The following is a 72,089-nucleotide window of genomic DNA, read 5'->3' on the forward strand; positions in this document are numbered from 1 at the left end:
ATTTATGTGCAAATGTGTATAGTGATTATTTTGCATATTACTAGTGTATATGCTGTTAATGTTTCTCTTTGAGAGTCAAAAAAGAATAGAAAGAGAAGAGATATAAGGAAGGTCTGTACAAATCACAAAGGAGGCATGAGGCAATGATAAACAACAGTTATCAGAGTGGACATAAGTCAATGCACTTAGACCAGGGACAAAGTAACTAGAGATAAAAGTAGACTCTAAATCCATCTAAGGACAGAGTTGCAAGAGAAAACATTTCAATCTTTCTCTTACAGACTAACCAATGCCTGAGTTAAAAAGAGGCTCAGATATGAGACACTGCACAATTTTGAAACACACTGTTGCTTCACATTAGAAATAAATACATGATATGAACACTTGGACATATATAACTCAGGGAATATGAAGGGTTACCTATAATTCAGGTTAACAAATTACTTAATCACATTATGAACCACTGTAGTAATTCAGTAATGAAAACCAGAGGGAGATACAAAAGGAAACTAAGAAAAAACTTGAAACAGGACAATTATATAGAGGTTGAAACACTAAGAAGAGCTAGCAAAAGACTGATCTCTAAGTCTGTCTTAAAGCACAGATAAAGCAATATGGGATGTGAATTAAAAGCACCGAGATAATAGAAGTAACTGATATATATACAACCAAAGTAAATCATTTTAAACAAACTTGGGAGTTTTGGGGAGGAAGGATAAATATTAGGAAATAGGTACTCTTCTAGAGTTTACTTGCATTTCTGAGGAAATGAAAATATCAGAAAAAAAAGCACAACTTTCAGAGACACTGGATGTCTAGATTTACCAAACACAACTTATTATATTTGGTTGTTTGTTTTAAAATTCATTTTAATTAGGTATATATGACAGCAGAATGCATTTTGATTCATTGTACACAATTGCAGCACAAATTTACATTTCTATGGTTGTACATAATATAGCGTCATACCATATGTGCAGTCATACATACCTAGCTAGAGTAATTATGTCTGTCTCATTTCACCATCTTTCCTGTCCCCATACCCCCTCCTTACCCCTCCCTCCCCTTTACCCAATCAAAGTTTCTCCATCCCCCTTTCCTCCTGTTATGGATCAGCATCCACTTATCAGAGAGAACATTTGACCTTTGGGTTTTTGGGATTTGCTCACTTTACTTAGCATGATATTCTCCAACTCAATCCATTTATCTTCAAATGCCATAATTTTATTCTCTTTTAATGCTGAGTAATATTCCACTGTGTACATATGTCACAGTTTCTCTATCCATTTATCTATTGAAAGGCATCCAGATAGCTTCCACAGTTTAGCTATTGTGAATTGAGCTACTATGAACATTGATCTTGTTGCATTACTACAGTATGTTGATTTTAAATTCTTTTGGTATATACTGTGTAATGGGATAACTGGGTCAAATAGTGGTTCCATTCCAAGTTTTCTAAGGAATTTCAATACTGCTTTCCAGATTGGTTGCACTAATTTGCAGTCCCACCAGCAATTTATGAGTGGGGTAAAGAGCTATGGAGCAATAATCAAAATAAATACATGATATGAACACTTGGACATATATCCCCCACATCCTCTCCAACATTTATTATTGTCTGTATTCTTGATAGCTGCCATTCTGACTCAATTGAGATGAAATCTTAGAGTAGTTTTGTTTTGCATTTCTCTAATTACTAGGATGTTGAACATTTTTTCATATATTTGTTGATTGAGTGTATATCTTCTTCTGAGAAGTGTCTGTTCAGCTCCTTAACCCATGATAAAGGAGGCAAAAACATACAATAGAGAAAAGATAGCCTGTTCAACAAATGGTGCTGGGAAAACTGGAAATCCATATGCAGCAAAATGAAACTAAACCCCTATCTCTCACTATGTACAAAACTCAACTCAAAGTGGATCAAGAACCTAGGAATTAGATCAGAGGGTCTGCACTTAATAGAGGAAAACGTAGGCCCAAATCTTCATCATGTTGGATTAGGCCCTGACTTCCTTAACAGGACTCCTAAAGCACAAGAAATAAAATCAAGAATTAATAAATGGGATAGACTCATACTAAAAAGTTTTTCTCAGAAAAAACAAACAAACAATGAGGTGAAAATAGAATTTACATTTTGGGAGCAAATTTTTGCCACACAACATGACAGATAGAGCATGAATCTTCAGGATATATAAGGAACTCAAAAAACTTAACACCAAAAACAAACAAACCAACAATAAATGGGCTAAGGAGCTGAACTACAACTTATTATATTACTTATTCATTTACTTTAAAATATTTTTTTTAGCATCCACTTGCTTCAGCCACTATTCTAGATGTGGTGAAAATTCAGAGAAACATCCCTGTTCTTATGAAGCTCACATTATAGAGACAAGAACAAAAAGTAATAAATAAAATACACCAAGTATGATATAGTTTGTTAGGTGGTGATAAGTGCTACAAATACGAGAGATAAGAAAAGGAGCTAAAAATCAGGGAGCATTGAGTGAAAAAGATGAATGGAAATCTGATTGGAGAACCAGAAGGAGGGAGAGAAAAATGGAAAAAGGGGCAAAGGAAGAGATTAATGTCTAAAACACTTCCAGAATCAATAAGAGATATAAATCTTTATGTACAGAAGATTTAACACTTCCCAATTTAACACTTGTTATTTTTAACAAAATAGCAAGAGGAGAGTTGGTAGTCAGAAGTAGGTATTCTAAGCTCATTGTGTTACTTGTTACTAATGATAAAACACTTTAGCATTTGAATTGTTTGTTTTATAAGAAAATTACTCCTGAGTTCACAGATAATTTAGAGGCTAAACAGAGTAGACGCTAACATTCCAAGACAATGATCAGTGGTATGTCAGAGCTGGCTCTGACCTGCTCAAGAAAGCTAACTGCTAAATCTGCAGCAATTTTGGCAACCAATTATTAAACCACTAACAGATTGAAATCAGCAGTGGTAAAGTATTTATGCCGCAGTAATCAGTGAACACTCCAGTGGGCAGCAGGTTGTTAAACATGAATCAATATATCCCAACTCTGAGGCCTGTTCTCTGATCTCTATGGATTGCTATTTCACAATATTATGTCTTTGCAGCATAAGCTCATTGAAAGTGAAGACAAATTCATTAAATGCATTTGTGTCCCCTGAAGAACTGGGCACAAGTTCCTCAAATATTTACTTTGTTTAATATTATAGGTAAAGTCAAAGGTAGTCCTTAATTCCCAAGGAAGAAATAGAACTCTACAATGAGCTAAATAATTTACCTTTGGAAAACAATGCATTTCTTGGCATCTAATAAACCACATGAATTACTAAACCTCAAAATATACTTAATACACTTATCCTTTTTAGTTTCCTTTTATCATTTTATTCTTTTCAGTTTCCCAAAGTGAAAACACTAGTAAACTGCAAAAGAATGCATAATAGAATAAAAGTACCCTGACTGGTTGATAAATAAATGCCTTCCAAGACTTGGGAAACATATCAAGGAGGAGATAGAATTTGCCTTCCCAGTATAAGCAAAATCCCAAGTCACAGAGATAGATTCTTATTATATTAAGGGAAGAAAAGAAAAACACACAGTGGAAAGGTGGGGAGGACATAGAGACTAGATTTGATTAATGCAATTGCTAAAAGATATCTCTAGAAACCAATTCTTTGATGTTTGTATAACAAAGGTGCCACAATAGATAATACAATACATTCATTCTCTATCCAGTTAGCTAGCTACACATACACATAGGTGTATCCATGGTGCAACACCAATTTCTATTTTGAATTACAGCCACTGTGTCAACACTCAAAAGTACACTTTATGAGATAATTTTAAAATTATGTTAATGTTTGAATTTGAGATGTTCCATGAAACCGCCTGTGTTAGGCAGGAATTTATAGAGGTGAAATAAATAGATCATGAGGGCTGTAACCCAATCAGTTCATCCTAGTTTGAATGGATGGAGTGGTAACTATTGATAAGTGTAGCATGGCTGGGGGTGAATCACTAGGGACATGCTCTGGAAGGATGAATCTTCCCTATGATATTCTTCTCTTTCTCTCTGCTTCCCAGCCACCTTAAGCACAGAAATGTTCCTCTACCACTCTGATGTTCTGCCTCATTTGAGCCCACAGCTGTGAGTTGGCTGACCATGAACTAAACCTCTAAAGATGTGAGCCCAAAATAAACTTTTACTTTTTTTTTTTTTTGGTCAGGTATTTTGGTTACGGTGACAAAAAGCTAACACAAAATATTTCTTAAAATTTGGGGACAATTGCAAGTTGAAAGGAAACTAACCCTCATTGAGTCAAGGACCATTTGGTGAAAGAGTACAGAGAACCATTGAAAGGTGAGTTTAGTGCAAACTAGTTAAGCAATGGGAAAGACAGGTAAGATTTTATAGAAATTTGATCTTCTTCAAAAAGAAAATTTAAAATTGGTGAGAAATATTTCTCTTCTGCCTCTTTGAGTTTGTGATTTAAGACTAACCTCCAACAAGCTGAAAACTTTCATGCTGAATGATTCTTTTTGGTAAGGGGTTTACACTACAAAAGTTTCCATGTTGCCTTCCACTTTACTTCTATAATTAATAAACACAAAGCCTAAATTAAGGCTGTAATCATTGTAGGCTGTTACTCAGTTACATTTTCTATCCATTTCCACCTCCACACACCAACACCTGTAATTTTCGAAAATAGCATTTGGAACTTAGACCAAGTGGAACAATTCACACAATAAAAATTAAGGGCTTTGATAAAGTATTGTGTGTCTTTTTATAAGAAAGGATTCTTCAGTTATATATCTATGAAATGAGTTAACAGAGGGAATGTGAAAATTAAAGGTCAAAGTGACATTATACCTAATAATTTTTCTCACATGCTTTAAAGATGTCTGTGTAATGTTTGCCTGGGTAATAAAATTTTATTTTATTCTTAAAAAATCCATCTGCTCCTTTTGAATTAAAGAAGCATGGAAAAGAGATTCATTTTGAACTTGTAAAATATTGTTTCAACCTTTACTCAGACACTCCAAACCAGTATTTTTGGAATAGAAATAAGCACATATAATGAGAAATGTAATCATTTTGAAACTGGAAAGAATTTATTTTTAAAATAAAGTTTTCTTTATGAAGGTCAAATACTAACTGTAGAATTCAGTGTTCTTTTTCTTAGTGATTTAGGCCTACCCTGCAGTGTGATTCTATGAAAAAAAAATATATAAAATGATGTGATCTACTTCTAGATGCAGGCTAAGCAGATTCTACAAGGACACTAAGTTAAGGATATAGAAAAAAGATTAGTTTGATTTAAATCATGGCAGCCCCAAGGGACAACTTTAGGAGATTTTAAAGAACAACCACTTCCCTCTCATCTGAACACACAAATCTTTTGAAAGTGAGAACAACAGGCTTGCTGTGCAAATAGAGTCTCTAGGTAGAGTTCTCTAGTGGCCCTGTCACACTGGTCCACCTAAGTTTTAACCAGATTCCTTTTCTGAAGTCCTTCCTATATAGAAATTCTACCATCGAATGGTAACAGTTTTTATAATTGAAATTTATTTTTAATATCATAAAATAGAATATTTTCTGAAATTAGAGATTTTCAAACTAATTCACACAGCTGGTACAGGATCATAGAATCAGAGTTACAAGTCATTTTTCAGTGAACTGAGAAAAAAAGCAAGGTTGTGTGTTGAATGTGTATATACGTGTGTATATGTACCCATCTAATTTGATTCATATTTACTTTTTAATAAAATATTGATGAGAGATGATAAAATTTAAACATTTCCCCTTGAAAAGATAAAATTTGACAACTCAGAGTAAAATACAAGATTGCAAGAGTTACCTTTCTTAGGAGTTCACTTGTGATATTTTTAAGATTCACTTTGAACATTTAATTGTCTTCAGTAGGAATCAGAGAAGTATCTTTTTGTCTTTTATTTTATGTTAGAAACTTAGTAAGAACCTGTCTCAAAAATAAAAAATAAAATGGTCTGGGGATGTTGCTCAGTGGTTAAGTACCCTGGGTTCAATCCCTGGTACTAAGGGGTAGGGGGGAAAAGTTTTATTATATGTTTAGCTACTTGGTATTTAAAAAAATATTATATTATACTTGGTGGATGGGGAAATAGACATAAAGTCTATTTCATGAGGTATAAATTTACTTGAGGTATTTTTTATGATGAGCCAGAGGAGTACATCATCATGAATCTCATACTACTTTCCCTTACTTCTGCATATGCTGACTCTGAATTCAAGCTCTGAAGATTTGTTTCTCCTTTATTAAGAAGGACAACATTTTCCCTCTCTACAATCTGTGATCTCATATCTGGAGTCAGCTTTGTTGCTGCAGAACTGAGGGTGCCAAACATACATGTACATATAAAAAAAGAAATGTGGGGTTGATTTTCTTTTATGTACACAAGAGAGAATTGAAAGATGTGAAAATAGAGACTTAACCAAAGAATTGGACTTAATTCAAAACAAGCATCCATAGCATTTTTTGACTAACTTACTTGTTTATTCCCTAAAAAGCCAACCAATGCCCTGTTGAACAGAATTGCTATAAGTGTCCACATTCCCCACCCCCCACAGGAAATATATCCTTGCCATGGCAAAAGATGAGAAAATTAACATGATTATTTTCAATTCTCTAATTTTCCTGTTCAGAGAAACATGGAAAGTTCTAAACCAGGAAATCCACTAAGAATTTTTCCTAAAATAGGAGTACCCTTATTTTACGTGGTCCAATTTTTGACAGTGGTTCTCTTACACTCCTCTGCATTTGAGTAGGAAAGGCAATGGTCTTCTCTAAGAATCCTATATTCCCCAAGAATACTAAGAACCTCAAATGCTGATGTTTTCCTGAAAGTTCCTCAGTGGGATATTTAGGGCATTTATCTTTGATTTTAATGTTGTCCACAATTTTAAGACAAGTAAAAAAGATATGTTGTTACTACATGGAAGCTAAACTGGTACAGGCTAAAAGGTACAGGAGTGAGGGAGTGCAGATACAGCTGTCTCATGATACTAACCACACACTGGTGTCTCTTGGAAGAATGGAAAGCTTTTCTTAAACTGAATGCCTCATCTGTGTTGATAAAATGTTAGCATGGCTTATTGCTTTTATCTTTTTTATAGACCCGAGATATTAAGAAAAAAAGTGCTTTATATTCAGATTACAATGCAACTAAATCCAAAATAAAGCAACTTAGAGATTTCACTTGATAAATACTAGAGTGATCTAGGTGTCTTCAACCTTCTTTCTTTTTTTTTATCTGTGCCCTTTGCCAGATAAATACTCTGGCTTTTAATACATTGAATACTCCCAAATTTATATTTCTTTCTCATAACTTAAAATTGAACAGACTTAGGAACCTTGGCCTCTCTACTGATTCTTAAGAATTTCTCCACAAATATTAAGATCATTCATAAATTTGCCTAGACCAAAATTAAAAGTTATCTTTGATTCCTTTCTTTCCTTCATAACCAAATCTGTTATGGTTTAAATATTATGTGTTCTCCAAAAGCTCATGTGTGAGACAATGCAAAGATATTTAAAGACAAAATGATTGGGTTATGAGAGTCATAAACTAATCAGTGCTTTTCCTTGATAAGGATTAAGTGGGTTGTAAGTGTAGGCCGGTAAGGTATGGCTAGAGAGGTTGGTTCATTGTGAGTTTGCCTTTGGGGTACATATTTTAATCCCTAGTGAAAGAGAACTCTCTCTGCTTCCTGATTGACATATTCTGAGCTGCTTTCCTCTATCACTCCCTTCTGCCTTGATGTTGTGCCTCATCTTGGGCACAGAGCAATGGAACAGCCATCAGTAGATTGAGATCTCTGAAACTCTGAGCACAAAATAAACTTTCCTTCTCTAAAATTGTTCTTGTAAGTCCTTTGGATTAATGGTGAAAGCTGACTAAAACAACTTCTAACTCATTAGAAAATCCAAATAGCTCTGTATATGAATGTACAACAAAGATGACTACTTCTGATCACCAATGTAACCTTTCTATACCAGGTCATGATAATTTGTTGCCCAGATTAATGCAAATGCATCCAGTTTTTCTTCAAGTTTAAACAATTGTTTCCTTATTCTTACTAACTTCTATTTCTAAATCATGCTATGAGAAGAGAATTAACCTGATACTGAACCTATTCAGATATCCCAAGAAAAGAAAATTACAGATTTTACACATATAGTTGAAAACATTCTCAACAAAATATTAGCAAATGGAATCCAGCAACATAGAGAAAGGATTATAGGCCATTAGCAAGTAGGATTTATGGCAGGAACTAATTTAATACATAATATTAATGCAATAAGGGGGAAAAACACATGATTACCTCAAAAGATGCTGAGAGAACTTTTGAAAAATCCAATTATCTTCTCATGATAAAACTATGAAACAAATGAGAAATAAAAACAATTTTTAATAGAAATAAAGAGCATCTATGAAAAACTTTTTGCTAATATCATACTTAATAGTGAATGACTCAAAGCTTTTGCCATTTACATTAAAACTGTGCAAGATGTTCTATCTTGGGCAATCAGCAAGAGAATGAAATAAAAGTCATTCAGATTGTAAAGATGAAGAAAAACAATCTCTAGTGGCAGATGACATAATGTTGCATGTAGAGAATCACAAGAAATACACACACAAACACACACACACAAAGAAAAAACTGTTAGTACTGATAAAGAGTTTAGGAAGGTTGCCATTTACAAGGCAAAAATCAGTGTATATGTATACACACACATACATATATACACACACATAAACAATGAATAATTCATAAATAAAAAAGAATTAAATCTCATTTATAATAGTAGGCAAAAGAATAAAACACTTAGAAGAAGTAAAATGTTTGCACAGAGAAACTAGCAAAATATTGTTGAAAGTAAATAAAGAAGATCTAAATAAAATAGAAGATAACCCAAGTTAATGTTTGGAAGACTTAAACTTGCAAGATGGCAAGTGAATAAATAGATGCAACAAAATTGCTATCAAAATCCAAGCAGGATTTTTCTTTAATAAACTTAAAACTAATCCTCAGAATTTTATATGGAAATTGAAGAATAACCTTCCCCCCCAAAAAAAATGATGAGAAAGAATAAATTTGTAGGAGTCATATGCACTAATTTCAAAATTATATTACAAAGCTATAGTAATAAGACAGGATGGAAATGATATAAGAATATATATGTTAATTAGTTGGATAGTAGAATTGAGAGTCCAGAAATAGACCATTTTACTTATGGTCAATGGTTTTGACAAGGATGACACAAAAATCAATAGAAAAATATAACCCTTTCAAACCTGGTGCTAGATATCCACATGTGAAAGAATGAATTTAGGACATTGCTATGCTCACATACAAAAATCTTCATGGCCTTCAGTTAGCTAATTCATTCTTAGGTATGACCCTCCCTACTCTTTCATTGAGACTGTGTGTAAAAACTTCTTTCCAAGAGTAAAGTATACAAAGGAAAGAAGAAGAGGAAATTCATATTCACAAAACCTGAAAGCTCTATTTCATTCAAATTATCAAGATAAATATCATCAATGACGTGGCATATTGATAATGTGTACCTGGGTAGACATGCTAAGAATTGCACTTTACCTTTGTGGTCTTCCCCCAGACACAGTGTAATCATGATGAAAAAAACATCATATAAATCCTATTTGAGGAATACTCTGCCTAATTCTTGACCAGTATGCTTAGAAACTGTCAAGTACACAAAAATAGGAGAGAGTGTGAGAGCGTGAGAAAGAAAAGGAAAGAAAAAGAAACAGGAAAATAAGACAAACTGTCACAGCTTAGAGGCGACTAAGGCAACATGACAACTAAAAGTAGTGTGGTCTCCTATTTGGCATCCTGCACTAGAAAAGAACATTACTTAAAAACTAAGAAAAACAAGATAATGTGTGGACTTTAATAATAATGTATCAATATTTGTTTTCTAATTGTGATAAAATTATCACAATAATTTGATTTTTTAACAATAGGGTAACATGGATAAGTGATGCAAAGGAATAGTTTTCTGTAATGATTGAAGTATTCTAAAATTAAAAGTTTATTTTGGGGGCTGGGGATGTGGCTCAAGTGGTAGCGCACTCACCTGGCATGCATGCCGCCCGGGTTTGATCCTCAGCACCACATACAAACAAAGATGTTGTGTCTGCCAAAAACCAAAAAAATAAATGTTAAAAAAATTCTCTCTCTCTCTCTCTCTCTCTCTCTCTCTCTCTCTCTCTCTCTCTTAAAAAAAGTTTATTTTAAAAATCAGAGGAAAACACTTTGGAAATATGATTAAAAATATTCATCAAGATTTTGCTACAGAAGTCAAATAAATAAAAATACCAAACTTACCTTTTTTGTATAAATATCTACAGGAAATATATAAACATGTTTTAACTTTTGATTTAAACAAAGATCAAGGATTATTTTGAGAACAACTTGAATATAGTTGAATTCATGTTAATATTGCTCATGTGAACCAATGAAAAAGAAAGTCGATTCTTTTTACAGCTTTTCTAGAATTATAACACTTTGTTCTGACCATTTAAAAACAAATTTATTACAAAAGATGTTTTAAGTGTAGGTCACCAGACAAAGACATTACAGAAAAGAAAACTATGGATCAATATCCCTCATAAACACAGATAGAAAATCCTCAAGAAAATTTTGGTAAATTGAATTCAAAAGTATATGCAAAAAATTATATACCATAATTAAGTGGGTATTATTCAATGTCTATAAGACTGATTTATCATTCAATATTCAGTTAATGCTAATTTATATATTTAAAATCTAAGAGAGAAAAACTGTATAATAATGTCAATAGATTTTGAAAAAAAGCATTTGACAAAATCCAATACCCATTCATTCTAAAAATTCTCAGTTAACTAGGAGGGGAAGGAAAAGAACTTGTTCAATGTAATGAACTTACTCATTGTAATAAATACTATCTGTTAAAAAAAAAACATGCATCTAATATCATACACAACAATAATTAGGAATGAGGTCAAGAATGTCCCCTCTTGCTACCATCTTTCAATATCATACTGGAACCCCAGTTAATGCAAAGAGAGAGAGAGAGAGAGAGAGAGAGAGAGAGAGAGAGAGAGAGAGAGAGAATAAAAGGTGTACAGACTGGAAATAAAGAACTATAACTCTTGTATTCACAGATGACATGATTACCTATGTCAAAAATCTTACAGATTCAACAAAACCTGCAATTAATTGATTATAGCAGGGTTGCAGAATGCAGGGTTAATGTGCAATCACTTTTCTAAATCTCAGCAGTGAATAATTGGAATTTGAAATTAAAAGCACAATATTGTTTACACGAGTATCCTAAAAATGAAATAGGTACAATTCTACCAAAATATGTTCAAAATCTGTAGGAGGAAAATTATAACTAAATAAGCGAATTGATATTTACAGATTGAATGCAACACTGTCAAGCTTTCATTTCTTCTCAACTTGATTTAAAGATTCAGAATAATACAAATCAAAGTCCCAGCAAGTTATTTTTTTTTTGAGTATTGGCCTGTTGATTTTAATTTAAAGTTTATATGAAGAGACAAATGACCCATGAAAGCTAACAAAATGTTGAAGAACAAGAATGAAGTTGAAAGACTTATATTCTCTACTTCAAGATGGCAATTAAAGCTACAGTAATCAAGACAATAAGAGCAGTGGTAATGACAAAGAATATATAGAATAATAAAATAGAAGAAACATCATGAATAATTCTACATAAATATGAACAATTGACCTTTAACAAGAGAGTTATGGCATTAAATGAAGAAAAGAGTGTTTTTTTTTCAACAAGTAGAACAATAGGACATCCACACACAAAATAATTAATCTAGACACAGACTTAACATTTCACAAAATTTACTCAAAGTACTTTAAATGTAAAACAATACAACTCCTAGAAGACAACAAAGGAGAAAACCTAAATGATCTTAGGTTTGGTGACTTAGAAATAACACCAAAAGCACAGTACATGAAAGAAAAAATCGATAATTTGGACATCATTAAAATAAAAAAAATTAGCTCTGCAAAAGATATTATCTGGAGAATGAAGAAAACAAGTGATGGATTGGGAGAAAATGATTTTAAAAGACATACCTACAATAAGACTGTTATCCAAAACACATAAAGAAGTCTTAAAACTCAAAACTCAAACCTGAATGAAGATGATCTTCGCAGATATCGAACTAAAGAATATATAGAGATGGAAAACAAATATTAAAATGAGCTTCATGTCATATATTATCAGATAAATACAAATTAAAACAATGACATATTGTGGAGAGAAGTGATTTGAATTATGGTCTGTCCGGCTCTCTCTTGGCTGAGTTTGTGCTGGGAGCTGCCTGTGGAACTTGCAGGTCAACTGGGGTTGCATAACAATTCCAGTTGTCATGGTAACGCTGGGGGTGGGGGGCTACATGTGAAGGCCCTAGGTTCTATCAGTTGAGGCCTTGACTTCAGCACCTTCTCTTAGGGATAGTGAATTCTGAGTAAAACAAGATGACCCTTAATGTCTCACCAGTCCTGTGTCCTTTAGATTGTCTGCTTTGCTGAAACTTTACCACAATTGGTCTTTTGATGATGGAACCTATATAATAAACTTACTGAGCTAGCTCTGGAGTCAGTCAAGCCTCACCAGGGCTTGGCTATCCAACTGGTTCCAGCTTTTTCTCCCCATGTGTGGCTGTCTTTTCTTTATCCTCCATTGCTTCTGCATCCAGTATCTCCAGAATTAATGGCTGTGGGCTATGACAGATGAGAGGGTCGTGGAAATTGGTGCCAGAACAGGGTCCTGAGAGGCCCAGGTAACATGTCAGTGCACACATATTAGATGGGCCAAAACCCTAAACGCTGAAAACACCAAATGCTGGCCAGGATGTGAAGCAACAGAAACTCTTATTCATTCTAGTGGGAATGCAAAATGAGAGAACCAGTTTGGAAGTAGTTTGGCAGCTTCTTATAAAACTAAATATCTTCTTATCATGGATCCAGGAATTACATTCCTCAGTATTTACTAAAAGAAGTTGTAAATTCATATCCACACAACCAGCACATGAACATCTAGGACAGATTTATTCATAATTCCCGCAAAGTTATGCAAACTGATGTAAAGACATAGTAGTTGCCAGTCATTAGTGGGGAGAGATGAATAGGCAGAGCACAGAGAATTTTTCAGGAAGGGAAACTAGTCTGTATGATACTATAATGGCAGACACATGCTATTATACTATTTATCTAAACTTTTTCAATATATAACACCAACAGTGAATCCTAATGTAATCTGTGCCATAGATTACAATAAAAAAATATATCAATGTAGGTTTATCAGTCTTAAAATATGTGCCACTCTGATGAGAGGAATTGATGATGTGACAAGCTATGACTACTTGGTGACAAGGTCTATATTAGAAATCTATGGACCTTCTATTAGATTTTATTGTGAACCTAAAACTGCTCTACAAATTAAGTCCGTTAAAATAATTTTGAGCTAAAAGGCAACTTAGAGGTTAAACTTAATATATTCATTAAGTTGTTAATTTAACATACATTTATTGAGCAATTGCTACAGCTTTTATTGTAATGTGAGAGGCAAAAACAAACAACAAAAATAATAGGAAGTACTATCTTCTATATAGAAAATAAAGGTGCATTATAATACCCGGATTCCTACTTTAAACTGTATAGTCTTCACTAAGTGATACCTAAAATATGAGTGATCAAGAGTGTTAAAATCTTGGGTGAGAAAGGCTTAAGGTACAATGAATTACAAGTACTTGTCCCTGAGATAGTAAAGAGCTTAGCATGCCCCTGAACCTAAAAAAGGCCTGAGTGCCTGATGTTTATTGAAAAAGGAGGGGGAGGAGGGGAGTTACAATTTAGGCAGAGTCAGATAAGGTGGTATTGCTTTTAGTTAAAGTTTATTTCACATAATGTGAGATGAAATAACTGAAGGGATTTAAACAGAATTGTGACCCCCATATAATTTATACTTTTAAAAGATCTGTCTTTCAGTAGCAGTTCTGGGACAACAGATATTGGATTTTGCCCATAACCAGGCTTATTTCACAAAAAAAAAAAAACAATGCAAATCCATGATTTTGTGGCTTCAACATGTTTTGGTGATCCATAATTTAGGGAACCATCTAGGAATCTTTCATATTGTTCAGGAAAGAAGAGTATGAAATAGTATGTTACTTTCCTCTCATTAGGGAAAATGAAAGTCAGCTTCCATTACAATTCCGTGACCAATGAACTGTAAATGCCCTGAACCGTGAAAGGAGAAATCTCATTACATCATAAACCTAGAAATTTTCTTTCCCTTGCCAAGAGCAAATTATTGTATAGCCTTCTATCAGGTCCTGAATATTAGTTCTAAGGAGATGGTTTCATGGCAAGTATTTCTTTAAGTAAAGCTAAATATTTTGGAGAATTAAGACACTATAAACTGGAGAAGGCAATAAACAGAACACAGGTAGAAAATCCCATGAAAGATGTGGAAGACAGTATTCCAGGAGTAAGCATCATTCACATCTTAAACATAAAGATCACCTACATAATCTTGGACTCAAGTGGTCAAGAAAATGTCTGTGCCACTAACAGCCTCACACTGGTAGACATTGGAATAGTTGTGTCTCACTTGTCTTTGAAGATGGACTATATGTTTATCTCCACTATGATTTTATCAGAGAATACACAGTAAATTCTCAAATATTCCTCTATAAATCATATATACTATGAATGGAAGAAAACCTCTCATTAGTGATTTGGTCCCCTTCTAAGGCAAAATCAAGCCTTCATACAGTGGAATTTTTCTATTTTAAGTTGATTCTCTGTTATGCCAAAGTTAAAGGTCAAGATAAAATAAAGCAAAGTAGAACAAGCCCAAGAAATTCAGCTTGTGGGAGAAGTTACTTTGTTTCTTAAAAATTGCACAGGTAGTTACTTTCTAAGTCACTCTGTTTAAAGAGCAGCATTATTTGGAGGATTATGTTAGATTTTAAAAGGGAACACAATATTTTTTCTTGTAGAGTAAGACAGGCCTTAGAAATTGTCCTGCCCAGCTATCATTTCACAGAAGGGTACTGAAGTACCAGATTTTAAGTATTTGTTAAACTCGAAGACTGGATGCTTGGGATATGGTCCAGTGCGTGGTTCTAATATACATCAAAGAAGAACTGGAAAAATGAAGAGAACCTGCTTCTTTGGGTACACTGATGAGGGAGTAGAAAGCATTTTTTCAGTTTCCTCAGAGCCAGCTTATGCATAGCCAAACAGGAAACTAAGAAACTTTCTTTGAAAGCCCTCTCCGGGCTTTGTGCAATTATTTATTAGTATAAACTAATTAAAAATTCGATAAAAAATGTACTGTTGTCACAAGACCCAGTAGAAAGAAACAAACAATTCTATAAACTTTCCATTGTTCCATTGTGGGGAGCCCACCATTGTGGGAATAGGTTGGGTATGTAGATTTTTGCATTGCCAAACAGACCCTTAGTGACCTGGTGATTCTCTAGCCACCCACAGTAGTATCAGCGTTTGTCAACAACACCATTGACTTGAATTGAATAGGTACCAACTGGAAGAGGAAGAATTCTGTTGTGTCTTGCACAGCTTCCTCTGGCAAGGGGAACTTTGACTTTGAGTATAGCTATTTTAATACAGGAACCTCTGAGAATCATTTGTTGTCCTTGAATCAAAGAGTAAAAAAATAAGTTAATGTAAAAAATGATAAGTACATTGTCATTTTATATACCATGTCACAATGTAAATGTTTATATAAACCAAATAACATTATCTTTATGAGTCTTTGAAAACTTTATTTTTTTATTTGGAAGTTTTTGTATTGTAGTGTATAATACATTATTATGAGACAAACAGTGTCATCCTTGACACACGTTTTTGACAATATAATAACAAACATAAGTAAATTCTATTTTGTAAATGAAATATGATCAACTATACTGCCCTCAAATAACAAGTTTCAATTTCAGGCAATTTACTCCAATCCCATATGCTTTAGTAATCCTGAGAGAGCACAGTTGGGTGCATGTTAGAGAAAAAGAGCTTTCATGGCTTTTAGCAGATCTTCAAAACAGCTTATGATGCAAGAACTTCTCTGTGACTTTGTGATTTACTCAAGAAACTCCAGATCTACAATTCAGGTGTATTTAGGAAGCAGAGTAGAAACCATGAAGGTTTGGAGGATTTAAATGTGAAGATTTTTTTAAAAAATTCTATCCTACTAAATATGTCACTTTTTTCAGTTAACCTTAGAAATGCTAAGTTCAAAAGAGGCTTTCATAAACAACCTTCATCAAAGCAATTCAACAGAATCCTAACGCTCTGCTCTCTGTCATGTCTGATTCTACAACATAGGTTAGGATGGAGATTCTCCCTGGTACAGACCTATTTTCCTGCTCTAACAGTTGAATCCCAAATATATCTGAAATCACCCCCAATATGTATGGCCCAGTAGTATGCACTTATTACTGCAATTATTTAATTTAATTAATTATGAACATAAAAGAAAGCAAAATAAGACAAATGTGTTATAAAAATCAGTGAAATAATTAAGGGTAGGAAACTTATTAACACTTGTAAAATTCTAAAAGGACAGTACACTCAAGTTGGATTTATAAATGTTTCTTATTCCGCTTTGGAGAAATCCAGACAAAATCAACAGCATTGTTTTTTCAAGAAAGATATGGACAAAATCAACATCTGGGGACTCATGCTTTATCAGTTTATTTATTTATTTTTTTGTAGTTGTAGACGGACAGCAAGTCTTTATTTTTGTTTGCAGTGCTAAGGATTGAATCCAGTACCTCACACATGCTAGGCAAGTACTCTGCCACTAAGCCTCAAACCCAGGCAGCTTCATCAGTTTTTAAAAGAACTGGTATTAATAGGGAAAGATTAGTGAGTGAATGTATTTCTGTTTCCAGTTAAAATAAAATACATATGTGATGTGCCATTTTTGAATGAAACTTTTCAAATTGAACAAATTCTGTGAAATTCCACTAAAAGGAAGAATCTTAAATCATTTGCTTATTCAGAATAAAAAGCATGTGCAAAGTCTGCATATAAGAGAAAATAAAATGAAATTTGGGACAGTCCCTAATAATAGTTGTGGAGGGGAAGTCAGGAAGATTCAAAATTAGCCCACCTTGGTCAAAATATGTAGACATTTAACAAATAGGAAAGGAGACCTAAATTGTTACCACCAGTTCTCAATTTAGGTAATTGTGATCCCGAAACAATTTGAGCCTCACTTACTTATCTCCAAGGAAAGAAAACTGCCAAGTCCACTACTCTAGTTAAAATTAAAGATTCTGTTTTTTCTTCACATAGAAGGCAGAGTAAATTTTTAACTGCATAATAACTACTTGATCAATCCTTCAAATTATATTTCCATATAATTGTTTTATTTTTATTTTATAGTGTATGTGGAACCATGATTTTCTTGAACATAGAGAGCTGACTACTCAAACATTGCATAAAGTGGCCTGCAATTAAAATATGAAGTCATTTGGGGTTAAAATTTTTAAGTATAAAATCAAAATCTTCATGTCATGTATCCATAATTCTCTTCTAAAATACCTGACATTAAAATTATTTCTGAAAAGATTTGAGAACAAAGGGAAGGGCAATATATCTTATAAAATACAATTTCTTCTTAAATTTAGTGAATCATATTAAGTTGTCAAGTGTAAACATTAATTTATCAAGCAAAGAAAACTTTTATACCCATTAAAGAAATGTTTATATTCAGGATCTATTCCAAATGTTTAAAAAAATATGTCACATTACATATCATAATTTAAAGTCATAGGGAACTGAACAAAGGAAATAGTCCACATTTACTATTTGTCCTGACTTTTGATTAGATGCATATAGACATAGGTTGACATAATTTTAGAGTTTATTATGTGTGTTCCTTGCTTGCTGATCTTACTGGAAAAACTCAGAACAACCACAAAAGCAAATCTCAGAGGAAACTAGGACTCTTTTGCCTTAATACCCCTCAAGATTTACTTTATAGGCTGCTACTCCAGCCCCCTTTCTGATATAGTGCATTGCTAATTATCCAGAAGTAAGAGGTTATACCAAGAATGTTCCTATTAAGTTAATAAAAGGGTTCAAACTATACAGCACATTGCTCTTTTTATAGGCTAATACACAGGGACTGAAGGAGGACACTGATTTCATAGAATACACAGGATGTCCAATTTAATTGGACAGATTGTGGCTTTCAAATCAGAGTTTCAGAGAAGACATGTTTTTGCATAATCTTGATACAAAAAAATGTGGTAGCGCAGTGAATACATAATAGAGGTATTTTGTACAAATACTCAGATAATATACTCTTCTTTTTAGGGGTAAACATTATCAAAATTTTGTACTTTCAGTTTGGGTGCAAAGAGGAGTTCAATTTCCTGAATGTGATATCCATTAGGGATCCAACTCTGAATTGTGTAACTCTGGAATTTTGCAGGCCAAGATTAGCAGAAATAAGAAGGGAAAATGTAGTTATTTATTTGACTTCACATATTCTATAAAGAAGTATGATATCTTCTACCTTCTCCATCTAATTTCATAATCATAGCAGTTTAAAATAAAAAAGTAAAAACACAAAAAATAGGAAAACTGCAAATGAATCACTTTGAAAATACGCCATTTATATTGTTATGCTAAAGTATTAGTCACTATGCTATTATTGTCAGTTATTAATATATTTTAATTTAATTATTATACATTTTCTAAATCAAATTTTAATATTAGTAACCATTGTGTCATTTATTAAAATTGCTATTAATGTCTGTTCTAGTATCTTATACAAAGAAAATACTCAGTACGTATGTGTTGATTGGTCAATTTATTGATTGACTGTTAGTACTGAAAAGAATCTCTCTTTTCTCATTTCCTTCCCAGGAAGTGCTAGAACTGAGCAGTCAGGGGGGATAGAAATTCTCCTGTTAGGCTTAGAAAGCTGGTCTCTGTCCTGTGATATGTAAAGAAGACTAGATTACTTAAAGTTTTCAATAGTATAAAGCCATTCTTTCCATAGAATCAGCAGACATGTTTTAAAACATTTTTTTATGCTGAAATTTCATGATTCTATAGATCAGTAAGAATCAGAATTAAAATGCATAAACGTCCATTTTTTTCTTTGAAAATAAAGTGCAATGTATTCAAAATTCTCCATTATTAATCTTTGGTGTTCTGACTTGTCTGTATCAATCTTAATCTGAAGGCACAGATACATGAAGTACTGTCGAGGGAAAACCAAATCTCATAGCTGCAGAAGAAAGAGAACAAGAGACACGTGCATCAGTTCTACTGTCTTTGTACAGTTTTGCTCTCAGGGCTAATTATTTGCTCTTTATATGAGACTGACCATCTTGTACGAAACGCAGAATCTGTGTAATACAAAATACTCAATGTTCTCTGAAATATTTTATGAATATGACAGAATCTCTTACTGAAGTTAATATTTAGTATTAAGAAAAATGTAAGCAGAAACATAAATCTTGAACATGTAACATTAAAAAAACACTAGTTTATTAACTGTGCTATAATAAACTGCAACTATAATAAGCTGTAGTATAATAAACTGTGACTATAGCTGTGCTATAGAATTAGCCAGCATTCAAATATTGCATAAAAAGTGAGAGGCATTAGCCTAAAGAAATAAAAAAATATAAAATTAAAAAATTAAAAATTAAAAAGAGGTATTTTATATGCTTTACCATACATCTAATGCTATAAAAGCACTGACATATATGTGTTTGTACATGTACACCTGTATATACACACATGAATATATGTATATGAATAAATTGTGTGAGAGAGAGCGAGAGAGAGAGAGGGGGGGGGAAGAGAGAGAGATTAATGTTATACTTATATAGTTTCAGAAGAGGTTTCAGTTTCTGAGTCATTCTGGAGCTAAGAGCCCCAACTGACTGATTTTATTCTAGGGAGAGAAAGTATCCACATTTCTGTTTGCTTAATGATCCAATAGAACCTGGATAATGAGACTATTGAGGGTTGAGAAAGGTGCACCATTCATCACAGTAAGCCTAACGCCAGTGACATGCTGTTTATTTACAGTGCAATATAGGAAGACCTATGGCTCACACTGCTGAAACAAACAGAACTATAAAAAGTACTTAAGCCATTTATATTCATTTTAAAATTAAACCCGTGGGGTGATGTCAAGATTTCTACTCTTTCTGACAGAGACATAGCATTTATCAAGAACTGAATACCTTGTTCTTCAAACATAGCACAGTGGGGGCTTAGATTTTTACAATTCTTGTTTCACTCTGATGGAGAAACAATGAAATTAAAGAATGAAAGAGTTATTAGATCTTCTACTTTGTCTTCATAGTTATGTCTATGAAACACACTGTCTCATTTTTCCTATGCCTGCTTTTGAAGGTTCCCAACAAAAATTCTGTCAGTACTCTTTTTCATCACAGTACAATTTAGCTGTCATTGGATTCCTTTCCTGTTTTTTTTTTAATGTCACTATTCTTAGTAAATTATGTAGAGTAAAATATTTCTGACCCTTTTCCTTGGCGATTTAAGTTTTGCTATTTGTAAAACGTGGTGTCCATTATTCAATGTTAACTTACTAAGCTTTTCATACATAATCCTATTGCAGGAAGAATTCTCCATTCTCGCTCTTTTCCTCCTGTTTTTACTTGCTACTCTGCCATTGAATCACATTTTCAAAAAGATGATCTATAGTATCAGAGGAAAACATGTGTCCAGACGTTACTCTTCAGAATAAGGTAAGGCAGCGTAAGGAAGGATTAGTCTCAAATTTCTGTCCTTCAACATTTCCAGTTATATAGACCAGAGGAAAGCTCACTATAACTGTAGCATCAAGAGTTACATTTCTTGGCCTGTCACCCTTAACCACTTTAGTCCCTGCTTGAAGCATGTTGCCCAACATGTGACTGGTACTCCTTTGCTAGAAATATTTTCTTGTTAGAAATATTTTGCTGATATTTAATCTCTGAGTGTTAGTGATGATATAAGTATTTCTGATAGACAGGGTCTCAACTGAGTGCTTAGCACCTTGCTTTTGCTGAGATTGGCTTTGAACTTGCGATCCTCCTGCCTCAACCTCCCAAGCCACTGGAATTACAGGCGTGCACCACTGTGCTGGCCAATAATAATCCTAAACATCTACTGTGCTAATATAATTTCATCTTTGGTCACATTTTTCATTTTGTTTTAAAATTTCTTATGGTATCCAAGTCATTAAATATCATACAAATACTTTCTGCTCAGCAAAACTGAAATATAAAAATCAAATAATGTGACTGGGTCTCAGTGATATGTATTTTTTATGTATTTTAAAAATAACTTACACTAAGTAATTACCACATAATTACAGCAATGATCCTTAGTATTTGGAAATATGGCCACATATTTGCCATAAAATTTATAAAGACTTGTATAATATCTTTGATAGGAGAATTTGAGATCCCATAGCCCTTTACAATGGCTGCTATTCTGATTCTTGTATTATTCTTAAACTCATTGGTTCATTGACTATGTTTTTAGTAGCTTTTAGTTGCTCAGCTTCTATTTGATGCTAGATTCAAAAGTAAAGAAAGACATGGTCTCTGAATTTTTTGAGTTGGATCTACTTTTATTTAATATTTCTTATATTTTTCTCTGTTTCCTTGACTAAAGTATTTCTTTGTTTGGGGAAGTTTCCCTTTCTATTTCAAAAGTTTCAAATATGTTTACATGAAATGAATATTTCTTGGAACATTTTGATTCTAAGATACCTAAGAAAGTTTGGATGATGTTCAGCTATCACACTATGATTTCATGATAGTATGAAGACGACAGGATGCTCTGTTAAAAAGTCATAATTATAATTTCTCCTATAGTTAAGAATGATAAAATCTCATTTCAATTTTTTAGACTTTCATCTCATATTGCATTTTTTAAAAATGTACATTTTCCCATATAAGATTTCTATCTGTAAATAGTGAGGAATCCTTATTTATACAACTCAAAATAGGCAATTTCCTGAAAAAATTTCAGACAGAACCTATGGTAAAATCTCTAGTTCTGCTTTTATTATAATGGTAAAAAAATAAATGTACATTCTAAACCCATGAGAAGCTGTGGCAGACTACTGTGCACTCACCAAAATACCTTCCCTCTTCTTCCTAGACATATAAAACTACATTACATTTTCCAGCCTCTGCTGAAGTTAGGTCTGGTCATGTGCCTGCCTACTATACAGAGAAATATGGGCTGAATGAAATGAAATGTGCTGTGTCCAGCCTTAACTTGAAAAAATCTTTCTCCATGTCTTCATACCCTTTGTCCATCACCAAAGACTAGAATGGATAGGAGTACTATGTTCTTTAAATCTACTATTTGCAGCACACAGGTAAGAAATATATATTAGATGCTAAAGTGTTCGAAACATCTGTTACACTTTGTCTCAATATTTGTTTAAAATATTGGATTGCAAATTTTGAAGACTAATACTCTACCAAAACTGTAGCTTAGAGGGAAGAAGGTTGAGAGAAAATACCAATATTTGTTTGTTTTGGCTATTACTTGATGTATTTGACTAAGTACAATGAGAAGTAAGTGAGCTTGGGAATGAACTGAGTGTTTTGCAGGCAGACATTAAGGATCTGGTAATGTTGGGAGAAGCCAACTTCTGAGTGAAATGAGTCACCACAGAAAAACAGATACTGCATGACTCCACTTCCATAAAGTATCTATGATAATCAAATTCACTGAAGCAGAGAATACAATGGTGGTTTCCAGGGAGAAATGAAGAGTTATTGCACAATGGGTTTAAAATTTCAGTTATGTAAGATAAATTAGTTCCAGAGATTTGCATGTCATAAAGTCTATAGCTAACAATGTGATATATGGCACATAAAAATGTAAGAGTATTGAAGTCATGGTAAGGGTCTTACCTCTTCAAACAAAAACCCACAAAGGGACACAAAGAAATTGTTGGGGGAGATAGTTATATTTAATACTTGATGGTGGTGATGGTATCATCATTAAACCCATGCAGGTAAATATGTAAAGTAATGCATGTGTTAATTAGCTTAAGTTAGCCATTCCACAATGTATACATATTTTAAAACATTTTGTATATTATATATGTATATATAATATCTGTATTTTATATATATATATATATATATATATATATATATATATATATAACTTTGTCAATTGAAAACTTTAAAAAATAAACATGTGCAGTGTTTTTCTAAATCAATTGTATGTCCATGAAATTATTTTACAAGAATGGGATTAAACCTATGCTGTTTCCTGGGAGAAAAATCCTCCTAAATGTCCATTTAAAAGCATTTATGGAAATAAATATGCAAGACAGTTCCCTCAACAGAGATGCAACAGAATTCATGAATCCATGGAGATCAATGATCAAGGATTTTTTCCAGAATGTAGATCCAAGACCAATATGAAATTTGCTTCATTGCCAGTGTGAAGAAACTTAAAAGTGCCAATGTGGAAGGATTTGATTATTGCTCTATGAACCAAATGTTGCACATTCTTCCATTCTCAAAATGAGCATTTATATGGTTATCATGTTTATGTTTCATAAGTGTATGCTACCTTTCAGTCATGGAAATTAAAACACAAGAACACATAACTGGTCCTAACAGCAGGACTGAGTATCTTCCAAATATCCTTGAATTTGAAGTGGGACCAAAAATAGTATGGGGTTTTATATTACCTCACTTGGAGGGAAGAAAGTTCTCCTTTAAGTATGATGAAAAGCTACTCAGTTCATACTTTATGAGCAGAAGGTAAACTGGCAGAAGATATTTGCTGTTCATAAAAATAAAACAAGAAAAACAACATCATCTTCTTCTAGAACCCCAAATTAGATAATAATTTTTAGCTTTCCTACCATTATTGTGTATCCATATTATAGGAGGTGACATGTGATTTCCAGGCTTAGCCAATGAAATGTTTTAAATCTATCCATTACAGCTCCCTGGGATTAATACCATGATGCCTTCAGCTCATTAGAGCTCCCATCAACCTGAGTTTCTGTGTGACACCATGGAAGAGAAATGCCTTTGCCAGCAAGTAATACCTGCCTTGGGCCATTGTGTGAGAGTAGATTGCATTATTTTTTTTATCAAAATCTGAATTTTAAACTGCAAATTCTGCAGCCATTACCCATAGATCTATTAATGTTCATTGCATTATAATTCTTCCTCTAAGGCATACTACTATAAGTAGGGACAACATAACTGACGTATACTCTTTTAGGGATTTTATACTTTGCAGTTAGCTCTTTTGTTTTTAGATTACTTATTAATAATTTGCACCAAAACCATATATATCTGTATGTACATGAAATACCATAACTGAGATATTAAATGGCCTACCCTCTCCCTACTATATAGATTTGTAAACTGAGGCATAAATGAGAAAAGTGAAAACCTATTCCTAGATCACATTGTAGAAGTGTTGTATCCAGATTTAGGCCAAACACAATCAGATTCCAGGAATTTTAATCAGAACCTTTGCACTGGGCCATAACAAGAAATGCAAAACTACTGCACTAAATGCTGATTTCACCACCTCTATGAAGCAGCTTTGTGTGTTAACATTGTTAGCACACAACTGCTAGGATTTGAGAAACATGGATAAGATTTTGGGAAATTTACATTACAAAAGAATGTAGAAAGAACCCCACAGAGAATCCCTGTAAACAATGCTTTTTTAAAACAATTTACGTTAAAGAAATATAAATATTCACAATATTTTAGTCACACATTTATTGAATGAAAATGAAAGGTAGTACTTAACTTTCTCTATCCCAAATATATGGTTTGAGGAGGCAAGGTTTGCAATTTTTCATATTTCCATGGAGTTAAAACACTATTTCTTTGCAGTAAAAGGAAACTATTTCCAGAGCTCGTAAAATAAAGCACTATTTCTGGCTCTGAATTTTCTCATAAAATATCTTGCGCTGGTGCCATGCGTTGGTGTAACTTCCTTCTATCAGAATTTTGTAGTAACATCACTTGTGGCCCTTTGCCTTAGTTTGGGTTTAAAAGCAATTTTCTCTTTTCACATCACAATGTGTTCCAGTTCTATCAGTACGCACTTTCTCATTTATTTACTTACCAATCAATTAATTCATTCATTTACTGTCTGCGTCAATCATTATGGTAAATATAAATGACTAAGAGCCCAGCATCCACAACAATGCCTGGAACACAAGGGGCCACTCAACAAATATTTAGAGAATGAAAAGAATGAGTTAATGTTTCAATGGATGGTCTTAGTTCAGCATCTACAACAAACTTAAACCTAATAATAAAGGATACACAACACTTGAGTGCGGGTTACAGTGTTTGGAAGGGAATCATGAAATAAGCCTTATGTAGAGATTCAGTGGATGGGCAGGATGAGTTCCAAAAGATTCAAAATAGGAGACAAACAATGAGCAAAGATGTGGTGAATGTGGTGTGCTTATGGTCAATAAGGGAATGATCTGTTTTTATAGACTGTTTTCTCATATATGACATCTGTGCCTTAAGAGTGCCCAACAATTAAGCATCCCAACTTCTAATCTCAAGCTCTCTTACCATCCATGGCATTCAAAGAAATGAGTTCAGCCCTAAGTACTGAATAAGTCTCCTAAATCATTTCCTGGCAGGAAGCAAGCAATGGGGTAACTAGCTTACCTGATACCGGAGGGGATTCACTGCTAGTTAAATAAAAACCATAAAATTGAGGGAGGAAACCACCCTCAATTAATATAGCATGGTTTGAGAGAACTATTTGTCCTTAGAGTGCTATGTTTTATTCTCTTCCAGCATTATTCACTTCAGAAGGTAATTGATTCCAGTCTTAGGTCATAAGAAGAAGGTATACTTTGACTCTTTTGGTATAAATAGAAATGTTGAGGAAAGGTATCCCTTTACATAGATTGCTTGGATGTTAAAAGGGAAAAAACACATAAAAGTACATTTATGTTAAGTTTCTCTTGCAAATTGAGCCTTAATTTTTTTCTATTAAAATAAAATACCATCCACAGAAATCCTCCTTAGCCCAGTATGTTACTAGTGGCACTGTCTAAAAACAAGACCTCATCCTCTTTATCTCTACTATATGTCTTATCCATAGCTCCTTAATTGTCCTTTGCATCAGAGTTTGAGAATCTGATTTCCTAGTCTAATGTCTTGAAAAAGTCCTGGGCCTCTGAGCAAAGGGGAGTGGGTTCTAGTCGCAGTATTAGTACTCATAGCTTGTGCGTCATAATTGTACAATATGATTTAATGAACTTTAAGATTCCCACCGGTTTAAAAATATGGAATAAATACATTTAGAGTTTCTTAATCAATTTTAAAGAAAAACCAAAAGACTTTAATTAGAAATGAGAGCTGTCTTCTTTTAGGACAGCTTTCTATGTTCCCTAAGACAAGTGATTGAAAGGGAAATAGCTGTTTCTTTTTTTTTCTTTTTCTTTTTTATGTGAAATCACTTTCTGCATACAGTAATTGGTATTGGGAGTGATGGCCTTTCCAAGTACATGCCAATTACAGCATTCTACTCCTGGCCACTGTCATTTCAAGAATGAGCGATGCCCCAGGTTGTCCAGAGTTCTTCCCAGATGTTTTACAAATTTGATCTGGGGTCCTAAGGCTGAAAATATCTGAGCCTATTGCTTCTTTCAGACAGCCTAATGGCAAAGCTAGTCGGCGGGCATAAAGCTAACCCATAGAGAAAAAGAATGATGAGAAATTAGAATGAGACTCCTGATTCATAAGCCAAATTCCCATTTTCTCCAACTTGTAGATGTCATATATCTACAAGTGATTCCCAACTAATAAAAGTGCCAGAAAGTTGCATGATTATTTACTTTGTACTAGTTTATCTGTTGAATGTTTTCTTCTTATTGATATATATATATATATATATATATATATATATATATATATATATATATATTAAGCTCAGGTGCTTATTCTAATATGTTTTCTTTTTTTTCTACGGAAACTGACATTTTGCTAGTTGATGACTCCTTTATATTTTGTGTTTTGAAACAACATTATCTTAAACTCAGTTTGGCCCAGCTGTTTTTATTCTCTCCTCTCTCCTATTAAATAGTTTCTCCCTTTCTTTCTCTCTCTGCCAGAGTATGTGCTCAGCTCAGAATTATTGCTGGCCTCTGCCCTGTGCTAATTTTTTTCATCTTTCTATCTGCTGAGATGATAATTTGTATAATTTTTGGAATAGAATAAAAACACTAAGTGATCTAAAAAAAAAAGAAACAACATTATCTCACAGTGTATGCTAAGTATTATATATCCTGTTTCCCTCCTTCCTTCCTCCAATTTTTTTTCTTCCTTCCTCTTTCTTTGCCAAACATGATTAGCAATACTTTAAAGTATAAAAACCTGTGTCGTTTTGTGTACAAAAATTTATTCCACAATTTCAATTTTATTTATATATCAATTGTATATTGATATTTCATTTATTGCAATGATTGTTAATTTAGGTTGAATATTTAAAAGTTCAGAAAGCTGAAAATATTTCATAGCATGTTTTCTATGAAATGTCAATCTTGAAAGTACTACTGAATTCTATATTTTTTCATTTTTTTAATTTAAAAATTTGGGGAGTTGTATTACTTTTATTTATTTATGTATCACAAATACAGGTAGCTTTCAATTTGCCCACTCAAATTTAGCTTATTCCTTTATATTTAGAAAGCATGGTGGCACATGTCTATAATCCCAGCTCCCAGGAGGCAGGAGGATCACAAATTCAAGGCCAACCTTGGCAACTTAGTGAGACTCTAATCAATTTAACAAGACTCTGTCGCAAAAAATAAATAAATAAATAAAATAAAAAGGCTGAGGATATGGCTGAGTGGTTAAGTGCCCCTCACTTCAATCCCCCAACAAATATACAAACAAAAAAATCATTGTCACTATATTGAATGTGATTGCTAACAAAGCTGTAGATATTCAGTATTGGTAACTGATAGAATAGTTCTACTCAAACTCTTAAGTATAATTGCAGGAATGCGCTTAAATGGGGGAGGCAATCTCTTATTTAATGAAATCTAATTGTTATATCATGAATGCCAATTAAAATTTGATAGGTCCTAATGAAGTGGACTCTCTTAATACAGAAATTTAATGCATAATCATAGACTTAGTATAGTCAGCTATTTTTACTTTAAACTCATGTTTAATCTTTCACCATACTGAGATCACAGAGGGGGAAGCTTAGATTTTTCTTTGCTATATTTCATTAAAGAAAGAATTAAAGCAGTTTTGCTCACACTGTTTGTCTTGGATATCCATTTGTACTTTTTTTTCCTCTTTGAAGCTAAAACTTGTATCTATATTTGACATGACAGAATGAGTTTATATCCAACTGATTTATTAGAGCTGGTAACACCAAAGCAGGCTCAGGTAGATCCATCTTTTTAGATGTTAATGAATTGGATTCCTACAAAATACATATTTTCAATAAAATTCAGGGGAACTCCTTTAGGAAAAATATATAAAATTATAAATACAGTTTTTAAGGCACAAGACGCTAATGAAAGAGCCCTTTCAGTGAGGACCCCTGAAGTTTAAGCTTTATTAACATAATGTTAAATTTTCTTCTTGGTGGACACCATTGCTGCTTTCCATGTTAGCTCTGAGCACTCACACACGTTTGTGAATACACTGGGTTTCCTAGACTAAGATTTGGAAAGTCTTCTTGGGTGAGTCAAAGGGGAAACAGGTTAAAAAGAATGTCCCCAGGCTCTTTAGAACTCCTGAAAGTGATATTTAGGAACCTCATTTGGTCATTTCTTAAGGAAATTCTATAACAATTTTGTAGTTTTGTCCTTTTCCATTTCATTGGGACCTGTTACACAAACAATGAAATGGTAGGAGGAAAAGAAAGCTTGGAGAAATAGTATGCTTAGTCCTAAATTAATATGCACAAGTTTTTATGGAAAATGCTGTAAGTAATAGGACAGAGACTTCCACCTCATTAGTAGTCTGAATCACAATCATGGGAGTCAAATGGTAGTTCTGAAAGGAATGCCAGAATTCTTTTCTTTTTCCCAAATAAAACATATTCAAGATACTTCTTGACTCAATATTAAAATTTTTTGGGGGGGATTCCAACATGACGGCGGGCACAGAGAGATCAAGTCTCTGACCTCTTCAGCTGTGCGGGCATAGGGAGTCGTAAACAGTCTAAATGCTGTTTGCTCAGGATCACTAGGCAATGCTGAGCTGACGTGGATCTGGGGCGAACAGTCTGGGCCTCTCAGAACACACACTGAGCCCGGATCGGCTGAATTCAAGCTCCCGTTCGCCTGCTTCCCGCAGACAAACAGCTGTGACTCAGCACTAATCCATCCCGCTGAAACAACTGGTGGGCCCTTCTGATCCTACGGAGGTAAATGCCTACCAAGCCTTCATAGGTAGTGGCCACAGGTTTGAAACAGGGCTTGGGAGAGACAGTAAGGACCCACCCGTTGCATTGGTCACCCGGCAAAGGGAAACGAACTGTCGCCATTTGCAAGAGATACCACCATGGCAGAGAACTGACGTCACCGGACTACGGCAGAGGAGATAACTTCATTGAAACCTGCGGTTACAGGTGTGTAATTCCCTAGCCTTCCCTCTCCACACATCGGGGAAACCTTAAGGGCCCCTCCCAGCTCTCCCGTAAGGGCCCCTCCCAGCTCTGCCGTGAGCGCGATAGCCAGACGGGGGGAATCAGAGGTGGCGCGGGACCCGCGGCACAGAACTACCGCTCCCACCAGTGCTGACAGCTGAGGTCTCTTGCACCAGCTACCGGTGGTGTGGCTACCGGAGGGCAAGTAAAATTCGCTGAGGATTCTCAGCCCCAAGCTCTACAAACTTAGGGTCTGAGGGAATGGCAAACTGGAAGAGTGTGCCCAGTCGTTCATGAAAACAGGGCTCCCGGGAGCAGCAGACCTGGCGTGTAGTCAGTATTGTGGTGAGCGGCACCCATGAGAGGGGCCTGGCTAGAGGAAAAGTGGGAAGTGACTAGACACAAGAGGAGGCCCTAGGCACTCAGGATTGGAGACTCACTCAGTCTGGGAGGAGCTGCTGCACAGTGTTTGGTTCCCGCGTATTGACCTGAGAAACTTGGCCTGGTGGGCACAGCACCACCTACTGGAAGAGAAGTTAATCAAACTCTAAGACTGCATTTATTAGTTTTTTGTTTGTTTGTTTGTTTGTTTTTATTTTTTCTTTTCTCTTTTTTTTTTTGATTTGGGTTTTTCTTTCATTTTCATTTTTCTTTCTTGTTGTTTTTTTAAATTTTTTTTTACAAATTTTTGTAATTTTTTCTTCTAATTTTAATTTTAATTATTTTTATTATTTTTTTTTAAATTTTTTTTCTTTTTTATTTCCTATTTTATTCTTCTTTTGTCTTTTCATTTCTTTTCAATTATCTTATCCCCCCTTCCTCGAATTCTACCTGCTTACTCTCATTCTCATTAGTGACTTCTTCCCTTCCATTCTAATACCTTTCCTCCCAAGCATCAAATAAATTTATAGGAGTAAACAGTAACTCAGCAGTCAAACAGAACAAGAAGTAACATGAGCAGCTTCAAAAAGCAGGGAAGAAAAGGAGTACAAATAATGCAGGACAGCCTAAATATTCAGGAGGACCTAGAGTCATCAGAAAAATGGTCATATAAAGAACTCAAGGAACACGTTAGACAGATGAAATGGAACCTTAAAGAGGATACTAGACAGCAAATTCAAGCAGCGAAAGAACACATTGAGAATGAATTACATAAACAGATAAAAGAAGAAGTTAAGCATCTTTATCAGGAGATAGAGATTATAAAAATAATCAAACATTAATTCTAGAAATGAAGGAAATGATAAACCAAATTAAAAACTCAATTGAGAGTATCACTAACAGAGTGGAGCAAGTAGAAACCAGAACATCAGATAATGAAGACAAAATATATCATCTTGAAAAGAGTCTAGCCAACTCAGAAAGGCTGGTAAAAAATCACGAGAAAAACATCCAAGAGTTATGGGATAACATAAAAAAACCAAACTTATGAGTCATCGGGATAGAAGAAGGTAAAGAGATTCAAACTAAGGGAATGAGTAACCTGCTGAATGAAATAATTACAGAAAACTTTCCAGAAATAAAAAAGGAAACGGATATACAAATTGAAGATGCATACAGGACACCGAGCACACAAAATCACAGTAGACCAACGCCAAGACACATAGTTATGAAGATGTCCAATATACAGAACAAAAAGAAAATATTAAAAGCTATAAGAGAAAGGAGACAGATTACATTCAGGGGTAAACCAATAAGGTCAACAACGGATTTTTCATCACAGACACTGAAAGCAAGAAGGGCATGGAACAATGTATTTCAAACACTGAAAGACAATGGATGCCAACCAAGAATTCTGTATCCAGCAAAATTAAGCTTCAGGTATGACAACGAAATAAAAATCTTTCATGATAAACAAAAGTTAAAAGAATTTGCAGCCAGAAAACCAGCATTGCAAAGCATTTTGAGCAAAACACAACACGAGGAAGAAATGAAAAACAATAACCAAAACCATCAGTGGGAAGTGCCTCAGTAAAGACAGAGGGCGAGGGGAAAGATAATCATGGAGAAACAAACTAAATTTTATAAAAAATGGGTAAATAATCAAACATGGATGGAAGTACAAACCATATATCAATAGTAACTCTGAATGTTAATTGCTTAAACTCTCCAATAAAGCGACATAGGCTGGTATCATGGATTAAAAAAACAAATCCAACAACATGCTGCCTCCAGGAGACACATCTGATTGGAAAAGACATACACAGGCTCAAGGTAAAAGGATGGGAAAAAATATACCACACACATGGTCCTCGTAAGCAAGCAGGGGTGGCCATCCTCATATCGAATAAAATCGACTTCAAGACTAAGTTAATCAAAAGGGATAAAGAAGGACAATATATACTGTTAAAAGGAACCATTCACCAACAAGACATAACAATTATCAATATTTATGCACCAAATAATGGTGCTGCGACATTCATAAAACAAACTCTCCTCAAGTTCAAGAATCAAATAGACCACAACACAATAATTATGGGTGACTTCAACACACCTCTCTCACCATTGGACAGATCCTCCAAACAAAAGTTGAATAAAGAAACTATAGAACTCAATATCACATTCAATAACCTAGACTTAACTGACATATATAGAATATATCAACCATCATCAAATGGATATACTTTTTTCTCAGCAGCACATGGATCCTTCTCAAAAATAGACTATATATTATGCCATAGGGCAACCCTCAGTAAATATAAAGGGGTGGAGATAATACCATGCATTTTATCTGATCATAATGGAATAAAACTGGAAATCAATGATAAAAGAAGGAAGGAAAAAATCCTACATCACATGGAAAATGAACAATATGTTACTGAATGATCAATGGGTTACAGAAGACATAAAGGAGGAAATCAAAAAATTCTTAGAGATAAATGAAAATACAGACACAACATATCAGAATCTATGGGACACAATGAAAGCAGTTTTAAGAGGAAAATTCATCACCTGGTGGTCATTCCTCAAAAAAAGAAAAAAACAACAAATAAATGAGCTCACACTTCATCTCAAAGCCCTAGAAAAGGAAGAGCAAAACAACAGCAAATGTAGCAGAAGGCAAGAAATAATTAAAATCAGAGCAGAAATCAATGAAATTGAAACTAAAGAAACTATTGAAAAAATTAACAAAACTAAAAGTTGGTTCTTCGAAAAAATAAATAAGATCGACAGACCTTTAGCCATGCTAACGAAGAGAAGAAGAGAGAGAACTCAAATTACTAACATACGGGATGAAAAAGGCAATATCACAACAGATGCTACAGAAATACAGAAGACAATTAGAAATTATTTTGAAAACCTATATTCCAATAAAATAGAAGATAGTGAAGACATCGATAAATTTCTTAAGTCATATGATTTGCCCAGACTGAGTCAGGAGGATACACACAATTTGGACAGACCAATATCAATGGATGAAATTGAAGAAGCCATCAAAAGACTACCAACCAAGAAAAGCCCAGGACCGGATGGGTATACAGCAGAGTTTTACAAAACCTTTAAAGAAAAATTAATACCAATACTTTTCAAGTTATTTCAGGAAATAGAAAAAGAGGGAGCTCTTCCAAATTCATTCTATGAGGCCAACATCACCCTGATTCCGAAACCAGGCAAAGACACCTCAAAGAAAGAAAACTACAGACCAATATCTCTAATGAACCTAGATGCAAAAATCCTCAATAAAATTTTGGCGAATCGAATACAAAAACACATCAAAAAAATTGTGCACCATGATCAAGTAGGATTCATCCCGGGGATGCAAGGATGGTTCAATATACGGAAATCAATAAATGTTATTCACCACATCAATAGACTTAAAGATAAGAACCATATGATCATCTCGATAGATGCAGAAAAAGCATTCGACAAAGTACAGCATCCCTTTATGTTCAAAACATTAGAAAAACTAGGGATAACAGGAACTTACCTTGACATTGTAAAAGCTATCTATGCTAAGCCTCAGGCTAGCATCATTTTGAATGGTCAAAAGTTAAAGGCATTCCCTCTAAAATCTGGAACAAGACAGGGATGCCCTCTATCACCACTTCTATTCGATATAGTTCTCAAAACACTGGCCAGAGCAATTAGACAGACGAAAGAAATTAAAGGCATAAAAATAGGGAAAGAAGAACTTAAATTATCACTATTTGCAAATGACATGATTCTATACCTAGAAGACCCAAAAAGGTCTACAAAGAAACTACTAGAACTAATAAATGAATTCAGCAAAGTGGCAGGATATAAAATCAACACGCATAAATCAAAGGCATTTCTGTATATCAGCAACAAAACTTCTGAAATGGAAATGAGGAAAAACACTCCATTCACAATATCCTCAAAAAAAATAAGATACTTGGGAATCAACCTAACAAAAGAGGTGAAAGATTTATAAAATGAAAACTACAGAACCCTAAAGAGAGAAGTAGAAGAAGATCTTAGAAAATGGAAAAATATACCCTGTTCATGGATAGGCAGAACTAACATTATCAAAATGGCGATATTATCAAAAGTTCTCTATAGGTTTAATGCAATGCCAATCAAAATCCCAACGGCATTTCTTGTAGAAATAGGTAAAGCAATCATGAAATTCATATGGAAAAATAAAAGACCCAGAATAGCAAAAGCAATTCTAAGCAGGAAGTGTGAATCAGGCGGTATAGCGATACCAGATTTCAAACTATATTACAGAGCAATAGTGACAAAAACAGCATGGTACTAGTACCAAAACAGGCGGGTGGACCAATGGTATAGAATAGAGGACACAGAGACTAATCCACAAAGTTACAACTATCTTATATTTGATAAAGGGGCTAAAAGCATGCAATGGAGGAAGGATAGCATCTTCAACAAATGGTGTTGGGAAAACTGGAAATCCATATGCAACAAAATGAAACTGAATCCCTTTCTCTCGCCATGCACAAAAGTTAACTCAAAATGGATCAAGGAGCTTGATACCAAATCAGAGACTCTGCATCTGATAGAAGAAAAAGTTGGCTCCGATCTACATATTGTGGGGTCGGGCTCCAAATTCCTTAATAGGACACCCATAGCACAAGAGTTAATAACAAGAATCAACAAATGGGACTTACTTAAACTAAAAAGTTTTTTCTCAGCAGGAGAAACAATAAGAGAGGTAGATAGGGAGCCTACATCATGGGAACAAATTTTTACTCCTCACACTTCAGATAGAGCCCTAATATCCAGAGTATACAAAGAACTCAAAAAATTAAACAATGAGAAAACAAATAACCCAATCAACAAATGGGCCAAGGACCTGAACAGACACTTCTCAGAGGAGGATATACAATCAATCAACAAGTACATGAAAAAATGCTCACCATCTCTAGCAGTCAGAGAAATGCAAATCAAAACCACCCTAAGATACCATCTCACTCCAGTAAGATTGGCAGCCATTATGAAGTCAAACAACAACAAGTGCTGGCGAGGATGTGGGGAAAAGGGTACACTTGTACATTGCTGGTGGGACTGCAAATTGGTGCGGCCAATTTGGAAAGCAGTTTGGAGATTCCTGGGAAAGCTGGGAATGGAACCACCATTTGACACTGCTATTGCCCTTCTCGGACTATTCCCTGAAGACCTTAAAAGAGCATGCTACAGGGATACTGCCACATCGATGTTCATAGCAGCACAATTCACAATAGCTAGACTGTGGAACCAACCCAGATGCCCTTCAATAGATGAATGGATAAAATAATGTGGCATCTATACACAATGGAGTACTATGCAGCAATAAAAAATGACAAAATCATAGAATTTGCAGAGAAATGGATGGCACTAGAGCAGATTATGCTTAGTGAAGCTAGCCAATCCCTAAAAAACAAATACCAAATGTCTTCTTTGATATAATGAGAGCAACTATGAACAGAGCAGGGAGGAAGAGCAGGAAGAAAAGCTTAACTTTTAACAGAGACATGAAATGGGAGGGAAAGGGAGAGAAAAGGAATGTTGCATGGAAATGAAGGGAGACCCTCATTGCTATACAAAATTACATATAATAGTTTGTGAGGGGAATGGGAAAATAAACAAGGAGAGAAATGAATTACAGTAGATGGGGTAGAGAGAGAAGATGGGAGGGGAGGGGAGGGAGGATAGTAGGGGATAGGAAAGGTAGCAGAATACAACAATTATGAATAGGGCATTATGTAAAATTGTGGATGTGTAACAGATGTGATTCTGCAATCTGCATTTGGGGTAAAATTGGTGGTTCATTACCCACTTCAATCTAATGTATGAAATATGATATGTCAACAGCTTTGTAATGTTGTGAACAACCAATAAAAAATAATAATAATAATAAAAGAGTTATTAGCTCAAAAAATAAATAAATAAAATTTTTATTTTGCTTGTGTATCTTTTCAACTCAGACAGAGTATGTCGTGGAATAGTAAGACTTACATTTTCGAGTTTGAATTAACATTGAAATTTTTATAAATTCTCTAGGATAATGTACATAAATTTTCTTCCATATTTATGATGTCAAAATTGATCAAACAGGGGCTGGAGCTGTAGCTCAGTGGCAGAGCACTTGTCTAGCACATGTGAGGCACTGGGTTAGTTCCTTAGTACCACATAAAAGTGAAACCAAATAAAATAAAGGCATGTTGTCCATCTAGAGCTACAAAAAAAATTTAAAAATTGATCAAAACAATGATGAGAGAATACACCACATGGATTTGGGCTCTGAGAAAAATCAAATTTTGTTAATCACTTACTATGTGATCTTTCTGAGCCTTACTTTCCATATCTATTAAATTAAGAAAATAAATTATATTATAATGCTTGCCTATAGGGGCCTGCAAAATGAGAGGATAATAAGGTTAAGAAGAATAAATAAATACATGTATTATGGTTTAGATGTGAGGTATCCCCAAAGCTCATGTGTATGATAATACAAGAAGGCTTAGAGGTGAAATGATTGGGTTATGAGAACCTTAATCCAATCAGTGAATTACTCCCCTGATAGGGATTAATTTAGTGGTAACTGTAGGCAAGTAGGGTGTGGCTAGAGGATGTGGGTCCCTGGGGTATGCCTTTGGGGTTTATATTTTGTGCTAGTTAAGCAGAGCTGTCTCTGTTTCCTGGTGTGATGTCTTACCTCAAGCCCCAAGGAATGGAGTTGGCTGTCTATTGACTGAGACTGCTGAAACCATGAACCCCCAAATACATTTCCTCCTAAAATTGTTCTTATCATATCTTTTATCACAGCAGCTTAAAAGCTGGCTAAAACAACATGAAACAAAAGAAGTTGGGCTGGGGATGTGGCTCAAGCGGTAGTGCGCTCGCCTGGCATGCGTGCGGCCCGGGTTCGATCCTCAGCACCACATACCAACAAAGATGATGTGTCCGCCAAGAACTAAAAAATAAATATTAAAAATTCTCTCTCTCTCTCTCTCTCTCTCTCTCTCTCTCTCTCTCTCTCTCCTCTCTCACTCTCTCTAAAAAAAAAACTTAAAAAAAAAAAAAGAAGTATTTTGTGGATCAATGATAATAACATGGACTGAATATCAGATATAGAAACAGGAATCCAAGATCAAAGTGCCAGCAAATTTGTTTGTTTATAAGTACCCTCTTCCTGGTTTGTTATAGGCATCTACTTATTATATTCTCATATGACCTATTCCTTTCAGACTCACAGAGAAATAAAGATTTTTCTGTTTTTCTTTTCCTTTTCTCATCATGAGGATACTACGCTTATGACCTAATCATCTAAACCTAACTGCTTCTGAATAGCCCTCCTCCAAATACCATCACATTGCCAGTTAGAGCTTCCCCAATAAATCTGAAGGGCAAGCTGGCAGGCTACATTCAGTCCATAACAAGTCTGCCACTCATTTTGATGCTACTCGTTTTTATGACTGTATATATTGGTAACTATCTGGCATTACTTTCCTAAGAGGCCATTATTGGAGTCACACTTGGCTTTAGCAATTAGCCATTGAGAATGAGAAGAAAAATATTTCAATAAGGCAGAATATTAACATAAAAAAGCAAGTAAAAGAAATCTGAATGGAAAGAGAAACAATAGAAAGAGACATGGTATTTGATACATATGAGAAGAGAAGATCATGGAAGGTATGGTATCTTGAGGTCCAGGTTTTATGAATGTGAGATCATAGTAACATATGCATTTTGGTCTTTTTTACAAAACCACAGCAGACTCTGCCTTCCTGAAGTTACTTCTGAAAGCACAGAGAGAGAGAAACACATACTACAAAAGTAAATGAGTCACTGCCTACCCTCTCAAAACCAGTGTCGCAGCATAAGTTATACTTGTTTTTTTTTTGAATGTTTTAGAATCTTTTTTTAATTGATTATTTAAAACATTACATAGCTCATGATATATCATCTTTCATACATTTGACTCAAATTGGGTTTTGAACTCCCATTTTCACCCCAAATACAGATTGCAGAATCACATCTGTTACATACTCACATTTTTACATAATGCCATATTAGTGACTGTTGTATTCTGCTACCTATCCTATCCCCTACTATCCCCCCTCCACTCCCCTCCCCTCCCATCTTCCCTCTCTACCTCCCCTGCTATTGTTCAATTCTCTCCCTTTTTTTCCCACCCCCTTGCCCCTCATAACCTCTTATAATTTTATGTATCATTGAAGGTCTCCTACCATTTACATATGCTTTCCCTTCTCTCTCCCTTTCTCTCCCCCCATTCGTCTTTGTTTACTGTAGTCTTTTCCTCATGCCCTTCCTTCCTGTTCTGTTCTTAGTTGCTCTCTTTATATCAAAGCAGACATTTGGCATTTGATTTTTAGGGCTTGGCTAGCTTCGCTTAGCATAATCTGCTCTAAATCTTTCACGATAAACAAAAGCTAAAATAATTTGCAGCAAGAAAACCAGCTCTGCAAAGCATTTTGAGCAAAACACTACAAGAAGAGGAATTGAAAACTAGTGCCCAAAACTAACAGCAGGAGGTATCTCAGTAAAGGGGGAGGAAAATAACCAAAAAGTAAAACTAGCCAAACTAAAATAAATAAATAAAGAAGCATGACTGGAAGTACAAATCATATCTCAATTGTAACCTTAAATGTTAATGGCCTAAACTCACCAATCAAGAGGCATAGGCTAGTAACCTGGATCAAAAACACAAATCCAACAATATGCTGCCCTCAGGAGACTCATATGATAGGAAAAGACATACACAGGCTGAAGGTAAAAGGTTGGGAAAAATCATACCACTCACATGGCCCCCGGAAGCAAGCAGGAGTGGCCATACTCATATCGAATAAAATCAACTTTAAACCTAAGTTAATCAAGAAGGATAAAGAAGGACACTATATACTGTTAAAAGGAACCATCCACCAACAACACATAACAATCATCAATTTGTATGCACCAAACAATGGAGCTGCAACGTTCATAAAACAAACTCTCCTCAAGTTCAAGAGTCAAATAGACCACAACACAATAATTATGGGTGACTTCAACACACTGCTCTCGCCATTAGACAGATCCTCTAGACAAAAACTGAATAAAGAAACTATAGAACTCAACAGCACAATCAATAACCTAGACTTAACCGACATATATAGAATATATCAACCATCATCAAGTGGATACACGTTCTTCTAAGTTATATTTGTTAATTCAAGAGTCCGTCTACATTTTACTTGTTATAATCCTTTGCTCATCCCCCTTATTTCTCATTTTTCTGAGAATGCTTATTTGGATGGTATATCAGTTACGACCCAACTGAAAATAATGGCATGCTCAAATTAGTATCATTCAAGGAAGATTTACTAAATAACTAATCACAAAGGCATACAAATTACCAATGATAATATAGTACCCTGGGGCTAATTGCAGGGAACTTTAAGAATTACTACACCTAGAGTGAATAGAAAAGAAAGAAGTTACTTATCATAATCTGGAAAGAAGGTATTGAGTACACCAAGCCAGTTGATAGGAGCACTGGTGTTCTGCTGAGGAACACAGTCATTCCTATGCACTTTGTTGAAGGGATCTGCCTGACCTCACTCTCTTCCTTCCCTCCAGTGTCACCAATGGCTTAAGGGCTAGGAAGCCTGTGGACACAGTCCATGTAGAGGAGCCTCTTAAACAGAGAGTCATAAGAAAAAGAGTGGCAAATAGTCACGAAGGGACACAGAGATGCCAAAGACTAGTTCATTAAAGTCAGCTAATGATATGATATGATTTTTAAATTATAAAACATGCTGCTTGTCAAAGTAATATATACACACAGTTGAAAAACCAAATACTATTAATTCAAAGGAGGTTATAATAAAAAGCAACAGTCCTTTTCCAATCTTCCCAATTTATATGGATATACTATTTTAAATCACTTTAGGCTTTATTTCCTGTAACATTTAAGTACTATGAGCATTTTTGAATAATATTCTCATAATCCTATTTCTTTATATATCAACTATAAAAATTGCCTACTGACTTTCTCTTAGAAAAGATGAAGATTTAGCTCAATGTGCTTTCGTTTGTCCCTTCCGGTTGTTATTTTAGCTCTAAAAGTTAACTTTGTCTATTTAACAGAAGACCAAATTTGTTCAAGGTGCTATTTTTCAATTATAAAGAAAGATAATTTTTATTTTATGAGATAGTTCATTATGAAAATTCATCTTCTAACCTGATTTAAACATTAAATGACATTTAAATACACATGTATTGAAATACTACAGGGTAACCCATTAGTATGTACAATTTTTGTTTTCGTGTGTCAATTAAAAATAAATTAGAAAAATAATTCACGAGAAAACAATGAATTTTTAATGAATTATGTCTTCCAGATTCATCCGTGAAAGCATTTTAAACTTTCCTATAAGCAGACTTGACCGCTTTATTGCAGGCAAGTTCATTGAGGAAAAATTTACATAAAAAGTTAATACTTTCTTAGCACTTAAGTTTTGACAAATGCATACAAATAAAAACATAGCGTATTTTCCTTACTCTAAAAGGTTCCCTTGTGCTCCATTATAGCCAGTTCTTCTGCTAATCCCAGCCTTTGTCAGCCACTAAACTCTGTAACTTTGCCTTTTCTAGAATGACACAGAAGTGGAATCACATCATATGTAAATTTTTGTGTCTAGTTTCTTCTCCTGGCATAATGCTTTTAAGTCTTCATGTTGTTGACTATATCACTAGTATATATTCTTTGTTAACATTGTATGAATGCCCCCAAATTTATGTATCTGTCCTGCAACTGAATTTTCTGAGCTTTTTAGATTCGAGGAGAAAAAAGATGTTTCTGATATAACTAGGTGATATAATATGCAGCAGGATTGTCAGTTAAATTTTCTCTTTCTGATATTTTCCTTTTTCACATCACTTTTCTTTTACTAAAAAAATTATCTATTAATATACATTTTAAGAAGTGACTCATTACTTATAATTTCTTTAACAAAAGAGGACACAGTTTTAAAAAATTTTTAAAAATTTACAAAACTTCAAATTCATCTATGTAATAAAAATACTAATTATAAAAAATTTAAAGCAGGAAACTTCAAAGATGTCATGATTTTGTAAGATTAATGTAATTCATAGGATTAAAATTGCATAATATGATAACTTTTAGAGTTTGTAGATATACATGACAGTAGAGTCCATTTTGATATAATTATATAAGCATGATATATTCTTATTAGGATCACTGTCTTGTGGATGTACACAATGGTGAGATTACCATGGTTTATTCATATATGTACATAGGAAATTATGTAAGATTCATTCCACTGACTTTGCTTTTCCTATTTCCCCCTCCCTTCCCTTCATTTCCTTTTGTCTAATCCACTTTACTTCTACTTTTCCTCTCCCAGGCCCCATTATTGTAGATTAGCTCATATCATAATTTAATTAAAAATTATTTGAAAATAACTAAAGGTTAATTTTATATGTACTTGTTTTAGTTAGCTTTTGAGCCAATGTGACCAAAACACCCTCAACAACTTAGAGGTAACTATTTTACTTCTCAATATTCCAGTATTAACACAGGAGCTTTGGGGGAGCACCTCATATTAAAACCATAACAGTAGTTCTCTTTAATAGAAAAAAGATTTCCCTGAATCATTTCATCAAATCATTGTGACAGATATCAATACAGAAATTTAGTTATAAGAAAATTATGCTACTTCCATCTTTTATTAGTCATGATAATAATAAAAGCAGAGCTCTAAATTCCACTACTTTCTAGAAAATTAAACCTTTACCTTCCATGGCAGAGAGGAAAAATATGACATTTGAAAGCAACTTAAGAAAAATGACACCATGTGCAACCACCAAGATAAATTTTTTAACAACTCATAAGTAGTAGAAATGGAGAATAATTTATCAAATATTACCAAAATATATAATGGAAGAAAGTAGCTTTTACTTAAATTTATAAAGGCTTTTGATGTATTATTTAATAAAATTTTACTGGGAATAAATTTTTATTTTTATATCAAGATAAAATGATAAATATTAATTAATTGAACAAGAGTATATGTCATACTAGCAATATTTTATCCAGTGATCTTTAAATTCTGTCAAAAAATTTCTGGGAGAGAAATGAATGAATAATTTAGTCCAATATTAAAATGAAATAAACAGCTTGTTAATGAAGCCAGTATACATCTAGGCAAAGAAAACAACAGCAAAAACAAACAAACAAAACGTTTTAAATAGAAAAAATTATTTTAACAATTCTTCTGTATTTTTTCTTGTTTCAAATTTTGCCCTGCGGTTCTTCTATTTCCAATGGATTATTAGGCTCCTTACTAACAAGTTCTTATTCCATTTCATCAGGAAATTCTCTGAGTCAATTTTTAGTTGCTCTTCCACTCAATATCCATGGCATCTTTTTAAGATCCCCAGAGATCTAGCTTTTATACCTTTCAGCTAACATAGATATTAAAACAGACATAATAAAAAGATAGTTTCCCAGAACAAGAGATGTTTATGTATTTACAGACTAAAGGAAAGTCACACATAAAGCAATAATGTCAAAAAATTATGATGAGAGAAATATATGATTTGTTGGCATAAAGTGAGAAATATTAGAGGACTAGTTTTATTCTGTTTGCTCATTGCTTTACTTAAAAATAATGGGGATTAAAAAAAAGCAAAAACTAAAAACACCCCAAAAATCCCCAAACAAAAAATCCTTTATAAACACATGGAGACAGGATACCAAGATGCAGTAATGAGTCCATTTAAAATCCGTGAGTGAAAAGTGAATCCTGGGTACTTAAAAATGATGTAAAGAGGAGGTTGAGGGAAAATATAAAGGGAAACCTCATATCTGTTCCAACTATCTTTATTTAAGTGACAATTTTGATAATGATCCACTAGGGTAGAGAGAGATATTGTTTAGTTCAGCAGTTTTCACTGTAATTGTCATGAAATCAAACATCAGCTCTTTCCTTATCAGATCAGCATATTACCAAGATAAATTATTATTTTAAAAATATGTTTATCTTTAGTTGTTGGTGGACACAATACTTTTATTTTATTTTTATGTGCTGCTGAGGATCGAACCCAGTGCCACAAGCATGCCAGGCGAGTGTTCTACCACTGAGCCCCAGCCCCAACCCCAGCCCCAGCTCCAAGATAAATTATTTTTGCAGCCATAGACAGTATCTTTTGATCATAATTTCCATAAAAATATTACTTTGATGTTGTGCATTGGCTAACTGGCAACAATACCAATAGAAAATTACTTAATATCAAGGTCATGAGAGATTAAACGTTGTTTCTTAAGCAATAATTTGAGAAGATAGATTTTTGCTGAGAGTCCATTTGCAGTGTGAAGGCCAACATATCTCAGAATCATCAATTGGTCTGAAACACTGTCCAAAATGTGTTCAAGCTGTTGTCAGAATGTGGGTCCTCACCTTTTAAGCAGAAAAAACGTCTTCAGAGCAACTAAAGGAAGACTGTTGAGATAGTTGCTCTGAAACTCCTAAGGTCTTCTTCTGCCTTCCAAACTAGGATAGGCTGGAAGTCTGTTTGAAAATCTACTCATCCAAAAATATTTATGTGATACACAGGGTAAGCAGTTGGGGAAAAAAAAGTAAAGGGGACAGAAATGTTTCTTTCTCTCTTGGAACTCACAAAAAATGTCACAAGTGATATATGCTAGGAAGGAAATACAGAAGAGTAATGTGATAATGACTACTGAGTTTAGTGGGCAGTGGGATTATTGAGGAGAATAGTCAAAGATCCTGTGGCATTTGAACTGGAAACCGAACAATGAATGAAGAAGTGACAGCCATGAGAACTGAGACTGACACATCTCAGCAGAGGGAAAAGAAAGAGCCTCCTCGACAAGTTACTTAATCCCTTAGGACCTCACTTGGTAGTATCTGAAGAGAGGGAGCAATGCATATCGGTATCACATATCTGTAAGGACAGGGTTGCTACAAAGATGTAGAGCCTGTAGTGTCAACTCTGTCCCCTTATCGTGACTGTTATCTTCTATACCAATTCCTTACTTCTGATGCGGAAACCTTACCCCTCCCTGATACTCACTCAAAGAGGTAGGATCACATATCTGTTTGAAGAAAAGTTTGGGGGAAAAAAAAAAGAATTAGGAAAATAATGTATGCATTCCACAAATTTCAAAGAAGGCATTTTATTTTTTTCAAATAAAATAAACCAGGATTATGCCTACAAAATGGAGGTCCTAAGCATGAGTCCTCTCATGGAGCATGTGATTTAACAGCCTCAGAAAAGAGGATATGCATTGGCTTACTTCCAGAATAATTGTGTTTTTTTTTAAAAGATAAACCCCAACTCTCTTCTAGCTCAGTGCTTTCCAAATGGTCATCACACAATTTTATTAGGTTAAAAAAAAAAATACAGACCATTTTTTTCCTGTTGTTTTTTGTTTCTCAAAAAAAAAAAAAAAAAGAACATCCCCCAACACACACACACACACACACACACACACACACACGGACAATCCTCATTCCTTTTTCTTAAACGACATGCTACACAGAGACAAAACAGAGAAGAAAAAACAAGGCAGAGCATAGTACTATGGAATCATGGTGGGAAGGAGAAGGATCATTTGCTTTCACATTTTCTTACTTCCAACTTCTCTCCCTTTTCCCTGCCAGAGTGAGGGCTAGAGTAAAACTACTGAGTATCTGTGGTCTGCAATTTTATGCACCAATACAAAATAGAGGAGTTGATTTCCTTACCCAACTGGCAAATGAAATAAAAGATGGAGAAAAGGAAAGTGCAAGGAAGCCAGGTATTAGGATACAAAAAGCCTTTAATAAATAAATTGAACAATATAGTAGAAGCCAATAAAATAGAAAACTAGTTGTGAAGAAAATTGACAAAGATACATATTCCAATAGAAGAAGCATGCATTCTGCAAGCATAATTATTTGGGCTTTAAAATAGACTCTGCAACTAAACACATTAAAATAACAGTTAATTAAAAAAAATAAAATAACAGTTAATAATATGCAGTTTTGAGAGGTTCTAAGTGAGAAACTCATTTCCCTTTGAATGAGTCTGTATTTTTAAAAGAGTTTGTTCAGTAGGGATGACAGGTGAATCAGAATTTTTTTTTTTTTGTTCAGTAGGACTTACACAGACTCTTACAAAAGAAAAAAATACATGATAATTCTTATGAAACATTCACTAATTACCATTGGTTGGAAAGATATGTTTGCTAAATTCCGGTTGGACTCATTCTGGTTTTCTCATGTGTTGATTTTCAGGAACAGACAGCTTGTGACATTAACAAGGCCTCTATTTCCCAAGAACTGTTGGGAAACATTAGTGACTCATATTTGAGAGTAAACAAAAGAATCAAGAAAAGCTATTTCACAACTATAAGTGTATAATATCACACAGCTCTTTCCCATAGAAACTTGTAAAACAGAAAGAAAAAGAAAATGGTCTTTGCACAAAAGTAATAAAGAGGAAACTAGGAAAAGAAAGTGAGGAAACTTTAAAATTAGGAGCATTTTGATTTCAAAGAAAGTCATCAGGAGTGTATGTAGAATTTTTTTTTTTTTTGTAATGCTTTGCTTTGTCTTTTTTCCTTTCAGCCATTTGGCCTTTTTGTATTAAGTATTGGAAAATGGCCAGTGGCCATATTGATTTAGCCAAAGTACTATTAGCTGAGAGATTCAGTTCTCAGCAATTACACAGAGTGATCTTTTTATATCTCATTAGGTTTACCTCTGTATCAAAAATTATACAGTAATCTTTTAGTTCAGTGTAGCATATTTGAACTGAGAGGTTCAAAGTTAAAGATTTTTCTGATACAATGCTACATATTAGGTTAAAAAAGCCTTATTTGCAATTCTATCTTTTTAATTTTGAAATAATGTGAATATACAGAAAAATTGCAAGTATAGTAAAAGTAACTCCCCAATATTCTTTACCCAGATTCCCCCATTATTAATGTACCACATTTGTTTCGTCACCCTCTCTTTCTCTCTTTGTATATGTAGTCTTTCTTCTAACAGAATGCCTTATTACCTCCAGAAGCTCCAGTCTGTCCTCAAAAGCAAAGAGGCTTTATACATGATCGCCATATAGCCTTTCCATTCAGAAAATTTATGTTGATAGCAACACTACTATCCAGCTCCTAGATGCAACTCAAAGTTTGTTACATTTCTTTATAATACCTCATTAACCTTTCTAGTTCAGTAAACCATCTTAAGAATATAGGCTGCATATAGCTGCCACGGCTCATTGGACTCCTTCAAGATCATCACTCATTCCCTATTTCTCATTTCTATGGAAATTCTGAAGAGTACAGGGCCCTCACACTGTAAGTTGACCCTCAATATATGTCTGTCTGATGTTTTCACATGAGTAGACACAAGGCATACAATCTTGGCATTACAGTGGAGAGCACACTTAATATCCATAATCTGCTTATATAAGATCTACATTTACATATTGATGCTTGTTTACATAAATACACACAATTATATGCCTATAACTCTTTCAATATCTGTTTATGGATAAAAGTTCCACAGGCCTGAGATTTATAGGGTTAAAAATCTTAGTTCTTAAACGAGGTCTCATAAGAGTTCCATGAGATTAGATATAGTGGCTCTCCTCACACTTTGGGCTCTTTGTGCCAAGGGATCAGTGGACAGAAGCAAGAATCGCCAGGCTGGCAAAGATAATTAATTCTGATCACCAGGAGGAAGCAGGTATTCTGTTCCTCCAGGAGAACAGGAAGTGAGTTTTGGCATTAGTAATAAACATTTGGACATCTCTTGGTACTCTTTGTTCAACTTTGAAGTTTAATGGAAAAGTTAGGATTTGGGGGACAGGACAAGGACTCAGATCTCAGCAAAGACGGCTCAATTATTCCACCAAGTAAGTCACCTGGAACAGCAAAACATTAAAAGTGAAGGAAATTTAAAATGGATTATAAAAAGAGAAGAAAAGTATTAGTTGTATCACCAAGAGCGGCAGTTGCAGGGATTATTGTTTATGTCACTGACCTCTCTTTTAGACATTTCCCCAAGAAAAGAGTCCTGCCAGAATCCTGCTGCTTCTCAGAGAACATACATGTACATAAAGAAGTCAATGAACTGGAGTGAGCACCCTGTTGTGCCACTCAAATCCCTGTTTCTGCGAGTGCTGCCTACTGATAGTATTCCTGTTAGTTCTTCCTAAGAGTTACCTGTGACTGGAAAGAGCTGCTTTGCCCAAGCTCTTGGCCCCCTTATTAGAAAAAACTTGCATATAACAACTAACCAGTGAAGGTGTATAGAGGTCCAGTCCCTTCTGTCAAACTGAGGTCAAATATGAAGGGATACCCAAGTTTCCAGTCTTTTGTGGAATTTGTGAATTCCCAGTTTCTTCCTTTGCCTAATTCTGATTCCTTCCTTTCTCATAGCTGTTAATCCTGAGAGCAATCCTTAACAATTATCCAGGACCTTAGGGTCTACTTCCTATGGAGCAGTTAGTTAGCAGAGGCAGCAGTTAGTTTATGAATGAGTTAACAATTTATGTTTTCCCTTACTGCTTCCCAAGGAATCCAATTGTTTAGTTTACCTTGTCCCAGGAAGGGTTTTATTACTGGGATAAAAGCAGGAATCACCTGTAGTTACTTTGCTGTATGGCTTTTGTTTTCTATGGTCTGCTTTCCTGTGAGGTTAATACTAGTTGGGAAAATAGGGGTGGAGGCAAACAAACAAACAACAAACAAAAATGTACCCTAAGACTGAGACTGCAGTTCTTCAAAGCACTGGAGACCCTCAGTTCACTACCCTGCAGTTCACTGCCTCTGGTGGTAGAGGAAAGGAGCAGCGATGGTCTACAAATCTGAAGCCATTCCACGTGATGGCTCTGACTCCTGGTAGGAATTTCTAGGAGAACAAAGAGAGTCCGAGGGCAAGCATCTAAATTCCTAGTCACCATGTATTCCAAGGTCCAAAGTGTATGGAAATAAATAAATAAAAGGCTGTATAACATCAAGTGTTCCTTCAGGCGTGGTTTCCAAATGTCCTGTCAGTTACTAGCATGTGAGGAAAGTGGATTAAAGGTCCTAGTTGAAGCTTGTGAGCTATGTAAGGAGGCCTTAATAACGACTAAAGCTGAACTGAATTGAAGGGTGTTTGAGTCATACTGAATTTTATTTAAAGAAAATAAATAAGATATTCCTCCTAACTCGCTCCACTTTTCCACTTATAGATGTCAGAGATGTCAGGCTACAATAAATAATATTAATAATTATCATTAAGAACTGATATTAATCATCATAACATCATCTATATGGTACTTTAAATTTTCTTAGAACTCATGAGTAACACATTAATTCACACATTTATCATTAGACAAAAAAGGGGACTGTGTACATTCTTTTGTGCCTCTCATTTAATATTCAAGAACATACGAGATTTATTGTAAGAATTAAGAACAGAAACAAAAAGTGCTAAGGCAATTGATAACAGTTTTTTAGGTATTATGACCATGTTATTCTCAAAAACTTAGGTTATGGAATGATACATACATTTCTGTTCATATTATATTGAATATTTATGTAAAAGAATTGAAACAATTTTCCTCTAACATCCTTTCCAATTTCAAGAGTCTATGATTTCTTGTTTATTTTGGTTCAGAAATTGAGTAGAAAAACAATTCACCTGGTTTGGATCTATTTCAAAGAAAAAAGACCAATGTCAGAAATGTTCTAATGTATGTGAAATAAATATAGGAAAATGGAAACGTGTCAATTGTAGATGTGTAGTTATAACATTGACAATGAGAGATGTTTTACTTCTAATTTTCTTAATGTGAAAATGGTTATTATGATTCAACTAAAAGTTAATTAAAATATTGCTAGATGGCCTGATACTTCTAATCACTGGTCTCATTCCACCTGTGCTTGTAGCAGAACAGTTAATGGGTCATCTACATCCCGTTGGACCTTGCTATTTCAACACAAGCAAGACTGACTTCCAAATACCAGCTTCTTCATCTCTTTATCTGCAGAAACCCAGCAGTGGTCTAAGTCTTTCTTTTGAATACAGGGTGCCTATGTGTGTTATCTTAGCTTGAATTCAACTGAGACAGGATCTGAGTTTTGTTTCTCTGTTTGGTGGGGAGAGGGAGTGGTCCTAGAAAGTATGGTGAAGGATTGGACAGGGAAAAGAAAAGAACTTGTAACATAGGATGAATGAGGGGGCAATGAACTCATGGATAATCCAATTTCCTTGTAGACTATCCAATTAACTATGCATGTTGAAAACATCTCAGAATTGTCTCTTAAAAGGTTAGAAACTTTATTTTAACTAGTCCCAACTTCTCTTTTTGGAGGTTGCTTTTTTAAAAAAATTATTTTTAATTTATTTTTTTTTTTAGTTATGGATGGACACAATATTTTTATTTTGTTTATTTTTTTTTTATGTGCTGCTGTTGATCGAACCCAATGCCTCACATGTGAGGGGCAAGCGCTCTGCCACTGAGCCACGACCTCAGCCCATGAGGTTGCTTCTTAAGTGAGTTAATTTATCAACATTACTGGCCATCCTGCTTTGATGGTGAACAATCTGGCCGAAGCTCTCAGGCTGAGAAACTCAGTTGCTTTAGGTAGGAAGCCAATATCACTGATATATAGGCAATCAGTCACCAGAGCCAAGGGTGAACTCTGAGACAGGCAAATGGTATTGAATGAAGAATTGAGCATGTTTGCTAATGATATGTTACTTCTGATACTAAATTTTTAGATGCCTTGAGCATGTAATTTACTTATCACAATTTATGTGTCTTTATGAGGAAACCAAGAAACTCACTGTGTACTCATTTGAGGCATCAGAGATTATTACATAGAGAAAATGTTAAGTAATCCTGATGTGGGGATTTAAATGTCTATGCCTGTGCTACCAGAGGAAAATGCAGGACATAAGTACCCCTATTTGATTTAGTAGATTGAACTGTTCAAGAATTGAAATATGGTAGTCTGATAATAGGACAATGTGCTTTTATTCTCATGAAATTTTTGTTCTCACAAATTGTACATAGATCTGAATATGAGATCATCTCATGCTGAGCAAAAAAGAACAGTCAATAAAGAAACATTTTCAAGTTTTTGTATCAGCCAGTCTATCTTAATATGATCAAAGGATATTTTGGTAAATAGATGGTAAGAGTTTTAATAAAAATTTTAGCATTAAATGTTCTATGATTTAAAATACCACGTGTCTAAAACATTCTATATCCTCTTCCATTTATTTAAAAATACTACTCAAAATTTAATCCTGTTATTTGCATACAGTAAAATATATCCTATGTGTTTGTTTGATTTTAGTAAGGGTGTTTTATGACTGAGCTACATCCTTGGTGATATTTATGTTTTATTTTGAGACAGGGTCTAAATTACCCAGGTTGGCCTCAAACTTGAAATCCTCCTGCCTCAGCCTCCTGAGTAGCTGGAATTATTAGTGTGTGCCACTGCTTCCAGAAAGTTACTCTTTTTAGTTTACATACTTTGGGTTTTGACAAATATAGAATATATATAAGAATCAAGATATTATTATATCCTTACCCAAACCTTTAAATTTTTAGAATAACTTTTTATTAAATTTGAAATGCACAAATTAATGTATATTTTCCTTAGTAAGTACAATTGTAGCGAGGATAAATAAGACCCTTGACTACTGTACTCAACCCAGTTCCTTTTACTGTCCACAGGAAACATCTCAGTTTGGAAAATATACTTCAAGATCTTTTATGCATATGCAACTATTTGAGTTCTTATCAGTGATCCAACATTAACTTAAATATATATACAAGGATTAGCACTGAATATACATGAATACTTGTTATGCTGAAATCTGTGCTTTTATTTTTTTTAAATACTTTGGATAAATTTTCTTGTTTTGACAGTATATTCTTATATTTAAATTGTATATATTATCCTGGGAGCATTGTATTGGTGCTGTAGTTTGGACCTTTTTTTCCCCACTAGCATGAGTAATAATTATTGTAATAATTTTATAAAGGATATTGCATATGTCCTGAGCAATACAATACATAGAATGGATATAACTCCTGAAATCTATAATAAGGATATAATTCTATAAATTACAAAAGGTGTATGAAAGCATCATATTAATTGTTTCTGGTAATAAAGTATGCTTATTACATGCAAAGAGGCAGCAAAAGAAGTTGCTTAAAATCTCATTACTGGGGCTGGGTTTGTGGATTAGTGGTAGAGCACTTGCCTAGCAAGTGCGAGGCCCTGTCCAACTACAACAACACACACAAAAAAGAAATTAAAAAAATCTCATTACTTATGGATAATGTTTTAGAATAGTAGTAATAAATAGTAAGAAAGTTTACAAATTACTATAGTGGTCCCCCAAATTAAATTTTCTTTGTAGCTACCACTGTGCACTGAGCTAATATTTATAGTGCCTTGTCTCTGGGTAACCCAGAAGCTCCCTTTGACTAAATGAGAATGGGTGACTTTTAGTTCAGCATGCCTGTCATTTCATTGTTCAAGACGGACTCTTTCCAAAACTTGGGATGTAATAATATGTCATTTTTGCTAAAGAAGTAAGTTTCCTCCAGACTATTTTTAAAGAAGAAAGAGATACAGAGTTTCAGTATTCAGAAAGGTGAAATAGAATGGAAGGAAATCATCAGAGGAATAAATGATGGTGGATATATATATTTCCAATAAAAGTAGAGGTGTTCATAGTGATGTGAATAAATCCTTAAGGTGAGTATCAGAAAAATAGTCAATTTAATGTTCTTTATACTTACAATAATGGATGGAAGGTAGCCTGTAGTGTTAAAATATATGAAACATGACTTTACATATTGAACAGGGCCATTAGGACAGAAGGAAAATCAATATGTATATATCTTTGTTTCACAGTTTAAAGGAAGGAATTAAAGTCAATACAAATTTTGTCAATAACTTGTTCCTGTCAAGCACAAGGACAGGCACCAGAAGTAATAACTTACAAAAATACACTTTCAATATATTTTTCATAAATTTACTAACTATGCTAACTCCATATTTGGTTTTAAGACTTGAAAAGGCCTCTATACAGGATAAAGCACATGTGACTGAATCATATTTTATATTAAGAAATTTTTTCAATGGGATAATGGTGTCATGGTTATATATTTCTTAAAGATCCTTCCTCTTTTAGGAATGAGGTACTATAATATTTTTATTTTCTTTAAAATAATCTTATTTTTGAAGAGTATTTGTGATGATGTAGATAAAAAAGTTTAGACAAGGGTAGAATATTATTAAGCAGAATAATAAGTACAAGAAACTTCTATTTTCATATGTATTTGAAAATTTCTATAATAAATTTTTTTAATTTAATTTTTTTATTTATCTTTTTTTATTATTGCGGTTGTTCAAAGCATTATATAGTTCTTGACATATCATATTTCACACTTTGATTCAAGTGGGTTATGAACTCCCATTTTTACCCCGTATACAGATTGCAGAATCACATCAGTTACACTTCCATTGATTTACATATTACCATTCTAGTGTCTGTTGTATTCTGCTGCCTTTCCTATCCTCTACTATCCCCCTCCCCTCCCCTCCCCTCCCCTCCCATCTTCTCTCTCTACCCCCTCTACTGTAATTCATTTCTCCCCCTTGTATTATTTTTCCCTTTCCCTTCACTTCCTCTTGTATGTAATTTTGTAAATAGCATGTGATATAAAATAAATCCACAAATACTGATGGAAGGAATTTCAATTATATACCATGTAAAAAAGTGACCTTTATTGTCTCATCATGAATTCCTTCTAATTCAGATTCTTTAGGTTGAATCCCGAACTCTACCACATAGAACTGTGTTATAGTGTTTTATTCAGTAGCTGTGTTATATTAATGGGCCTATTAACCATTTTGTGTCTTTGGTTTTTCTCATACAGAAAAGTCAGTATAAGGTTGTTATGAAGATTAAATCAATTGGTAACACTTGAATGCTGAGAATAGCATTTAACACATTATATACAGTTATTATTTGTTTGCTCCTTTTGTTTTGTAGTAAGAATAGTTACTATTTGGTCTCCAGGTGCGTTAAACGGGAAAGAAATTCACCTGGTTATGTTCTGGAGGATTAGATTTCTAACACTGACAACTGATTCGCCTTGATAAATCTCAACTGGCTTAAACAATGTTTTGTTTTATTTCACAGTAAGAGCCACTACATTTATAAGAATATAGTTTTCAATTGTCAAACTCAATGCTTGAAATCTTAACAAAATACTAAAGCCACTGTAGATTCTTTAATAAAAGTAAAATGCACTAATTCAAATATGAATTGACAAATAAATGCAAAAAGAAAACAAACCAAATTTAAAACACATATTTCTCTCCAGACTATTGGATTCACATTGAGATCTAGATGCAAAAAAAATATATATAGAAATAATCTTAAAACTAAAATATGATATTATTTCACCTACAAGAAATTATCCAACAAAATAAAAATGTATCTCAACAAGATATATTATACTGTGCAGAAACTTATTTTGTAGTAATAATAATAAATATCTTAAAATGAGGTAAAATTTGTCAAACAATTTCAAGTACATTGGGGATAATAAACTTGATTTACAGAGCATATACTTGAAGTAATTTAATAATAAAATCAATAGGTCCTAATAAGAGCTACTTTGAAACTGTCAAAATTTATAGAAAAGGATGAACAAGTCAAGAGGATGCACACAAAAATGTATAAAATGATATCTAAAATTAGTATTTGAAGAACACCTTAAATGAGTGCTTACAAACTCAAGTGGTTCAAATCCATGTGGTCATGATGGTAACCTCAATATTTCAAAATAATGTAACTGAGGATGGTGTGTGTGTGAGGGGAGAGGGTAGCAGAGTGGATATAAAACTGCCTGCTCAGTCACAATGCATTTAAATTCATTTAAACACAGCATGAACCAGTACACATATGAACCAAACCTGGTTTACATGTCTGCACTACTTTGCAATTCCTGTCTCCAACCAGTATTGATTAAACATCAATTTCCATTTTATCAAATTCAAGCTTCTTTCAAAGGATAAAATGTGTATTTTTCCTCCATGGATCCTGAATTCACTCACATGAAATATTCTTTTGGTAATTCTTGTGAATATATCAGAGGATTCCTTATTAGTTTCTCTGTTTATGGTCTCAGGGGCTTCTGATCTCTTCTACTAGAGTCTCAATTTTTTTTTCAAGGGTTTTCACCTGATCATATCAATCGCTTCAAATCCTAAGCTTAACTTACAAAACTGTGAAAAATGCCCTTTCTTGGCCTCAAGTTGTGGCTCAGTGGTAGAGCACTTGCCTACCACTGTGAGGCACTGGGTTCAATCCTCAGCACCACATAAAAATAAATAAATGAAGTCATTGTGTCCATCTACAACTAAAGAAAAAAATATTTTTTAAAAAATCCTTGCTTAACATTCTCATTATTTCTCTAGCATTTACCACACTTGCCTCATCCTTTCAGTTAGGGTGGAGAACTCATTGTTTCCATTTCCAAATTTTCAGGCTATTTTACACCTTGGTGCTTTGTACACTATTCCCTTCCCCTCACCTACATGGTTACTTCTTACATTCATTCAAGATCAATTCGAGTGTCATATTTACCTCACCCCTATCTTGGCTGAGATATGAGCTCCTCTAAAGGGCTTCTCTCTTTCCCTCCATGGCATGCATTAGGTGTTTTTGTAATTTCTCACTTCAGATTGCCAAAGAGGAGAACATATCTTTTATTCCTGTATTCCCAGTTTTGCATACAATTCTGGGCATGTAAATGGATTAATGGTTCATCAATGAATTAGAATTAAAATCTGGTCTGCTCCATAAAATGGGCTATTCTCTTCTGTTGAGCTTTGCTAAACACAAGATATGGTTCTTGATTTTACTAAATAAATACATATCATCTCCTAGACCAAATATAAATCTATGAAGAAAGGAATTAATGATTTTACCTCATAGGTATCAAAATCACTATTGGTAAATTGAATATTGATTTACAAATATTAAGTAAAATTTTGCAAAGGTTTTTATCTGAGAAAAAATACATATTCTGGTGTAGGTATCTTTTAAATCGAAAAAAAAACTCCTCTATGATAAAATCTAATTAAGAGATATTTTTAAATTCCAATAAACAATGACATATTGTCATTTTAGAGATGTTTTACTGAATCTTTTTATCCCCTCACAATAAGCATTTAACTTCTAGTTATTATATTTTAAAAGATTTTCCACAAATTATTTCATAGGCACTTTTTTCATTATTATATGAAAATTTCAAATAGTTTTTTAAAATTCTGCAGACAATAAAATAATCTGTTTAATTAAGTTACTCACTGCCACTTTGGGTTGAACTCAGAAGCACCTCAAACATATTGGGGATCAAGAAGAATGTAGAATTGTCTGTGCTTGCAGATGTCAGTGCCCCCAGGGCATCTCTCTCTAGATCACCTTTATATCTCCATGGAAATTAAATTTATTTTCATTTCTAGAAAACGAATCATGGGAATACTTATTTTGTTCCCATGGAGATCTGGAAGCTCATATTAAGCTTCTGTTTTGAATAATATAGCCAGATATGCGATGTCCTTTCTCTTTCAAAAGGAAAATAAACATCCGTGAATTTTACAGAAATGTAAAATCATTATGAGCTTAAAAATATTTTTAAAAGGAACATATAATGCAGGTAAATTTTTGCACTGCAAAAATTTCTTTGAGAACCACCAAAAGTCAGCAGTAGACTTTACCTAAAGATCACCTGGTTTAGAAATCAGCATTTAAATTATCAAGTTGATAGTGATAGGCCAGACAATGATAGAAAAATTATTGTATAAACAAGAATAAAGAGTCGGGTGCCCTGGGGCACTCCTGTAAGCCCAGAAACTCAGGAGGCTAAGGCAGAAGGATCACAAGTTTGAGATCAGCCTCAGCAATTTAGCAAGGCCCTAAGGAATTTAGTGAGACCATGTCTCAAAATTAAAAACAGGGCACTGAGGGTGTAGATCAGTGGTTAAGGGAATTCCTGGATTCAATCCCTAGTATCAACAAATTTTAAAAAAAAGAATATTGTTAAGGTTTAAATATGAGGTGCCCCCCCAAAAGCTTATATGTGAGGCAATTCAAATAGGTGTAGAGGAGACATGATTGTGTTATGAGACTCTTAACTCAATCTGTAAATTAATTACCAGATGAAATTAATTAAGTGGTAATTGAAGGCAGGTAGGGTGTGGTTGGAGGAGGTGGGGCACGGGGGGGGGCATTGCTGTGGGGTATATACTTTGTATCTAGCCAGTGGAATCTCTCTGATTCCTGATCATCATGTGAGCTGTTTCCCTCCACTATACTCTTGTGCCATGATATCCTGCCTCACCTCAAGCCCCAAGGAATGGAGCCAGTTGTTTATGGACTAAGGCCTCTGAAACTGTGGGCCCCCAAATAAACCTTTTCTCCTCTACAATTATTCTGGTCTTGTCTTTCAGTCACACTAGCAAAAAAGCTGACTAAAACAGAAATTGGTATGGAGAAGTGGGGTCATTGCTGTGACTAACCTGACCACATGGTGGAGAATCTTTTGGAGCTTTTGGAATTGGTTGGAGTGATTTTGAAATATATAGCAGTGCAAGATGGAAATACTTTAGATTGTTGTAAGTAGAGGTTAATAGTCGATTCTGGTGGAAGCTCAGAAGATCAGAATGCCAATAGGACCTTGGACAGTGAAGGCAAGCAGGGCTCAAGAGGGTTTAGAGGGAAAGGAGGACACTATTGGTATTTGGAGTAGAGACTATTCGTGCTGTGTTATGTTCTGGCTGAGAAGTTGTCTGCATTATGCCCACAACCTGAGACTTCTGGAAGACTGATTTTAAATGCAATAAACTTCTTAATCTGATGGAAGAAATTTCTAGACAGTAAAGCATTCAGGTGGTGGCATGGATATTGCTGGTGGCTTTTAGTCAAGTTTATTGTGTTATTCAGGAGAAAAAAGCAGAGCAGAAAGATTTGAAAAACTTGGACTTAAAAGGTGACAGTAAAACTGGGGATGAGCAGGTTGCAGTTGTTAAAGATATTACTGCCACTAAAGAAATTCTAAAGACAGCCCAGAGACAATAAGAACCATGGCATGAAGGCATCTCAGGAGTTGGCAAGATCATACACATCTCAGACTCAAGGAAGTAAAAGTAAAAATTCTCTTGAGAAGAGAAAAAGACAGCACCCTTCTTGTATGAAGGGGCCTAGGAAGGCCCCTTCAGCTACCCAGGCACTAAGAGGCTGCTGTAGCCAGAGTCCCTGCAGGCTTTACTACTGCTGGAGATGGTGGCAGACCTTGGTATCAACCAAGTGGTGCTTTTTCTGCAGGAATGCAGGATGTTGGAGTTAGGGGTCATAGAGGTTTCCACCAAGATTTCAAAGGAAGGCCTGGAGGCCAGGCAAGGTGCAGAAAGGTTGGAGTCCCTGTGGGAATCCCCTTAGAGATTAATGAATGGGGATATAAAGAGGAAGCTAAAGCTATAGTGGAGACCCCTGAGATTAAGAAATGGCAGTGACAAGGGACATTGTCCTAAGAAAGCTGTAGGAATCCAGCAGAGACAAGCCAACAGAAAGGCTACGTGGGCTGTAACCAACAAGGCCATAGAGGTAAAGGTACACAAGCCCTTTAGACAGAATATCCTCATGTTATGTGCTCTAAATGTCAGACATAGAAATATAGGACTTGTTTGCCTAGCTGGATTTTAGTCTTGCTTTGGTCTCATCCCTTCTTTCTATGTACCTATTTTTTTTGAATGGTAAGTTTGTTCTGCACCTTTTTATATTAGATATTTGTACATAGCTTTTGATTTTTACAGTAACTCATAATGCGAGTTTGCCCTGAGTCTCAGACAAGACTTTAGACTTGAACTTTTGGGTAATCCTTAAACTGTTGAGATTATGTGGACTCTTGGAGATGGACTAAATGTACTTTGCACTGTGAGATGGTCATGAGATTTTGGGGATCAGAGAAGGAATGTTGTGGTTTGGATGTGAGGTATTCCCCAAAACCTTATGTGTAAGAAAATGTAAGAAGATTTAGAGGAGAAATGATTAGATTATAAGAACCTTAACCCAATCAGTGAATTAACTACCTGATGTGATTAATTGAGTGGTAACTGAAGTCAGGTGGAGTATGGCTGAAGGAGGTGGGGTATTGGTGGCATGGCTTTGGAGTATATATTTGTATCTGGTTAGTGGAGTCTCTCTCTCCCTCTCCCTCTCTCCCTCTCTCTCCCTCTCCCTCTCCCTCTCTCCCTCCCTCTCCCTCTCTCCCTCTTCCTCTCTTCCTCTTCCTCTCCCTCCTTCTCCCTTCCTCTTCTCTCCTTCCCTCTCCCTCTCTCTCCCTCTCCCTCCCTTCCTCCTATTCCCTCTCTCTCCTTCCCCCTCCCCCTCCTTCCCTTTCTCTCTGCCTCTTTCTCCCTCTCCCTCTCTTTCTTTTCCTCTCTCTTTCTCTCCCCCCCTCCCTCTCCCTCTCTCTCACTTTCCTTCCTGACCGTGGTGTGAGCTGCTTTTCTTCACACACTCTTCTACCATGATATTCAGCCTCAACTTCAGACCCAAGGAATGGAGCCGGCTGTCTATGAACTGAGACGTCTGAAACTGTGAGGCCATAAATAAGGTTTTTTATTCCCTCTACAGTTGTGCTGGTTGGGTCTTTTAGTCACAGTGGCCAGAAAACTGACTAAAAAAAGTATTTAATCAGAATTTTCTTGAATCAACAGAAGGTGACAGTTTGTTCATTGAAATCATTTCCGGAAAATCAATGTTTCTTTGGGGAGTGAGGAATCTGTTACATTTCTGATACAAAAATTTATACTCTTAATTTTTCTTTTCTGCTTAGAATATGATATTACTCAATGTCTAACCCTTATTTTTGCAACTCTAAATTAAGAGGCATTTGGGAAGTTAAGCTGCTTGCTTGAAATAATGCAGTGTGTGTGTGTGTGTGTGTGTGTGTGTGTGTGTGTGTAACAAACTCAGGTAATGGGAATTATCCTTGGGCAATTGAAAAAAGAGATTCAGTGATTCATTTTCTAATGTACTGTAATTAAGAACTATGCATTGCCAGCCATACATCACCCCCAAGAATTATAGATAGTGCTCCAATCTTTAATTGGGAACCACTATATTCTATCACTAGTTCATGTAGTAAAGTAGAACTGGCTACTCCTGGGCCATGCAAATGGGTACATGGGTTAATAGTAACCAACTAGAGAAATGTATGCATACTCTAGAACAATCTAAAATGAATATATTATCCAGGTTAAAAATATATATATAAGCAGGGCACGATGGTGTACACCTGGAATCTCAGTGACTCCAACCTATGGGGCAGGAGGATTGCAAGTTCAAGAGCAAGCCTCAACAACTTATTGAGGCTCAGAGAAACTAAGTGAGATCCTATCTCACTAAGAAAAAGAGCTGGGGATATGGCTTGGTGGTTAAGCCTCCCATCCCTGGGTTCAATTCCTAGGACAAGAGAGAAGGAGAGAGAGAGAGAGAGAGAGAGAGAGAGAGAGAGAGAGAGAGAGAGAGAGAGAGAGAGAGAAATGAATCAAGCTCAAATGTGTTTGGAAAACGTTAACCACAAAGATGTTGTACATGTTATAGCTATATTATTGGCATAGTTTCAGAGGGGAAATGAGAATGAAAGTCATTTTATCTGATCCTGTGTTTATTACATGTATATTCCAAAATTCTCAATATAAGTTCTGAAATTTTTTATTTGACAAGCTTAGAACATAGCTTGGAGAGCCAGTGAAATCAGCCATTTTAAAATAGGTATGTAGTAGAACAACTAGAAAGTAGGAAAGAGGCAGTAGATAATGAGAAATTAAACAACAGATGTTTACAACACTCCCACAGTTAGACACTCCTTCCTCTGTGATCCTAAAGTATCCTGTGCTAATGTCTATAGTCACAGAAAGCACGTCATATTGTGATGCTTTGCTTGCTGCTTCCTCCAGTAGGCTGAGAATTACTCCCTGGAGATAATGTATCCTCATATCTGTAATACATAGCACAGTGTCTAACACAGAGCAGAGAAGGGTATAGTGATTCATTACTGTTGAATTGTGCATTTTTAGAATGGAAAATATCCTTGGAATATATTCCGCCCCTTATTTTTTAGATGTGGATATAGAGACATCAGAGTGAAATTTATGAACTAAAGTTAGTTGCAGAGGGGAAATTAGAAGCAAGTCATCGAATGCCTAATTCCATATTCATTAAACATTACCTCTTTAATGTTTACTAATTTTTCTCATTTTCCCAAATGAATGAATTGCATAAAAGCCACCACTGGGATTCATATATATTCTAGTGTAATGGTGAACTGTCTTAGACAATCAAAGAATATCTTTACATAGAAACATTCTGGGAAAGAGCTCATCCTAAGGAAAAATGAGTATTGGTAGCAAACTGAATTCAGTAATAAAATTGCATTACTAGGATGTCAATCACTTAGTTTTTTTTTTTTAATGTCCTGGCCTTTCTTGGATTTATGCTTCAGGTTTTGATGAAACATCAAGACAAGATCACATAAGTTTTTCTTAACTTTAAAGAGAAAAATTAGCATGCAATAGAGTTTGCATATTTACTGTATTAATCATCCAAATTGTAGCATATGAACAATTGCAAAACCACTGCCACTATCAAGAAAATGAATGTATCCATAAACCTCATGTTTTTTCTCATATTCCATTATAATCCACCCCTCCTGTTCCTGCCTCATCTTTCCTAGGGAATACTGATATGCATTCCATCACTATAAATTAATTTGCATTTTCTATAATTTTTATTGTTTGAATTTTATAGCTTCATATAAAAAGAAGTAGACAGTGTTTATTTATTATTTCTGGCTTTTTGACTTAATTAAATCATTTTTAACTCATCTATGCCATTTCTTTTATCAATAGTTTCTTCCATTTACTGTCTAGTAGTATCTTATTCATTTAATTTTTTTGTTTTTTTCATGTATTTTTAAATTCTTTTGCACATATACATGGAATCATTACACTGTATTGGAGACTAGAACCGCTATCTTATAATGTAGTGTGCCTCTTTATCTCTGGTAATGTTCCTTGGTCTGCAAGCTACACTATCTAATATAAATACCATTACTGCAGCCTTAATTCATTTTGCAAGTTATATAATTTTTTACTTTCTTATCTTTAAACCATATATGTCTTTAAAATAGCTTTCCTATAGGTAGGTAACATAAAACCGGTTCATATTTTTTTTGTAAATGTAATTTGAAACTGCCTTTAAATTCATGTGTTTAGAAATTTTATAATGTATTTGAATATTAACATAATTGACAAAAATGTACTATCATCCTAGATATTATCAATATTTTTTATTCTTTTTTTCTATATATTTTCTGTCTTATTTGGATTAATAGAACACTTCTTAAGAATTAGTTTTATTTCCACTATTAACTATCTTTCCTCTACTTTTAAAATTGTCTTCTGTGGTTGTTCTAGAATTTATAATATACATCTTCAATTAATCAGATTCTACCTGCAAACAATACTATATCACTTCACATATAGTGTAAAAAACTTAACACAGATTTCTAATTTCTTCTTCTTATCCTTTGTAATACTATTGTACATATTGTTTACAAATGTGTGGTAAATAGATTGCTACTATCTTTCCTTTGGCGAGTCAGTTAACTTTAACAGAGTTAATAAGGCATTTTATCTGTCCTCACACCTAAAAGGAACCCAACATGACTATGTATCATTTTGAATTTGAGTACTCCTTGTATTGCTCAAAACAGCTTTTTTAATGTGTGCCTGGTATATAGTAGACAAAAAACTAAACATTTGGCAAATGAATAAATTAATGTTTTCTTTCCTGAAAATATGTTAATAGTTTTTACAGAACTAGGAAAATATATAATTCACAAATCTACATATTTACTTGAATTAAAATAAAACATTCTAAAAAAAAACGAAAGGTATGCTAATCTAAACCTCCTCTAAGGATGTGTAGGAGGTTAGGTATAAAGACAAAAAGAAAATGAGAGGTAAAGACAGGCAATTTCAACTTTTACTAAAAGATATAGAAGAGTTAATAGCTATCTAAGTAGGAATTCAACATTCAAATAAACAGATTAACATAAAAAGTTTACTGTTAATTTTTTTCTAGTAAATATTATTTTTAATTCTTCTGGAAGAAGGCTAACTAGAAGAAGGAGAAAAATCCAATGATCATGATTTTTGGTCTTTCATTACTCATTTTTCATTTTAAGATTAGTAAATACTGGTTATTATTTGATATTTATTGAGTGACTATAATGTTTTATTTAACACAAAATATTTCATAGTCATTAGGTCATGTGGTTCCTAGCTGACATACTGATTCTCATATTGTATTGCATTTCATATAATTTATGACATTATTTACATCTAGTGTCTTATTTGAAAATTTTAATAATCCTGCAAAATAGGCATTATTTCCATTACCTACACTGAAAATTGAAGTCAGACAGTTTCGAGTATGTGACAGACTTCTTCAACAAATGAAAAACACCAAATCCAAGTCTAGCCTTTGCATCTTACTGCATGTGGGCATGTGTTACCCAAGTAATTTCTGTCTTATTCCAATATTACACTTGACCACTCTCGATTAATTTAGTTAGGCAGTCAATCAAACCAAACTTTACTATCATAAAGGCTAAGAGCTTATCTCCATGTATTTAGAGAAATCTCAATTTAGGTCTATTGACTTTCTATATAATAGTATCTTTCTTTTAATTCTTGGGAAATAAAAATACCTCCATAGAAATTCATTTATCCCCAAAATTATATAATCATGCACTAACTGAATACAGTCCAATTGCTATGATTTATTAATAAAATTTTCAGTATCCTGTACTTAGTAGTTATGATCAAATTGTGTGCAAATGGAATGAATATTTCATTAATACAATGGCTGCAACATCAACCATTAAACTGAAGATTATTTTATAATATTTACACTGAGCATGTGATCTAATTAAAGCATGTAAGTAGTTAGAGATAATCAACTCAGTAGCACTTCAAATGCAGATACTCCCATTTGTCATTAAAAACTAAAAGTTTGTGAGTGACCTTGAATGACATCTATAATGAATGATCCAGACAGTATTAGTAATGGCAACATTTTACATATTTATAGAGATAGATATGGACTCATACTTCAAAATTTGTATAATATTTTCCTTAACTAGCCTTGAGGATTAAATCATGCCAAATTCTGAATCACTTACAAAGCAGTATGAGCTCAGTTTCCAAGATTTTATCTTTTTTTCTCTTATAATCTTATAATAAACTCTTTCTTGGTTTAAAAGCAAAAAGATAATCCATTGATTATTTTTGTCAGACTTTTTATTTATTTATTTTGTTTTTTGGTACTAGAGATTTGTTCCAGGGGCACTTAACCACTTAGCCACATCCCCAGCCATTTTTTATTTTTATTTTTTAGTTTGAGAGACCATCTCACTAAGTTTCTGAGTGCCTTGAAAAGTTGCTCATACTGTTTATTTTTAAAAATAAATTTTTGATTTCTCTTCATTTATTTGTGTAAAGACAAAAACGATAATTAAATCTCTGAATGAACTTCTCAGCAATATTTGAGAATATGCTTTCTTTAGTCATATCCCAAAAGCTTCCAGGGGTTTTGCAAACAGCTAGTGCATTTCTCTGATTTAGAAGTCTTAAATACCCTGAAAATGTTTCCAAAACTGTAAAATCATGGTATGTATAATTAAAGAGCCAACATTCTCTCTTACTCATGTGCTTTCTAATAAAATACCCAAACCCAGTAACAGAACAGTTACAAAAAGGAACTTAGATAAAATGAGTCTTTAGTGGATGTACAACTTTTAAAAACTGGCTACCATGTCCATTTATTAAAGCTGAAAAGAATTTGCAATGATTCTATTCTTCATGAGTGATAAAGTCCTCGATATATCCCTCACAGGGCATGAGATTGCTTTGTTTTCAACTAGCTGCCTAAACTGAGAAATGGAGCAGAAGAAGGGGAGGAAAAAAATAAAGAAAAAGGATTCTGAAAGGGTGATAGAGGAAGAGAGGAGAGAGAAAGAGAGATGGGTAGAAAGGAGAGAGAAAAAAAGAGCAGGAGGAAGAGGAGTTGGAAGAGGAGAAGGAGGTGAAAGAAAATTTTAAGAAGTTTGTTGGCTCTAGGCATTTATTTTTCTGACAAACAAAAATGTATTTGTACCCTTACTAAATATTATTTCTATTTAACTACCTAAAAGTGGAGGGTATTGCAACCATCTAGGTGAAGCCACTATTTTTTTGTGTGTGGACCTTTTGAAGTTGGATTTTTATTTCTTATTTTAGAGCCCATGATCTATTTTCTTTCCAATATTTTGCAGGTTCTGCAAGGTTTGTTAGAACTGAGTAATCATGTCTATTGGGCCAGTGGATAATGGAACCTTGCCAAGGCATGATTTGGCTATTGGCCATAGAGGTAGCAATCTTTAAGTTCCTTTCCAGAAAAATGTTCAATGTTTTCTATAATTTGTCTTTAAAACTCTCAGTAAGATATAAACAGATCATTTTAATAGAAAGTAATGTAGATCTTGGGATATTGGCAAGCATATATTTATTAGGGTACTATATACTATGAGTTTGGGCTTAATTTTGTATTAGACTTTCCAAATGAGGAAGTCAACCTAATTGATCATAACTGCCTGATGACTCTGCCTGACTTCCAGAGTCATTGTTATAAAATACTTAAGTTTATATATAATTCCTTTCATCATCCAACCAAACTAACATACATTGTCAGAGATAAAGATGAAATATAGAGGCAAAAGAAAAATTAGAATGATGATATAGTTAGTAACAGAGCAATGATGTGCAAGTGATTTGGCAGGATGGGCAGCCTAGTGCTCACGGTAAAGAATCTCCTTTCTTTTAGGTGCAAAACATTTGTGTTAAATATTAATGACTGCTACTCCAAATAAATAAATTATAATACTTTCATATCTCTTAATATAAGCTGTCAATGGTTTACTGAAATAAAAATTCAGACACCATCCAAACATGCTGAGTAGATTTTATCTATGATTTTCATTGACCCCATCATTGGCTTCCCAGAATACATGCTATTCTTCTCATTTATGCTCCACACTTTCTTAGCAGCATTTTCTTTGTCAAGATTTTAAAAAATGTAACTTTACTTCCTGAAAAATATGGTTGTCAAAGTTTGATACTCTACTTCTCTAGGAATATTACCTCATCTTAGGGTTCCCATGAACTTAAGTGCCTTCAAGGATCCGACAAGTATCACAAACATAGGAAGCAGCCTATCAAGTAATCATTTATAAAAGCCCAAATTCCAAATTATATTTGTATTTCAAAGTGTTTTATAGCCAATTAAAATTGTGAGAGTCATCAAATTTCAGAGCCTACATTAACCCTTAGTATATATTAAATGTTGAATTTTGTTACTTTTGGTGATTATTCAATAAATGGATGGATGAATAGATTTATGGGTCAATGGATGAAGGGATAAAGAATAGTTGATTGGATGACTTTTGACTAAAAAATTTGTTTTTAAATGATTTTAGCCCTTGGGAAAAGAGGTAAATAACACTTGTTTTGTTTTTGAGCAAGGCCAATTTTGAATAGAGATGTATTTCATACAAAGATTTTTGATAGCAAAATAAGCATTTTGCAATAAGAAAAAAAATCAAGAAATGTTATTTCCCAATATTACTGCCTGAGGAAAACAGTAAAACCTTACAAAACAGTTTAGGTGTTTCCACTAAGAAATGAAATATTGATCCAGAAGTGCTCCTTATCACTGCAAATGTCTACTTTTATAGAAAATAAAATTGAGACCCAGGAAGCAAATTATTTTTCATAAACTATCTAAATTTAGTAGGACCTATGCGTGAATTATCTGTTTGGGATTCTTTCTAGACCTCTCACTGTCTTTAAGTAAAAAGAAATACAGTTGTCTACTAATTGGGGCTCATTTTTATGGATACATAATAATTGTACAGAATAATGAGTTTCATTGTGGTCTATTCATATATGCATATAACAAAATTTTATCAGTTTTCTGTGTTCAATTTCACTCCCAAATACCTCCTCTTATCTACCCCTCCTCCATTCCCCTGACCTCCTTCCTCTACCATAGTAGTCTTCCTTCTACTTTCAGGATAGTTGTCTTTCTGAGTATGGCTTCCTTCATTTAGCATGATACTCTCCAGATCCATCCATTTTCCTTCAAATGACAAAATTCCATTCTTCTTTGTGGGTGAATAAAACTCCATTGTGTATATATACATTTTTTTTATCCAGTCAGTTAACTCTTGATGGATGCCTAGGCTTATTCTACAACTTGGTGTTTGTAAATTTATTATATAACACAGTGTATATGCATGTACTGCTAAAGTATGGTGACTAATTTTTTTGTGAAAATGCCAGAGAGGTATTCCTGGATTACATGATAGTTCTATTTTTAGTTTAACATATGTTTTTGGTACCTTTGTCAAGAATCACATAACTGTAGCTGTGTGGGTTTGCCTCTGTCTTCTATTTCATTTCATTTGTTGACATTTCCTTTTATGCCAGTACCATGTTGTTTCAGTTGCTGTGCAAAAATAGCATAATTAGAAACTGGGCATTGTTAAGCCCCCCATATTGCTTTCTTTGCTCAGAAATGGCTTGGCTATTCTGGGTCTTTTGTTCTTCAATATTATTTGTCAGTTTTTGTTGCTGTGAGAGCAAAACAATAAAAAAGAAAAATTTAGAGGAGGGAAGGTTTATATGGGGCTCACAGTTTCAGAGATCTCAATTCAAGTTCAATTGACTTCATTTGTCTAAACTTGAGGTAACATAGAACATGATGGTTGAAGCGTGTGGTGGAGGCAAGCTGCTCAGCTCATGGCCACTGGGAAGCAGAGAGAGATAAAGATACAGCAAGATGCCTGAGCCAAGCTACAGTCTAAGGGCATACCTCCAGTGACCTACTTCCTTACTCATGACCCACCTGCCTATAGTTACCACCTTCACATGATGGATCCATCCAATGACTTAATCCACTGATAAGGTAACAGATCCTATAATCTAATCCCCCCTCTGAACATTCCTGCTTTATGAGTTTTATGAGTTTTAAAGATCCAAACCACTGACACATTGATTTCAGAATTTTTTTTTGGGGGGGGGTGTCCTGTGAAGAATGTCATTGATATTTTGATAGAAATTGCATCGATATTTTAATTGTACTATTTTTCTGATCTCTGAATATGGGAGATCTTTCCATCTTCTAGTATATATTTCAATTTCTTTTTTTAGTGTTCTGCAATTTTCCTTGTAGATGTCTTTTATTTTTTCCTCAAGAGAAGTATAACTCCTCAAATGTTATAACATATAATATTCCAACTAGTATTATTTTTTTAAGTGTTTCTTAAGTTGCTGCCTTTGGACCCTTGGGCATCTTTGAAATTAACTTCAACAATGTGAGAATTTCTGAGTTATGTAATAAGGAGAATTTATAAAAACCATTAACTTTCATAGCATGTAATTCCCATCATAGCTCCTGTGGAAGACTGATTCATTGTTTGTTCTCAATAAACCATATCTTCTGTTTTCTCATGTTCTTATAATAAATTCCAGATGTTGATTCTGAATTTCATCATCCAAATTTCACTGGACAATGGAATAGTAGTAGACATGACAAAAGAAGCAATTGATAACCACTTGCACATTGGGGCATTTTACCTTGGAATTCTTTCTCTTAGATCACACACATGTGCTAAGGAATGTTAAGGATAAACCATGGTGGACAGAAAGAGGCCTCATAGAAAAATAATGAGACATCAAACAGGCAACTGACTCCAACTCTCCAATTCCCCAGTTCGGCACAGTGTTATTCAAATACCTGATGCTCAATATTGGGGAAAATAAAAATTACCATAGTTTTATACCACTAAGTTCTGAAGCTATTTGTTAAATAGCAATAAATAAATACCTAATAAAAAGCTGGGTACAGACATCAATAAGAAGAAAGATATATGACATAAAAGGTGAGGATGGATGAGGACACCATGCATATATTACAGGAATCAATGCAATTAAACAGAAGAAGAAAGAATTGGTGAGCTCAAAGACAACCTATTTTAAAGTAAACAGTTGGAAAAGAAAAAAATAAAGATAAATGAGGAAAGATTATAGAAATTTTAAGACAGTACTAAACAAGTAAATATTTGGGTTATTGGGATTCAAGGACTTGAGAATGCCAAATGGGTAGAAAACATATTCAAATGACTAATAATAGAAAACTTCTCAAACCTTGAGAAGGACACAAATATCCAGGTGGAGTAAGGTCAAAGATCACCTGGTTAAATTAAGTCGTCTAAGGCTACCCAAAGACATCTTATAATCAAGCTCCACAGGGGAAAGATAAAGAGATGATTCTTAAGATTACAAGAGAAAAGAAGTGAATGATATGTAGGGATGCTTTAATTTGTCTGACAGCCAGCTTCTCTCCTGATAGGACAGGACAGATGGCATAAAATTTTCATAGTATGGAAGGAAAAAGAAATTGTCAACTGAGAATACTAACTGTGGTGAGCCGTTTCTGCGGACTGTGGTCGCCATTACAAGATGGCGCTGGCTCCGCTGTGGTCTGTAACAAACAACTCCTTATTTGGGAGAGTTGGCGCATGGTTTTTTAACACCCTATGAGAAAGCTCCACGTGGCAGCTTCGCATTGGGGCTTGAGATGCTTTATTAAGGCTGGGAGAGGCATCCGAGAGGGAGAAGAAGAAATATCAAGGACCTGAATAAACGGCTGAAAGAAGATTCCTGTTGTTGCGTCTTCCTTGCGGGCAAGGGGGTCACGACAAGTGGTGCCGAGACCCGGGAACCAGAACTTTCAGTCGTCAGGGGTGGTGCACCGGATAGTCCCAGGTAAGTGGGACCCGCGACCAAGCGGGGATAGTCCCAGTAAGTGGGATCCGCGACCAAAGCGGGGTCAGCTCCTCTACAAAGAAAGAGAGAGCCTCATATTTTATTGCAGCTGCAATGTGTACTTTCACTTTTGTTTTCTGTGTTTCTTTTGTCGTCTGTGTCTTTTGTTTTCTGTGTTTCTTTTGTTGTTGTGTCATGGGTGCCGCATCTTCAAGTCCGCTTCTCCTGGCCCTAGATGGCCTGTTACGTTCCAAGGGCCTGGAAGTGAAGCATCGTACTTTACAGAGATTTTTACAGAAGATAGATATTGCTGCACCGTGGTTTGCATTTTCGGGCAGCCTTACCATACCTAGTTGGGATAAATTAGGCAAAGATCTTGACTTTGCTTCTGAGCAGGGCATATTAGAGGGCGGGGTGATACCCCTTTGGAGAATAGTCCGTAGTTGCCTCACAGAGGACAGATGTCATGACGCACTTACTAAAGGACAGGAAGTTCTAGAACAATTACATGAGGAGAAATCAGAGACGGCAGGAAGTGAGGTATCTCGGGAGGATGGAAGTGTGCGGAGCGTGAAACAGGGGAAGAGGCGATTGTATCCAGATCTCAGTGCGCTGCGCACACCTCCATGTGAAAGTGGGTCAGAGGAAGAGGAGAATGAGGAGGAGGAGCTTGGGAGGCTGTCTCGCCAGCTAGGGAGTTTAGCTGTAGGAGAAGGGAGCAAAGATAAGCAGGGGCTCAAGAAATGTGATCCTCCGGATCCACCGCCGTATGGTGGGGGTGTTTCGGGGAGAGCTTTCCATGCTCAAACATGGAAGGCTGTTCACGCTGAGATGGGTCTTGCTTATCCAGTTTTTCAGGACGATAAAAATCAGGGAAGTGGCGCCTACTGCATGATCTACGAGCAGTTAATGCTCAAATGCAACTTATGGGGCCCATTCAAAGAGGGCTGCCTCTGCTCTCCTCTGTTCCTCAAGGCTGGCACATTATTGTTATTGACATTAAAGACTGTTTCTTTTCTATTCCTTTGCATCCTAAAGACTCGCAGCGTTTTGCCTTCACCCTTCCATCGTGTAACCACGAGGAACCAGATCAAAGGTTTGAGTGGGTAGTGTTGTCGCAGGGAATGGCTAATAGTCCCACGATGTGTCAGATGTATGTGGGGAAGACACTCGCACCTCTCAGACAAAAGTATTCCTCCATCAAGATCATTCATTATATGGATGATGTATTATTGGCTGCTAAATTAGAGCAGACAATTCATGAGGCCTATAAAGACCTAGTGAAGTTGTTAGCTCAATATGGACTGCATATTGCACCTGAAAAGGTTCAAACAGGGGATTCTATTAAGTATTTGGGAGCAACAATTGGGTATGGCAAATTACGACCACAAAAAATCACCATACGAACTCAGGATCTCCAAACTCTAAATGATTATCAAAAACTGATATTTACATATTTCTAATGTTATGCTACAGCCTTTGTATGCTACTCTTAGGGGTGATCCAGATCTTACTTCCCCTCGTAGCCTCACTAAAGAGGCTAGAGCGGCCCTTATGACAGTAGAAGAAGCTATACAACATGCTACTTTATGCAGGCTCCAGAGTGATAAACCTTTCCAATTATGTGTGCTTGCCACTATGCGGCAGCCTACTGTTGAGCGTGCTCATCGCACCTTAAAGGAAACTTTACAAAAACAAAAGGGGGGAATAGGAGCTGAACATACTCCTAAAGAACGCCTGTCCTTAGCTCTCTTTACCATTAATTTTTTGAATTTGGATATTCACGGTCGCTCTGCGGCCGATAGACATGTGTCCCCTCAGCCCTCTGTGATTGGCTATGTTAAGTGGAAAGATGTTCTTACGGGCCAATGGAACGGCCCCGACCCCGTGCTGACATGGGCACGAGGATCTGTATGTGTTTTTCCCCAGGATCGCACGGAACCATTGTGGGTCCCTGAACGCCTGACAAGAAGAGTCTTGACGCCAGCTACTCAGCAACAAGAAATACCACAGCAATCCCGTGATGAGGATCTTCATTCTGCTGAGTGCTCTGGCTCTGGTGCTGGTGCCGATGACATGGACGACACCAATGCAGTGGTGGGCAGCGGCACGGGCTTGGCCAATGCCGATGCCGGTTCATGATTTAATGATTCCAGGAATGCCTCCCGTATCATTGGCGAATATTTGGCCGGAAATTGGTCCAGATAAAGCTATGATCATACAAGCTCTTGCAGCTTTAGAAAATGGCATCTCACCTCAAGTCTGGCTTGCGCAGATTAAACAGTAAATCTTTGACATGGTCGTTGCACCCCAAGTTTTATGAACATTGCACTGGGATCGACATGTCTTTCTTTGTTATTCTTTTAGTGTTGGAAAGCCCTTGCACTCTGCCGGCTTTACTGCCATTGCACGCAGATGGGTTTCCACACTAGTGCTTTTCTATCGCCTTAAGACCCGTGCCTTTCTTTTAGGGTGTTGCCAACTTGTTTGTCGTCGTATTTCTATACAGCCACAGTTCAGCCTCAGCCATCCCCCTTCGTCCACCATCATCACGATACAGGATGCGAGGCAAGGCACTGCACTTGAGTGATCCTTGAAGTGGACCTCAAGGAGAGCATGTCCTATTGCATGCGGGTTAGACGCGTCCACGCCCCGTCCCACGAAAAAAGGCGTCGGCTGATATGGCTTCAGATCTGGGGAAGGGCCCTCCTTGGGGCTGAGCCATACTATGCAGCCACTTCTGCACAGTGGGATAGGACCTCTACTCTCGCCTGTATTGTTTTTGGAAAACAAAAGGGGGAACTGTGGTGAGCCGTTTCTGCGGACTGTGGTCGCCATTACAAGATGGCGCTGGCTCCGCTGTGGTCTGTAACAAACAA

Source organism: Spermophilus citellus (assembly GCF_964194105.1).
Source record: "Spermophilus citellus genome assembly, chromosome: 1".
Taxonomy (NCBI): domain Eukaryota; kingdom Metazoa; phylum Chordata; class Mammalia; order Rodentia; family Sciuridae; genus Spermophilus; species Spermophilus citellus.